This window comes from Equus asinus, chromosome 17 (genome assembly GCF_041296235.1).
Source record: "Equus asinus isolate D_3611 breed Donkey chromosome 17, EquAss-T2T_v2, whole genome shotgun sequence".
Lineage (NCBI taxonomy): Eukaryota > Metazoa > Chordata > Mammalia > Perissodactyla > Equidae > Equus > Equus asinus.
This window is the reverse complement of record NC_091806.1, coordinates 24,361,923-24,434,011: the sequence shown is the minus strand read 5'-3', so window position 1 is coordinate 24,434,011 and position 72,089 is coordinate 24,361,923. Positions and strand designations below refer to the sequence as shown.

General features: G+C 35.0%; 3 protein-coding genes and 1 pseudogene across 3 annotated transcripts; all 4 read right to left on the bottom strand.

Moving 5' to 3' along the window:
* Positions 1–11,952: 11,952 nt before the first annotated feature.
* LOC139040458 (olfactory receptor 5L1-like) lies at positions 11,953–13,613 on the bottom strand. Its single transcript, XM_070487227.1, has one exon. The coding sequence runs from the start codon at positions 13,576–13,578 to the stop codon at positions 12,628–12,630; it is 951 nt and encodes a 316-aa protein (XP_070343328.1). The 5' UTR covers positions 13,579–13,613; the 3' UTR covers positions 11,953–12,627.
* A 26,244-nt stretch (positions 13,614–39,857) lies between these two features.
* Positions 39,858–40,792, bottom strand: LOC106844119 (olfactory receptor 5L1-like; annotated as a pseudogene).
* An 8,136-nt stretch (positions 40,793–48,928) lies between these two features.
* On the bottom strand, positions 48,929–49,864 carry LOC106844120 (olfactory receptor 5D18-like). The gene has a single exon (XM_014861424.1). It carries the CDS (start codon positions 49,862–49,864, stop codon positions 48,929–48,931), a length of 936 nt encoding a protein of 311 aa, XP_014716910.1.
* Positions 49,865–57,961: 8,097 nt separating this feature from the next.
* LOC106844134 (olfactory receptor 5D14-like) lies at positions 57,962–58,831 on the bottom strand. Its single transcript, XM_014861433.1, has one exon. The coding sequence runs from the start codon at positions 58,829–58,831 to the stop codon at positions 57,962–57,964; it is 870 nt and encodes a 289-aa protein (XP_014716919.1).
* Positions 58,832–72,089: the final 13,258 nt, after the last annotated feature.

The window sequence follows — 72,089 nt, the reverse complement described above, 5'->3', positions numbered from 1 at the left end:
AGAACATTTCATTATCTCATAAAAATTTCTTTCACAATATCAATAATATATTTGTTATTCATAGAATATATCACAAATGAGGGCTATCAATCACTGTCCAAGCCTCTTTCCAACTCAACATCTTTTATTAAAACTGTATTAAATATAATCATATCTATAAAAGTTAAACCTATTATGGTTATGTTAAATTAACTTCACTGACCATGTTTCACATAAATGTGTAAGAAAACAATATTCCTTTTTTTCTTTACTTTTTCCTTTAAAGACTTTGACTTAATAGCCTTTATAAATGGTCAGGAAACAAAGATTTTTTGGGTTTGTTTTGTATTCATTTTAAGAAAATGATAAAGATGGGAGAGACTTTGAAGTAAGACTGTCCTCAGTTTAAATGCTTATAATATAATTTATTTGTTAGCTCTCAGACCTTACACAACTAACTCCCCATCAGGTACAAAACTCCTAGTGCTGAAGGAAAACATGGTATCATTCATGGCATCATGCGATGAAAGGGAGTCTCCAGGATCCATCTATGTTAACTTTAGAGCCTGCTCACCCAGTCTGTCAGATTCCATCCTAGCCTCATGTCATGTTTGGAGCTTCATGACATGAGAGTACTTCATCTTATATCATTTTGTATGTTCTTATTCCAAGGCCATGGCTGAAATGGCACAGTTAGCTGCAAATGATCCAATATCTATCTGTTGTGATAAACCCATGTACTTCAAAGTATATTTCCTGCTCAGTGTTTAGGTAGAAACACTTGGTTCTTATCCTTCTCAAGCTACCATTCCATTTTTCCTTACTGAAAGCCCATATTTTCCAGAGCCCTGCCTCACTACTGATCTGTATGGACAAAACTCTTCTTCTAAAGTTAGTTCCATCGTGGTGAATGGAACTATGGTCTAGGTTTAGAACCCAACATACATTGTTATCATCGGAAGGCTTTAATCTCTAGTTCATTCTCTCTCTCACTATTCAGCCTCATCTTTATGTTAAGACTTACTTTGGTCTTTCCATCCATACCTTTTCTATGGGTCATGCCCCAGAAGCTGACCAAGCTATCATCCCACCATTTGTTGGTTTCACTTCCAACCTCTGGCTATCAGATGATAGTCTCCCTCAGACATTTTCACAGACATTTGGCCTACCAATCAAGAGACTTCACTCTGAATATATTGTTGAGAAAATATTTTAAGGGCTAGACTTTTATTTAGTTGATAAATGCAAATAGTTTTAAAAAATCTCACTATACTTCATAATATTAGGTAATAGTCATGTGTGCATAGAATACTCCTCTGGAGGATGAACCAAAAAAACTGCAGGAGACATATATACACTAGGCCTATTCTAGGCATATAATCTAAATTATAAATAATTCAAAGTAAACTTACTCTTACTTATTTCATAAAAATTTACTCATTATCTACACTAGGGAAGATACTGTTATAAAGAGACAAAGGATCAAATAAAGGATAAAAATTAATGAATATATTTAGTAGAGGGTTAGAACAGACACAAATAACTTATGATTAGACAGAAAAAGCTGACAGTCTTAAAAGAAGCACATTTAAGATTCTAGTGAGGTTTAGAACTTGAGCTGTTATCTATAATTGAAGTGTGGTCAGAAAAATTATATAGGAGTTAGTATTTGCGGAAGGTTTTTTAGAGTGAGTACAATTTGAACAGCTAAGCTACAAGGTGCATGTATTCACATGGAATAATTAATTGAAAAAGCATCTCAGTCAACTGCATCTATTTTCTGTCACAGAAAGAAGGTTGTGATATGTCAATGGCTTATCCAGTATTGGGAGTAACTTTGTTAAAAATTTAGATTGGGAGTCTAGGCCAGTGGGGTCGTGGTTGAGTTCTCATGCTCTGCCTTGGTGCCCCGAATGTGTGTGTTCAGACTCTGGGCACAGATTTACGCAGTGCTCATCAAGCCATGCTGTGGCAGCGTGCCACATACAAAATGGAGGAAGTTTGGCACAGGTGTTAGCTCAGAACTAATCTTCCTCATCAAAAAAATAATTTAGGATGGAGAGAAAAAAGGAGTAAGAATATGAGATTTAGAACATTATGTGCAGGGTAAATCTGGCCCTGGAATAAATATTTGAAAAATTCGACTTTATTTTTTAACCTGTCCACTGTTAATAGACATTTAGTTTATTTTCAATCATTTTCTACTGCAAACTATGATGCAATGGATACTTTTGAAAGTGGTGAACTTTTATAGGTTCAATTCTTAAAAGTGGAATTACAGATTTAAATGGTGCAAGCATATTTGATTTTCCTTTGTTAGATGGATTATCCTCCGTAGAAAATGTCAAGTTATCCTCAATATACAATACTAATTACACATCCAGCAACATTGAAGAAGAGTGATAAAAATGTCAACTTTAAAACAATAAAGCATTAAACATAATACAAGTGGTGTAAGAGGACCTGGTTCTGAGGTTAGACTCTGACCCTGTTCTGTGGTTGAGGCCTCATTATGCACAGAATTAGGGAACATCCATATTAAACTGACTTTTCCATCAGTTAGAATCAAAATTCAAGAAACAGACGGGTTTAAATATTGTCAAACTCAGTTACATCTTTTCTTAAGAAAGCAATTTTTGGCTAATCACTTTCCTAAAGGAATTTTTGACATCTTTGTTCCTTAGACTGCAAATTAAAGGGTTCAACATAAGTTCTATAAATGTATAGATCACAGAGGTCTCTTTGTCCATATTCAAGGAATGATCAGTCCTGGAGCACAAATAAAGATTGAGGTTCCATGGAAAATAGTGACCACAGTCTGGTTTCCAGGAAGCACAAGTGGAGAATCCTTTTCTTCTTCCCTCAGCAGAACTTGTAACAATAGCTGCTATGATGCAGAGAAGAACTGTTAGAAGGCAGTTAGCCTCCACCAAACTAGCAAAGACCACCAGAACGATGTCATGCATGTAAGTGTCTGTGCAAGACAGAGAGAAGAGTGGGGAGACACAACAAAAGTAACAGTTAATTTCTTTGGAGCACAAAGATAGCTGTAAAGTATTAGTAGTGTTAATAATTCAGCTCATGGTGTCACCCCCCAAATATTCCAATTGTAAGCTGTCAGCAAATCCTCTTGGACGTTATAACAGTATAAAGCAGTGGATTCAATTGTTATGTACTGGTCATAAGCCATGGCAGCCAAGGGGAAAGATTCTGTGTCAACCAGAGAGCAGAAAAAATAGAAGTGTGCAACACAGACTTTGTAAGAAATGGTCTTCTTATTGGAAACCAAGACCACAAGTAATTTTGGGGCAATGACAGAAAAGTAGCATGTATCTATGAAGGACAATATGCAGAGGAAAAAGTATATATGGATGTGCAAGTGGGAACCGATCATGATTAATAAAATCATCCCAAGTTTCCCCATAAGGATAACAGAATAGATTAAAAAAAAAAAAAACACAGCTAAAAGAACACTCTGAACTTCTGGATGGTCACGAAATCTCAGGAGAAAGAACTCAGTATTCACAGTGCTATTCTTCACCTCCATTCTCTGCAGTGCTCCTGGACTTTGAAGTTGTGACAGAGTGATGGTGGCAATATTAATACTAACCTCAGCATTAACGAAAAATAAAAAAGAGAAAGATCAAAATAAATAAAACAGTACTTCTAAATCAACTTGGGCATCCTGATAGCACCTAGGCATATCTGCAGTTCATATAGCATAAGGCATAAATTTTCACTTTTTAAAATTGTATTGATAATTCACTACTTCTATTACTTAAAGCTATTGTTTTTCACTTTAAATGACACCACCATTAAACCGGTTGCTGAACTCTAATCCTGAGCTTCACTTTTACTTTCTTCAACTTTCTCATCTTCCACCAGTGTCAGATGATAGTGGTTAACCATATTTCTAGACAGCAAACACTTAGTAAATAACCTCTGTTCCCATCTGTGTTATTTTTGTTCATTTCCACAACAGATAAAAGCACTGGTATTCCAGGCAAAGACTTGTATAGATAGAAGAGCAGAAGTTCTTAATTTCTAAACCTGCGATGTGATTTTGCCTCTGAGGAACAAGGAATGCCTTAGAGTTATTTGAAATCCACTGATAAAATAGAAAGAAGAAAGCTTCTAATTTAGTTATATAAGTGACTGAATCCTAGGTATGTCACTAAGTAATTCAGAAACCTTGGGCAGGCTAACTCATCCCTGCGTTTCAGTTTCATCATCTATGATAGGAGAATGATAGTACCTTTCTCCTCATATTATGTTTTAATGCATTTCCCTCTACAAGCTCAATATCCCCACTATCTTGTTCCTTCACTCTTCTAAGTTTGGCCAAATAGCAGTTCTGAGTCAATTCAGACATCTATTTTATTTTATCTGGAATCCAAGCTATAGAGTACAACAAAAGAAATCCTCATGCTTGCAAATTTATGAAATTCAACCCAGGAAATACGATAATGATATCCAGGAAAGTTTCCATGCCCTCTGTGGTGGAAAATTGTAAAAGATGTTGAAAAAAGGCTCACAAACCTAGTTCTATGAGTTATCTCTGCCTTTTATTGTCCTTGCTCTAGTTTGGAAATCTGTACCTTCTAGATAACTGATAGCAATGTGAGGGACACTTGTCTATAGACATGCCCATTTTGTCCAGTGTGGAGACAGCTGATTTCCCTCCTCACAGTGGAAAAAGTCAGTTTTGTATCTATCTGTAAATTTACTTGTGAATTCCTGATCTATAATGCTGTGATTCTTTGAATTGTCTTTTGTACCATTTATAACAGTTAAATTAATGAATGAATTAAGTAAAACGAATGACATACTCATTTTATATTTGCATAAAAGTGAGAATTTATGTGATATATGTATACAGATATGTCATCTATCAATCTATCGATCGATCTATCCATCTCTCTATATGTAAGTGTTCTTTTAATACTTCATATCACTCATAGCTATTTCCCACATTTAATAACTATTGCAAACTTTCACTATGCTTTTAAGGTCTCCTTCTATTATCTTCTTCTCACTCCCAGAGAATAATTCCTATTTTCTATTTTGTGGAGAATCTTATATGAACATTTGGATTCACCAGTGACTCCCTCTCTTCTTCTCTTCTTTTTCTGGTGAAAACATACTCCTTCCCTCTGAGATTAATCGCTTCGATTGTGCATCCCGTTTTGACTGTCGGTGTCAATTGAGAAACACACTATCACTATTAACCTTTCTGTCATAAACTTTCAGCACATAACAAAGTTTAAGTTGATTTCATCTCTAAAAATATTACCCTGTATCCACTTCCATTTGTTTTCCTTCATTTCATTGCAATGTTTTCTTACAGGCATCTATACTGGTTTCCACTTTCTCACTTCATTCTACTGAGAAGGATTTTTGTCCCAAAAACTTAAAACCCTGTTTGTTCCACATCCCAAACTACATTCTAGCTGTCACAGCTGAAGATTTTTCAACATGTAATGAACTTTATTTCTCTATTCCATGTGATAACTTTGGCCTCTTATTTCTTCTTAAAATTCCATCCTCTCTTGACTTCTATACTCCCCTCTTGATTTCACTCCTAAGCTCAATATGCTCAATATTCAGCCTTCTTCATGGGTGGTGCCACTTGCCTAGGACTATATTCTTGACGTCCTTCTCCCCTCACCATGTATACTCTTCCTACATAATTCTATGCCTTTTTTAGAAAAAGTTTTGTGACAAAGATTGGCCTAGAGCTAACATCTATTGCCAATCCTCCTATTTTTGCTTTAGAAAGATTTTCGCTGAGCTAACATCTGTGTCATTCTTCTTCTATTTTATGTGGGATGCCGCCACACCATGGTTTGTTGTGCAATGTTAGATCTGCGCCTGGGATCCAACCCTGCAAACCCTGGGCTGCCAAAGTGGAGCAGATGAACTTAACTACTACGCCACCACCACCAAGCTGGCCGCTCTGTGCCCTTTTTAAAAATACCATCTATAAAGTGATAATTTTCATGGACCCATTCTGAGAATATCTGTGCAACTCAAAGTTGGCTATCAAAAAGGCACAGGTACATTTCAGCATGCCTAAAACAAAATTTAATTGGTATCACTTCCTATAATTTATGTCCATTCTATAACCCCTATCTTGGTATACATCCTTACCACCTACATTGCTGGTCCAAATAAGAAACCTCATCTACATAAAAACCAACCAAGAACCATTGATTCAACCTTAGACATGTGGCAGATATCCAACATTTCCTCTTTATCATAACTGACATTCCATTATTTAATTTCTTCCCTCTTATTCCTCAACTGAACCTCTTAATTGACCTCATTCCCTCCAGTCAATTCCCACTATACTTTGAAACATGCTACAAAATTTATCCGTAAAGCACTTTAAGAGCTACCTGTATAAAATAGATTTCGTATTATGTTTTCTTCTTCCTTAAACCCTTAAAGGATTCTCTGTCCCCTACAAGCTCAGAATTTAAATACTTTCTGATTTGACATATATTTCCACGTTTATTTCATATCCTCCACCTCAGAACCTGAACTGATGACATTATCAAAATCCTACCCTCTTGCTTATTCCTCAATTTATTTCAAGTTTTTAAAAGAACAAAATTTTTTTAATTAAAACTTTCCATATATTTAGAGTTAATAAGCAGAGTGTAACTATCTGGGAAGTTATTACTTGAGTACGTACAATGATAGACAGACACAATAATGATTGTGGATACTGGATTATTGCTCAAAGTTTATTTTCTACCTTTGTTCTGTTTCTAGATAAGTTAGGTGAATTCTGGGTAAATGTGCATATCTAGCATTAACTTTTTTTTATCTTGTAATTTTCAAAGTACTTTCACATTTAATTTAATTCTCACAGATTTTTAAAATATGTTAAGAATTTAAAGTCTCTCAATTATATTGAAAAGGACCTGATGATCAGGCCAATTAATCAGTCCAGTGTTGCATAGTTTTGCTATCAAAGTGCAAGGGCCACTGATTGGAAATCCTGCCTCACTGGGCTAAAGCACTCCCCAATAAACATTGCCTTCACAGAGATGAAAATATGTCTGATGTGGTGGAACTTAGGAAGAAGATTGGAGCAAATAATATCATTACTTTCCAAAAAATCAATGTGCTAAATTTGACATAGGAATATTAGTTTAAAACTAACTTAAATTTTCATTTATGGTATTTGCTAGAATTGGCAGGTTTACTTCTATTGACACAGTTACAGAGACAGTATGTTTTGGTGCTTAAAAGCCTGGACCCTGGAGTCAGATTTTCTGGTCTAAATCTGGCTCTACCACTTAATATGTGCATGACTTTTGCAAAACTTTGTAACTCTATGGTTTAATTTTCTGACATGTAAAATGCGTATTTTAGGAATATTTGTAATGATACAGTATTTTGAAGAGTGCTTTTCATATATCAACCATTCAATAAGTATTAGCTATTATCTTTCAACCACTGAGAAAAGTTTGAGCTTCACTAGATATTAATATGCATTAATTTGTTATCAACAAGATCCCTTTTTACTCTAAACAAATGGTTAATGGATAAAGAAAGCATCATTAAGCTACCAGTCAACTCTTTGGAATTCTCTTTTCCTGAAATACATGTGGCTTCCTCCTTAGAAAATATCAACCCTCATTGAGTGCCAGTCCATCTATACATGTCTACAAACGTGAAAGACAAGATTGCCAACTGACCTAGGAGTGGAGCAATGGCCACTGCTGTGAAAGCAAGGGAAAGACAAAATTACATCTAGTGGTTAGTGAGGAAAGGGTGGATGGAAATGTTTCTTTGGTGATTATAAAAAACTATCTCTCTTTTGGTAATTATGAAAAATGACTATTGTAAGGAAAGTAACAAAGAAAGAGCCTTATCTTTAGTGCAATGCTTAAAAAAGTTTGGAGTCTGAGTCACGGGGAATGATCACTTGTTTGATGAGCTTGTTTTCCTCTAAACCCTTTATTTCCAGTCACAGAATTAAAGGTAATAAAGAAATCAAATTATATAAGAATATTTACCTGTAATAATCTTTCAAGAGTGTTGCATGCTTCAAGATTGAAAGAAAGTTTCAGGATTCATAAATGAAATGTGAAAGCCAAATGGAACAATTGAAGAGGAAAAGAATACAAGAAAAAAATAAAATGAGTCCCAAGAGGAACCAAATCATCTGTTCTATGCAATTGACAAATGAGAATGGAGATGGAGATTTCTGAAAGAGTTCAGCAAACTTATATATTGCTGCAGTAAGTTCTGTATATTGAGTCTTAGTCACTACTTTTGTAAACTTTTTTTCTATTCCCTTAAAATCAACTCCCTCATCCCACCCCAGTCCTTTCAGTTGTATTGATAACTGTTGATACCAAGCATTACTATATGATAAAATAAAGAATATACAATTTAAGTCAGTTATAATTTATGTCTAAGCCTACTCAACTTTCAAAGAGAAATGATAGATCCTGAGAACTGTGTTTATATTTCCATTCCGAGTCGGAGTCCAATCATGCTGAGAATTGTCTTACAAATATCATATAAGTGTGTTTTGTTGTTGTTGTTATTTTTGTTGGAAATACCTGGAGGATTTAAAAAATGTCACTCTAGGCATGTTTATTCTCAAAACATCAGTTTCTTATGTGTCAAATAAGTGAGTATAAGAAGATGAGCATTTAAAATCCTATCCAGCTCTAATATCCTAGGATTATGTTAAGAACACTACAACATCACTATCTTTCTTTCACTCACCTTCTTACTACACTGTTGTCAGCATGAGTTTATTTTTCACTGGAATGATAAATTTTGACAGTTAAAATTTAAAAAATTTACCCATTGCGACGTTTTCTGTAATACATTTGGACAGTTCTTGATGTTGTTCCTCAGAATAATTCAAGACCTCTTATATTTTGCTTTTTTTCTTTTGAGATTAGCCTTCCAAACTCACCTCAGATGCCAAGAACACACACACTAACATTCAAATCCCAGTGAGAAATGATATGTGAGCAATTAAGCAGTTCTACTGAGGAATTGATTAAACAAAAAATGAAATGATGCAATGTATTTTTCTACATCCTGAGAATGTCTCAGAAAGTATATTTTGGCTTTAAAATAGTAGGTTATTATATGTAATGTTAGATTTTGATATTTTCTATCTAATTTGACTTAACTAGCTAAAAGCAACTTGTCAAACAACTATCAGAATTTTCTGTGTGGTAGGATGGTGGAATTAACTGGAAAGAAGAAAAAATGTATCTGTCTAGCTATTGAGAATTGGATGATCTTGAAAGTAAACATGTAAATGGATGAATGAAGTTAATGACTCTGATATGTGCTATATATGTATTTATGTTCAAAAGGAATTCGGCCATCCAAGGCCAGAATAGATCAGAGAATCTTCAGTCAATAAATATATTTGCTCTTGAATATATTTTGCCAGGAAGTGTTCTAGGTACAAAACAGAGAAAAGGTGGACAATCTGAACTCATGATAAAGAATTTTGTCAATTATAGAATAGTGAATGAGACACAGTGAAGGAAACAGTACTAGCAATTCTATGGAGATTTGAAGTCCATGGCATGATTTGAGACTTGGAAATAAGATTTATAGACAATGTGTTGCCTAACGAAAAAAGATAATACTGAAATAATATATATATATATATATGTGTATGTGTGTGTATGTGTGTGTATATATATATCTTGGCAAAAAGAACTATGAGCAGTTTTGACCTTCTATCTCTGCCCAAAGGATTAATCTCAGCAGAAAGAAACTCTTCTTTTCCAGTAATTCCAGCAAAATTGCACAGTTAAGTCACCAGCTTACTAGGTCCACCCAGAAACCAATCACCGGGTCTCTTGATTACTGGCCATGACCACTTCCCCAAATCCCATTAGGTGCAAAGACAGAGACCTACCAAGAATAAGTAAGGCTGGGTCCCCACCAGAAAATCGAGATGCTATTAGTAAGAGAATCAGAAATACATATCGACTCCGATAGTTAAAAAGTAAGGAAGTGACCAGATTAAATATGTAAAACAAAACCACTTAAAGAAATACAAAAGAAACTTTTATATGGTTTCTTTTCAGACATGTTTGAGGAGTTCTCAGTGCACCTCAATTATTCCCACACGACCAGGGGTGTTATCAATGAACTAACATTGGGAGCAAAAGAGAAATGTAACATTTCAAGTTTTTGTGAAGCTGAATGTAAAGCAGATGTCCTTTTCGCTAATAAACAGAAACAATCAGTCTTTAGATATGAAAAATATGTCCTTATCTTAGGATATGGAGACTAACAGTTATCCATGCTAAATTGAGAATAATTCTGTTCCCCTGAAGCCCTAACATTCAGGGTCTCTGAAAGAGACAATACAGATTCTGGAGAAAGATCAAATTAGTAACTAAATGTGAGCACCTGGGTAGCTGGAAAGGCTTCTTAAATACAGGAAATTTTAATATTGAAGGTTCCTCAAGAGACTAGAGCTCTATTATATTGATCCTTTCTAGTTCAATCACTCCCATTTCCAGCGATTTTGCTCTCTATGGGAGATTTGACAAGGTGTGGAGACATTTCTGATTGTCACAAATGTGGGGAGGAGTGGTCCTGACATCTAATGAGTTGAGGTCAAGGATGCTGCTAAGCATACCATAGTACACAAGACAGACAGCCACAGCAAAGAACTGTCTAGCTCAAGATGTCAACAGTGGTAATGTTGACAAATTCTGTTCTAATTGGAGGACCAAAGGTGAAAGATATTTCTCTTACCTTCATCTAAAAATGCAAAGACTCATGGGTCATATGTGAAATCTCACTCTATTTAAAAGATTTGAAAAACAGTACACAGTTGTATTTTCATCATAAACCCAATATAACTTCATTCTTTTAGTCATTACTTATTCATTTATTTAAGGAAATAATGAATAGCTGTCTTCACCAGGGATACAAGAATATTTCCAAATGATGCTTACCCTCAAAGATTTCTTTCAAAGAATCATTAATAAGAGTGAAATTTATGGGACAGATCCTTGCAGTTTTATTATTATGTTTAAGTCCCACAAAAACTCTCTGAGGCTGGCAGGTTATCTCCAGTTTATATTTGAGGGAATTTAGGTTAAGTAAGTTTAAGTGTCTTTCTCAAAATCACTCATCTGGATCTGAATCTGGACCCAGGTGTTTAATCTCAAGTCAGGTGTTCCTCCTACTTTACTGAAGCAACAAGGACCTATTTTACCTTTAGATAAGTGATTCCAGTAAAAATATAGACGATAAATACAAAAGGAGGGCTTAAGAAAGTAAGAAAACAAATTGTTAACATTGTAGGACTGTAGGAAAGGCGAATTATGAATTGGCCTTTGACTGATAGGTGTCTTGAGCTTGAAAGTGTACCCTTATATATACCAGGTTCTAATCCTTGGAACCTGTAAATGTTGTATTATTTGGAGAAAGGTTGCTTGTACATGTGATTAGGTTAAGAAACTTGAGATAAGGAGATTAACCTGGATTATCTGGTTGTGCTCTGAAGGCCACCACAAGTGACCTTATAAGAGAGAACAGAATATTATTTTCTACACACACAGACACAAGAAAACATAGGAGGGAGAAGAGAGAGATTTAAAGGCAGTAGCCATGAAGGAAAACTGAAGTAATATGACCACAAATCAAGAAGTGCCTGCAGCCCAACAGCCAGAAGAAATATGGAAAGGTTTATCCCGTAGAACCTCCTGCTAACACCTTGATTTGGGCCCAGTGATATTGATTTCAAATTTCTGACCTCCAGAACTTTAAGAGAATAAGTCTATTGTTTTAAGCCACCAAATTTGTAGTAATGTTTTTCAGAAGCCATGGGAAACTAATGCAATTGGCTTAAAATATAATAAATGTATAAAGTGTAGTAAATGCTTAAAATCATGTCAGGCAGAGCAAAATAGTTAACAAGGACATGGACACCTAAAAAAGAAATGACGTCAAACATACTTTAATCAAGACTTAAGGTGAAACAAAGAACAAAAGATAAAAGTAAAAACAATGGCAATAACAGCAGATATACCATATTTAGTGCTAAGGATTTAAGATGTATCATTTAATTTTCATGAAAGTTTTATTAGAAAAGTGGAGTATTATCATTTTAAAAGTTCTAAAATTATTACCTTTCAATCTAAAAATTAATAAAAGAGAAAATAACCAAAAACTTAGAAATAATGCCCAGAAATATAGATAAAGTCATAGGAAATTTACTACAAATTCTCATGAAAAATCAGTGAATATGAGGCAAATGTATACTCATTCTACGTTAAAAAAAAAAAGATGAAGTCAATTTAATAAGAAAGGTTTCATGCATTAAGGGCAATGCAAAAATATAAAAGCACTTTGTTAAAATTATATTTATGTTACCTCAAACAAAGAAATTGAGTCTACCAATATCACCCCAAAAACCCGTTCAAGGCAATTAGGGATGGGAGAAGTGCAGCAAGGGTAGCAGATGCACTTGAACTCTCCAATAAAAGGGTTTAATAACATAGGCAACTGGGAAGCAAAAAAGCATGCATTGTCCTCTAGCTCAAAAAATACTTTCCTATTTTACTTTTCATTCACATCCACCCAAAACAAGACCCTCAATAAAGGTATTTAATGAAACCCTGAGTCTAGCTAAGAAAATAGCTTTTCAAAAGGCAATTTGGATCCCAACACTTTCTTGACAGCTTCTTTCACATCCTTGTTCCTCAGGCTGTAGATCAGGGGATTCAGCATGGGAATCACTACAGTGTAAAATACCGTGGCTGCTTTGTCAGTATCCATACTGTTGCCAGAACTGGGCCGGCAATAAATGAAAAGGATTGTTCCATGGAAGACAACAATGGCTGCGAGGTGGGAGGCACAGGTGGAAAAGGCTTTACACCTTCCCTCTGCAGAGTGCATCTTCAGGACGGTGATGAGAATAAACAAGTAGGAGGTGAAGATGATCATAATGGTAAAGATCTCATTGAAAGTGGTCACAATAAACACCACGAGTTCATTAATAGAGATGTCATAGCAAGCAAGTGTTAAAAGAGGGGGTAAATCACAAAAGAAATGGTCAACTACATTTGACCTATAGGATGGGATTTCGAGAGCTAAACACAAATGAACCAGAGAACACACAATTCCATAGAGGTAACAGCCGGAAACTAGAAACATACAAAATTTCTGGGACGTGGTAATCGTGTACAGCAGAGGGTTACAGATGGCCAAGAAGCGGTCATAAGCCATGACAGCGAGCAGGAAGACCTCAGTGACTGCACACATACAGAAGAAGTAGAACTGCACCATGCATCCCAGGAAGGAGATTACTTTTTCCTTGTTTAAGATATTGGACAGCATCTTTGGCATGATGACTGTGGAGTAGCAAAAATCCACAAAGGACAAGTGGCTGAGGAAAAAGTACATGGGGGTGTGAAGTTGAGAGCTGACCTGAATCAGTGCAATCATGCCCACGTTGGCCAAAACTGTGACTCCATATATGAGAAGGAACAGAAGGAAGAGAAAGGCTCTCAGCTCAGGGGCATCTGATAATCCAAGAAGAACAAACTCTGTCACAGTGGTACAGTTCTCTTCACTCATTTCCACCTTATGTCAGGATTGGGAAACCAAATGACAAGTTCTTCTATCTTCTAAAAACAGAATAAGAGATATAACAGCACATTTATTTTAACTTCGGTAACATACAACATTGATATCAAACATAGTGTATTTGAAACACAAATGTCAAATAATTCAAAATGTTCACTGTCTCAGTGGACCCCATAGATAAAAATTAAGTATCAGCAGAAACCTATAAGGCTCTCAACTGTTACCTACCAGAATAAATTGAGTTTGATGGAGTTTTAAACAGATTCAATGGTATACTCTAAAGCCTCATGGAGATCAACTCCTGTTTCCTGAAAAATTTAAGTTCTGTCCAAGGAGGGTAACAGTTATTGTGATACTATATAATGTACACTATTTTTTTTACTGTTGTCTATCAGTAACATGAATTTGCAGCAGGTGAAGAGATCCTGTGCACTTCTCTTGTTGGAGAGTGGGACAAACCATTTGAGATTGGTGGCTCACAAAGAATCTTCAAATTTGGAATTCTGCAGAATGAAAAAAATAGAATTAAATATATACTAAAAACCATCATCAATTTTATTTATCAAAATCAAGTTAGTGAATTATAATGATAGTGATCAATTTCAATAATGACTCAGAAAGATGTAACCCTTGTATGTACTTTTCTGGAAAGTAGTTAGGCAATGTTTATCTAAACTCTCAACCCTGACAACAGTAAAAGCTACATGATATTTTTATGAGAGATTTTATTCTTAATAAGCTGTTCTAAGAAATATTTAATTACGTTGATAAAATTGTGAGAAACAGTGTTCAAAGCTACATTGCAGCCTTGTTTATAATATTAATAAAGGAAAAGATTAATTTTCAAAAATAGAGCGATTTTTAAAACTTTGGTGCATCATATCTAGGGTAGAAAATTTTCATGCTATTTGAAATTATGATTTGGAGATAATTAATTTTTTAAAGGATCCTGAATAGTTCACTTGGTTGGGGGAGGTCGTTACATTGTGTATTCAATATAAGTGGGATCTGTCATTCAGGCCTGTCCTTAAAAAAAAGGCAAACAGAAATTGACAAATTTTATTCACTGCTCTCCTTCCTAGACAGCAGGAGGCATATACCCATGTCTTCATATACAGACGCACAACAAAACTGGATGAAGAGATTCTGGACTGGAAACAAAACATGATATTTTCTCCATATCTTGAACTAATTTTAAAGTAGAAACCTCTGTTTCCTGAATTCATAGCTTTTTCATTATCTGACCAAAAAGAAGCAGAGTTATTTGCATACTTCAGAGTTAAAACAGCAAAAACAGGTTGGAAAAGTTTATTTCTAGTGTTCCACGCTGATAACAAGAAACTAGGTTATGGTAAACCCAGGCAAATCCAAAAGAATTCACCTCTTGTACTGAGTAGAGAGAGTTCACATGTCCTGGTTCTCCATGACCAGCTCCGAGGCATTAATTCAACTCTCAGAATTAGCATGACAATCAGGGAGCTCATCCACAGTCATAAATTCTAGATTGCATGATAGAAATTGGTATAGAGAATGGTAGAAAGAGAAGGAGAGAGACAAACACACTATCGTTTTTAACTCTATTTCATGCTCACTAACGTTTAATGTTACAGAGGAAATTGTTCTAATTTCACCATCAACTGTTTCTCAGTACTAAAAGACAAAAGCGTTTTAAAGATTTTATTTTTCCTTTTTCTCTCAAAGACCCCCGGTACATAGTTGTGTATCTTTAGTTGGGGGTCCCTCTACTTGTGGCATGTGGGACGCTGCCTCAGCATGGCCAGATGAACAGTGCCATGTCCTCGCCGAGATTTCAAACCTATGAAACCCTGGGCCGCTGCAGCACATGGCGCGAATTTTACCACTTAGCCATGGGGCTGACCCCGATAAAAGCATTTTAAATAATAAGTGCCTAGAAATATGGGTTCTGTTAAAACTTACTCTAATTAGAAGACAGATGAGGTAGACATATCTTTAAAATAAGTGTTTGCTTGGAGAATATATTCATTTTCATTTTCAAGCAACCAGGGCCTGGTTCTAGCTAACATACCTGAGAGAGGCATTTCCATCCTGCTGCTGAAGATGTTAGGATGTGTATAGTATATAGTTAGAGATTTATACTGTAATTTAAGCTCTTGGGTAATGGGTCCCTCATGTTGAAAGTTAATTATTAATCTCTATGGTATAAAAATAAATTAAAATTAATACTCCATTTGATATAAAACAGAGAGAATCTCTATGGAATATCATCAGGAAATTTTTTTAAATATCCTTTATTGTGAAATAATTTTTTTAAATGAAACATTCCTTCTCCCAGATTTCACAGCACATTGTGATATTACATCATGCTGTCATATGTGTGGGTCACATCTCATACTGCAATTCTGAAATATCACGAACATTTCTTATGAATTCTTTTTTATAATGCTACAAAATCTCCTAAATTCCTGTAGGTCACAGTAACTAAAACCACACCAAATTCTTTCAAATACTAGGAAGGAAATAAACGTACTTGTCAGAAAACAATATAATAGTTTACACTTACTGGACAGATGTTATGTGTTACAATCTTTCTAAATATTATGCAAGTATTAACTTAACTTTCATAATAACCAGCAAAGGAAAGAATTCTGTTTTCACGCCTGTCTTACAAAGGAAATTATGGAGGCACAGACGCTGAGTTCTAACTGGGACAAAGTCAAATTGCAGGAAAGGGCCCTGTGCTGCTGTGGGGTTTTTCCTACATGTATGACTGAATGGGGAAAAGAATAGACGCAGAACCACTTCTTAGCCTGCGTTTTCTCTAACGCATGTCCAATGCTGGAAGCCGTCAAACAGGATCATCTCAATTATCTCTTCCAGGTGTGTTCTTCGGACTGTATAATGTCAGTGTAGGCCACAGTGCTCTCCTTGTCTCTCTGTATCACTGGGTATACACAAAGACTTTCCAAGGAGTACTTGTTTAAAAGACTTTTTCAAGTAAATCAATGTTTATATTCTCAACTACCATATAATATCTTCCTAAAATTGATGTGCACAAGACAGAACTCAAGGCTGAAGATACTTTCTGTTTCACCATAACTACATCATCTTTCATAATTAACAAGAGAAAAGAAAACCATTCACCAACTCATATTTGATGCATTATCCCCATGAGTAGAAGCCTGTGGGTCAAAAAAAAAGGGAATAACTTGGAATGTTGTTGTTCTTCAGGCTGTCTTTGATTTTTTTTAAAGATTTTATTTTTCCTTTTTCTCCCAAAGCCCCAGGCACATAGTTGTGTACTTTTAGTTGTGAGTCCTTCTAGTTGTGGCATGTGGAATGCCACCTCAGCATGGCTTGATGAGTGGCGCAATGTCCGCGCCCAGGATTCAAACCAGCGAAACCATGGGCCACCAAAGCAGAGCACGCAAACCCAACCACTCAGCAACTGGGCCGGCCACTGATTTTTTATTCCTCACTCAGGGCACATTAAACTCATAAATTATCCTTCTACCTCTTTCTATCTCATAATATTTCTTAGATCGTATCTTCTTTGGAGAAACGTGTATTCAAATATTTTACCAATTTTAATATGTGCATTTGACTTTCTGTACTCTAGTTGCAAATGTTCTTTATATATTAATGATATAAAACTTTCCTCAGATATACAGCATCATCTTTGCTCTTAAATTTAGGTCTGCGATCCATTTTGAGTTAATGTCTGTGTATGGTGTGAAGTATTGGTTTCAGTTCATCATTTTTGCTTATGAATCGTAAATCACTCGACAATTTATTGAATATTTTATCCCTCCCCAATAAATAGCCTTGGTAGCTTTGTCAAAGATCAATCACCTGTTAATGTGTTTATTTTCAATCATCAATTCTATTACATTGGTATATATGTCTGCCTTACGCCAGTGCTAGTTACTATGTTTTGTAGTTTTCAGTATTAAGTGCTGCTCTTCTTTCATTAAATTCATTGCTAATTATATTTATCTTACTTGAAATCACATTATTCTCCTAATTTCACATTCAGATATTATTTTGCTATTATATAGAACTAAAATTGTTTTTGCATATTGATCTTGTATCATGACTATGGTGAACTCAATTATTCTAGTGTTTTTCTGGTGTGTTATGTGACATGCTTAGATTTTCTACTTGAAAGATCATGTAGTTTGTGAATAAAATTATTTTACTTCAAAATCAGGGTGACTGACTGACTGATTGATTTATTAATCTAACCATCTATGTATCTATGTATCTATCTATGTATCCATCCATCTATCTATCTATCCATCATCATCATGAGTACTGAGAGGGGACATCCTGAATTGTTTTTTACTTTAGGGGGAAATCGCTCATTACAAAACCATTAAGTGTGATGTTACAAGCAATTTTGGTAGGTCGAAGTAATTTCCTGTATTTCTACTTTGTTGGGAATTTTTATCTTAAACAGTGGTGGATTGTATTACGTACCTTTTCTGCATTTTTTGAGATGGCGATATGGTTTTCATCTTTAATTCTATATGTGATACGTTACATTAATTGCTTTTCATATGTTAAGTTCACCTTGCATTTCTGGGCTAGCTCTCACTTGGTCGTGATTTATTATCCTTCTATGTGTATTATAGGATTTATTTTGCTAATTCTTTCCTGAGAATTTTTCTATCTACAACCATGTGGGCTATCAGGTAGTGTTTTCTTCCTCATGTTTCTTTTTTGACTTTGTTATCAGGATAATACTGTCTTAACAACATGAATTGGAAAGAGAGTCTCCTCTTCTATTTTCAACATAATTACCGAACAATGAACAATTGGTAATTTAATAGAGATATTAAGTAAAATTAACCAGTCAAACCATCTATATCTACATATTGGTAATAAAGGAGAATATTTTAATTACAAATTTCATTGATTATGTTGTTATATGTCTATCCAGATTTTCTGGTTTTTCTTTTGTCAGCTTTTGTAATTTTATCTTTTTAGGAATTTGCCCATAGTGTCTAAGTTGAAAAATTTGTTAGTATAGGCTGATTATAATATTTGATATAGTCATTTTAATATCTGATTATGATCATTTGTATCTTGTCTCCTTTTTACTTAGTAATTCAAGATAAAATGTTATCAATTTTATTAACTTTTCAAAACTCAAACTCTTTGACTTTCTCTACTGTTTTTCATCTTTGTGTTGTTGGTGTATGCTCTAGACTTTATTATATCCTTCCCAATATTTTTTGTTTGTTTTCAGTTAATCATTCTTTTTTCTAGTTTCTAAATATGGAAGCTAAGGCTCTAGTCTTGACCTATTGTTTTTTTTTCTAATATAGGTATTTAAAGTCATAGATTTCCCTCTAAGCACTTTAGGAGTTTATAGATTGTGGTTTTATTTTCATTCAGTTCAAAATTTTCTATAATTTCTATTATCCTTTCTTTTTTGATCTTCGGTTTATTTAGAAGTAGGTTGTTAAAGTTTGAGGCTTTTGCTTGTATGCTGGATACAAATCCTTTGTCAGATGTGTGCTTGGAAAGAATTTCTTCCATTTTATGTTTAGTCTTTTCATTATTTCAAATGTGGCTTGTGAAGAACAAAGTATTTAATTTTGATGACACCTCACATCATTTTTCTTTTATTGACCGTGATTTGGAATTCATGTCTAAGAAATATTTTTCCAATGTGAAATAACAAAGAATTGTTTCTTCTGGAAGTTTTATAGACTTGATATTACATTTAGTTTTATGATCCTTTGAGTTAATTATTTTATATGATGTTTTTTATGGATTTATTTTCATCTTTTGCATGTGGATATTTAAAGTATCTAGCATTTTTGTTAAAAGACTATTCTTTTCCATTGTATACACTTTGTATCTTTGTGGAAAGTAATTTGACCTTTTGGGTGTGTATCTGTATTTGAATCCTCACTGTTCCATTTATTTTTACATTTATATTTTTATTAACACATTGTCTAAGTTACTTTAGCTTTATATTGAAATCAGATAGTGAGACGCTTCCAATGATTTTGTGACTTTCAACCTTGTATGCCTTTTCTAGTTCCTACTGCATACATTTTATAATCAGCTTGACAATTAATTAAAAAATCTTGTTGAGATTTTTGTTTTGTTGTTTATTGTTTTGTTTTGTTCTACTTTGCTTTATATTAACATGTCCATACATGAGATATTTTTTATTTTCTATATTAACTTCGTCAAATATTTATAATTAAGATTTCTTTAAACTTTGTCTTCTCTTTGCACATGTACCCCAGAGATGATCTTTCTCCTGATTCTTCCCCCTCCCCCAACAGTGGAATACTATTATTATTATGCTATGCTTGTATTAGTTGTTTGCCCAGTGATCCCAGCTATTGAGTGGGTTACAAAAATGTTTAAAGTTTGTGAATATCCAGCTTTTTGTGCTGTAATACTGGAAGCAAATCTCTTTATAGTTTCCTAACTCTTATCCTCAGGACAGAAAACTGATAATTTTGGTTTAAGAAAGATTCAACTAAGTGAAGACCAGTCCTGGTGGTCTGGTGGCTAAGTTTGGGGTGATCCACTTCAACAGGCCAGTTCAGTTCCCAGCACAGGACTACAATACTCATGTGTCAGTGGCCTTGCTGTGCTGGCAGCTCACATACAAAAAGAGATAAGTTGGCAGTCAATGTTAGCTCAGGGTGAAACTTCCTCAAGTAAAAAAAAAAATAAAGAAAGAAAGAGAGAAACAAGGAAAAAAAATTCAACTAAGTGAAATTGTAACATATTTTTAAAAATTGCCATTTAATAAATCATACCAAAGCCTTTTTTATAAACTTCTCAGAAACTAAGAAAGAGAATTTCTCCAATGACCGTTTTCATTTTAAAACTAGAAGATTACCAGAAGCACCTTAAACAGCAAATGAGTATAATTATACTTAGTAAATTATTAAAATAATCCTTAATGATAAGGGCTCATGAGGTTTTTGACTTAATATATATATGATGTTAAAAACTAGAGTGACCTCCCTACTGTAAAAAAATCACAATTGTGTTTCCATCCTTGTCTTTGTATTAAGATCAAATTTAAGTATGCTGAAATCTGTAATATTATAGCAATAAAAAAAAATCCATGGATAGTTTTACTAAATGAAATCAAACTATAAAAACAAAATTCATCCCAATCAATATCAATAAGAGATGCATTTCTAAAGCTGTTTTATAGTTTATCTTTGAAATTTTCATAAAATTTGTAACATGCTTAAGTTTTGAATAGAAGTAAGATAATGATTGGTATAATTATAATCCAGTGTAGGAAAAAATCACTTAGAACTTCATTAACAAAGGAAATAAACGGTCAATTTGCAAGTGTTTTTGTTGTGAAGAAATGTACTATTATGATTATTGAGGGATATAATTCTGGAGAGTAAGTGAATTTATATATGATTTCAGGGGCAAAATAAATGATATGAAATCTGATGTTTTATATATTTTGAATTAATTATTATGAACATAAGATGGTTATGGTATACATTGGATATTAGATTTTTCTTTCTCAATTAAATTTACTTCCAGTTACTTTGAAGACAATTGAAAATTCTAACAGTTATGTAGATTTTTAAAATTAATTTATTTAAGAAGCACATGAGTTAATAAATATTTAATACCACTAACAAAAATTATACTCTATAGCAGGTATAGAAGTCACCAAAGATAAATTTAAATCTAAAGTTGTAAAATGAATAAATGTGAAATTTTATGTCCATATTTAGAGAAAACTATCAAAGCCTGTAGGGTTGAAGTCTCAAATTTTCTTTTGCTTATGTCACCCTTTAATTTTAAAACAATGATCAAGGGCTGGCTCCATGGCCGAGTGCTTAAGTTCATGTGCTCCCCTTCAGAGGCCAAGGGTTCATCAGCTCGGATCCTGGGCACAGAACTACACACCACACATCAGGCCATACTGTGGCAGCATCCCACCCAGAAGAACTAGAATGACCTACAACCAAGTTATGCAACTATGTATTGGGGCTTTGGGGAGGAAAAAAAAAAAGAAGATTGGTAACAGATGTTACTCAGGGAAATCTTCCGCACCCACCACCCCCAAAAGATTACTGAGATGCAGCCATGATGGGGCCAGCCATCCAGATCTGTTAAAAAAAAAAAGTGATCAGAGCACTTAAACAATATGCATCTCCTTTTCCTCACAATAAAAGTAAGAGGATTGTGTCTCTGATTTCAGAAAAACTTAATCACCTTTGCTAAGATAGGAAAACAAATAAAGATTTACTCTCTGAAAATGGGTTATTTGTAACTGATTCAAATCAATACCAATATAACTTTTCCACTACTTATCCATGATTGTTCTAGTTCACTTAAATATCAAGGAAATGACAATGTGTAGAAGAGGACAGTTTATTTGTGAATATGTAAAACAACGTTGGTGGTTATTATATATCTAATTATTAATGAGAAAAATGGTGATATTAATTTATCATTTTAAGCTTAAAACCATATAACCATTTTAAATAGTTTCATTGAACCAATATAAAATTGTTGCCCAGTTTTCATTCTGCCTTCACAAAAGCAACTAGAATTTGTTCTCTCACTGTTTTACTGACAAAATTTGGAATTTTATTCAGACACAAAGAGTATATAAGGGAAAACATAAATAATTCAAGCAAAACTGATGATAGAAGAGATAAAAGAAAATATCAATATGATGTTATAAAATTTCCAAATCAGATACCTGTGTCTATGAGGGCATCTTATGATAAATATTGCAAAGGTTAGAGGAAAACTTAATCCTCCCACATATACACAGTAATCGAGTTTTGATTTTTCTTTGTTTAGATTATAATTAAATATTACAGTTAATTTAAAGCAACATTCAAGCCCAAGGAAAACAATTAGCTCTCAACACTTACAACAAATCCAGTCAATTATTTGATGAAGACTGCCTAGAGACCTGATAAACACAATTGACATACACCCTTGGTCAAGCTGCCATATGAATTAATAATGTATTTACACTGATTGGTCAGTGATAGAAAGGAAGCATAAAACATAGAACATGAATATATTCTCTTTTCTTGTTCTCATCACTTCAGGAAGCAAGCTACTATTCCTGAACTTCTTGTAAATCCTTCACCCTATACACTGGAACTCTTTTATGAGATAATTTATAAATAGCTACAATTTATGCAAATTTTCACTCCTTTAAGCACTTAACAAGATCCTTGTATGCATATAGCATAAAATAGTAGCTCAAAATATATGTTGGATTATTGACTTCATTAAATGTACTCACATTTTGAACATTATTTGCACTTTTTACTCCTGAATAAAACTTTCTCTTTCGTTTATCTTGAAATATTCTATCCTTCAGGGCCAAGTTAAAGAAGAAGGCACTTATGAAGCAATCCCTCTGATAGCCACAAATCATTTTGCATTATCCCTCCCCACCAACCTTACTATGATATTTACTAACAACCCTGGATTGTGAGATCCTTGAAAATGAAACTATATCATTTCATGTGATCTGTTTCACTAATTTAAAATAAAGTTTTTTTTTAATTTAGCACTTACAATCTATCAGTTATTAAGGAAGAAAGGATAACAGAACTAGCATTTATTGCACAGTATACCAGATATATTGTCTAGATTTTCTTTGTTCCACAAACCAACTTATGAACTAAATCATATTATATCATTTTCCAGTAAATTTATTGTGGTCATAATTATTTATAACATTGTGTAATTTCAGATGTAAATTATTACTTATCAGTTTCTGAATAGACTTCATCATGCTTACCTCCGATAGCCTATTTTCTGTCTGTCACCATACATATGTGCCTCTTCACACCTTTTGCCCACCCACCAATCCCCTTCCCCTCTGGTAACCCCCAATCTGTTCTCTTTATCCATATGTTTGTTATCTTCCACTTATGAGTGAAATCATGAAGTATTTGTTTTTGTCTGGCCTATTTTACTTAACATTATACCCTCAAGGCCCATCCATGTTGTTGCAGGTGGGACAATTTTGTGTTTTTTATGGCTGAACAGTATTCCATTGTATACGTAAAGCACATCTTCTAAATCTTATCTGTATCCATTCATCCATAGAAGGGCGCTTGGGTTGCTTCCATATCATGGTTATTGTGAATAATGCTGCAGTGAACATAGGGGTGCACAAATCTCTTTGCATCATTGATTTCAAAATCTTTGGGTAAATACTCAGTAGTGAGGTAGCTGGGTCATATGCTATTTCTATTTTTATTTTTTTGAGAAATCTCCATAATATTTTTCATAGTGGCTGCACCAGTTTGTATTCCCACCAGCAGTGTATGAAGGTTCCTTTTTGTCCACAGTGTCTCTGAAACTTGTTGATTTTTGTCTTGGTAATTACAGCCATTCTGACCACTGTAATGTGGTATCTCATTGTACTTTTGATTTGCATTTCCCTAATAATTAATGATGCTGTACAACTTTTCATGTGTCTATTGGCCATCTGTACATCTTCTTTGGAAATATATCTCTTCATATCCTCTGCTCATTTTTTGATTGGGCTGTTTGGAGGTTTTTGTTGATTTTCTGAGTCCTTTATGTATTTTGGGGATAAACCTATTGTCGGATAAATGAATTGAAAATTTTTTCTCCTAAATGGTGGCATGTCTTTTCATTTTGTTCATTGTTTCCTTTGCCTTGCAAAAGCTTTTTAGTCTGATGTACTCCTATTTGTTAACTTTTCTTTTGTTTCCCTTGCCCAAGTACACATGATATTTGAAAAGATGCTGCTAGGTCAAATCTGAAACAGCATACTACCTATATTTTTTTCTAAGAGTTTTATGGTTTCAGGTCTTACATTCAAGTCTTTAATCCATTTTGAATTTATGTTTGTGTATAGTGCAAGATAATGGTCAACTTTCATTCTTTTGCATATGGCTGTGCAATTTTCCCAACACCATTTATAGTCAATGCTTTCCTTTCTCCATTGTACGTTCTTGGCCCCCTTGTCAATGATTAACCGTTCATAGATGTGTGGTTTTATTTCTGGACTTTCAATTCTGTTCCATTGATCTGTGTCTGTTTGTCTGCCAGTACCATATAGCTTTGTATTATATTTTGAAGTCAGGGATTCTGATGCCTCCAGTTTTGTTCCTTTTTCCCAGGATTTCTTTGGCTATTTGAGGTCTTTTCTTGTTCCATATAAATTTTAGGATTCTTGGTTCTATTTCCATGAAGTATGCCATTGGAATTCTGATTGGGATTGCACTGAATCTTTAGATTGCTTAATGTAGTATGGATATTTTAACTATGTTTACTATTCTGACCCAGGAGCATGGAATATCTTTCCATTTCTTTATGTCTTCTTCAATTTGTTTCAGTAATGTCTTACAGTTTTCATTGTATAGGTCTTTCACTTCTTTAGTTGTTTATTCCTAGATATTTAATTCTCTTTGTTGCATTTGTAACTGGGATTCTATTCTTGATTTCTCTTTCTGCTATTTTGTTGTTAGTGTATAGAAATGCACGTGATTTTTTTTAACTGATTTTGTACCCTTCAACACTGCTGTAGTTTGTTAATTCTAATAGTTTTCTGATGGATTTTTAGGGTTTTCTGTGTAAAGAATCATGTCATCTGCAAACAGTGAGAGTTTCACTTCTTCCTTTCCCATTTGGATGTCTTTTTTTTTTTCTTGCCTAAATGCTCTGGTAAGAACCTCTAGTACTATGTTGAATAGTAGTGGCAAGACTGGGCACCCTGTCCTTCTTCCCGTTCTTGGAGGGATGGCCTTCAGTTTTTCACCATTAAGTATGATACTGGCAGTGATTTTGTTGTATATGGCCTTTATTATGTTGAGGTACTTTCCTTCTATACCCTTTATATTAAGAATTTTTATCATAAATTGATGTTGGATCTTGTCAAATGCTTTCTCTGCATCTATTAAGATGACCATGCGATTGTTATTCTTCATTTTGTTAATGTGGTATACCACATTGATTGGTTGATTTGCAGGTGTTGAAACATCCCTGCAACCCTGGAATAAATCGAACATGATTATGATGTATGATCCTTTTAATGTATTGCTGCAATTGATTTGCCAATATTTTCTTGAGGATTTTAACATCTAAGTTCATCAGCAAAATTGGCCTGTAGCTTTCCTTCTTTGTGTTGTCCTTGTCTGGTTTTGGTATTAGGGTAATGTTCGCCTCGTAGAATGTGTTAGGAAGTGTTCCATCCTCTTCAAATTTTTGGAATAGTTTTAGAAGGATAGGTATTACATCTTTTTTGAATGTTTGGTAGAATTCTCCAGAGAAACTATCTGGTCCTGGAATTTTGGGTTTTGGGAGGTTCTTGATTACTGTCTCAATTTCTGTACTTGTGATTGGTCTATTCAGATTCTCTATTTCTTCTTAATTCACTTTTGGGAGTTTGGATGAGTCCAAGAATTTATCCATTTTTCTAGGTTATCCAATTTGTTGGCACATAGTTTTTCACAGCGTTCTCTTATAATCCTTTGTATTTTTGCTCTGTTATAATTTCTCCTCTTTCATTTCTAATTTTATTTGAGCTTTCTCTCTTTTTTCTTGGTGCATCTGGATAAGGCTTTATCAATTTTGTTTATCTTCTCAAAGAGCCAGCACTTAGTTTCATTAATCCTTTCTATTTTTTTGGTGGCAATTTCATGTATTTCTGCTTTTATTTTTATTATTTCCCTTCTTCTGCTGACCTTTGGCATTGTTTGTTTTTCCTTTTCTAGTTCTGTTAGTTGCCTTTTAAGATTACTTATTTGACATTTTTTTTTCTTTGTTGAGCTGGGTGTGTATTGCTTGGAATTTCCCTCTTATGACCACTTTTGTTATATCCCATATGAGTTGGAATGTGGTATTTTCATTTTTGTTTGCCTCCAGGTATATTTTATTTGCACCTTTGATTTCTTCCTAGAACCATTGGTTTTAGCAGCATGTTCTTTTGTCTCCACATATTTCTGACTTACCCAGTTTTATTCATGTGATTGATACATAGTTTCATAGCATTGTGATCAGTTAAGATGGTTGAGATGATTTCAATCTTCTTAACTTTATTGAGGCTTGCTTTGTTTCCAAACATATGGCCTATTTTTGAGAATGATCTCTGTGCACTTCAGAAAAATGTGCAGTTCTCTGTTTTTGGATGGAATGCTCTCTATATATCTATTAAGTCCATCTGATCAAATGTTTCATTTAAATCTACTATTTCCTTGTTGACTTTTTGTTTAGATGATCTCTTCATTGATGTAAGTGCAGTGTTGACATGCTCTTTTATTATTGTGCTACTCTTAATTTCTCCCTTTAGGTCTGTTAATAATTGCCCCTCTGTTAGGTGCATATATATATTAAGTGTTATGTCTTCTTGGTGGACTGTCCCTTTTATCATTATGTACTGACCATCTTTGTCTCTCGTTGCCTTTTTTAACTTGAAATCTGCTTTGTCTGATATAAATATATCAACACCTGCTTTATTTTGTTTGCCATTAGTTTGGAGTATTCTTTTCCATCCCCTTCTTCTGAGCCCATGTGTTTCTTTAGAGGTGAGATGTGTGTCTTCTGCAGGAAGCATGTTGTTGGTTCTTATTTGTTAATCCATCCAGCTACTTTGTGTCTTTTGATTGAATAATTCAATCCATTTACACTTAGAGTGATTATTGGTATATCAGGGCTTAATACTGCCACTTTAACTCTTGTTTTCTGGTTGTTCTATGTTTTCATTATTTCTATTCCTTTGTAATTCTGACAGCCATGTCATTTGGTGGTTTACTGAGGAGGTTTTCACTCTTTTTGTGAATTGTGGCTTTGCTCTGATGTTTTTTGTTTACTAGTTACTGTGGCATTTGTATAAGAGATCTCATAGATGAAATAGTCCATTTTCTCATAACCTCTCATGTCCATTAACCTTAGCAGGTTCCATCCCTTTCCTCTCCCCCTTCTTTTGCTGTTAAAAATTATTCTGTTTTTAACATTGTGAGTTTGAGACTAAGTTGATGTGTTTATAGTTACTTTTGATACTTTCTTTCCCTTTAGAGTCTAAGTTATGATTGACTATTTGCCTCCCTGTTTTGATAGAGAGCTGCAGTTTTCTGATTGTGTCTGTCTGTTTATCTCCTTGCTCAAATCTTTTTAGATGTTTGTCTTTTTTCTTCTGGTGTGAGGGCATCTTTAATTATTTTTTGCAGGGGAGGTCTTGTGGTAATGAACTCCCTCAGCTTTTGTGTATCTGGCAAAGCATTTATTTCTCCATTGTATCTAAAGTAAAGTTTCACTGGATAGAGTATTCTTGGCTGACAGCTTTTGTCTTTCATTATTTTGAACATATCATTCCATTTTCTCCTAGCCTGTAGGTTTTCTGCTGGGAAATCTTCTGAAAGTCTGGTAGGGTTTCCCTTGTAGGTTATTTTCTTCTCCTTTGCTGCTGTGAATAATTTTTGTGTGTGTGTGATTTCATTTTGCCAGTTTTACTGTTATATGCCTTGGAGAAGGTCTTTTAGCATTGATGTAATTAGGCGTTCTATTAGCTTCGCATATTTGTCAGTCTGGTTCTTTCCCCAGGTTTGAGAAGGCCTCAGCTATTATTTCTTTGGACAAGCTCTCTGCTCCTTTCCCCCGCCCCTTTTCCCTCTGGAATACCTATAGTCCTTATATTGCTTTTCTTAATTGAGTCAGGATATTACTCAAAGAATTCCTTCATTTTTAAACAATCTTAGTTCTGTCTCCTCCTCCATCTGTAGAATTTCTATATTGTTACGCTCTAATTTACTAATTCTGTCCTCTATAGCATTAGTTCAATTTCTCTAGGATTCTGAATTATTTTTTATTTTATTAATTGTATTTTTCATATCTAAAATTTCTGCTTCTTTTTTTTAATAGTTTCAATCTCTTTGGCAAAGAGATACATTTCATTTCTGAGCTCTTTGTACTGTCTTTCTGTATTCTCTTGTAAAAGATTTGAGTTTCTTTATGGCAGCTATTTTCATTTCTCTGTCATTTAGGTTGTAACTGTCTATGCCCTTAGGGTCGGTTCCTGGACATTTGTTACTTTCCTCTGGTCTGAGTTTTGCTGCAGTTTCTCATCATGTTTGATGAACTAATATTTTGCCAGGACATTTGTGGTAGTGTTAGCTTGCAGACTACACTTGCTATCACTAGGGGAAAGCAGGAGGAGATTTTGTGTTCCTATCTCATCTACTGGAAGCTGTAGGGGTAGGATGGACACTTGTGTTGGCCTGGGGAGCATTTGGGTGCTTGTGTGGACTGTTCTTGGTGGGCAGGGCTTCCTCACTGAGGCCGAACTAGGGCCACTCCTCAAGGCCACAGGGGCATGGTTGGCTCCCCCCAATGAATAAGTCATGATGAGCAGGCTAAGGTTGGCCACTGCTTCTTCCTACAGTTGCCCCAGGGCACATTCCCTCTTTTAGGGCTTAACAGTACTATGGGTGCTTGTGCGGGACTGGAACACACTTGCCCTGGCCTGTAGATCTGCTGCCACCTCTGCTTGCATTTCTGTCACCCACTGTGGTTGGTGGGCAGGGCTTTCTGCCCAGGACTGAACTAGGGCCAGTCCTTGGGGCTGCAGGGGTATAATGGGTTTCCCCCTGCAAGGAATGTGATCACAAGTGGGATAAGTCCTGCCACTGCCTCTTCCTACTGTTTCCCTGTGATTGTTTACACTTTCAGGGTGATCACATCAACCTGGAAGGAATTGGTGAGCATGCACAGTGCCACTGGGGGAGGGAAGGCTGTGCTCACCTTTCTTCACCATTTCCCAGAGTGCCAGTCAATCCACCCTCTGAAATATAGATGCATGTGTCTCTTAGGTATCCAATCATGCTGTGTGGGCTTCCTCTTTCAGTCAATGAATGTCCATTTAGTTGTAGTTCAAAATGGGGAGGTTCAAAGGGAACAGCTCACTCCACCATGTTGCTGGCATCCTATTAAATGATTTTTGCAAATAAAGACAAATTCAGGATAACTGGTCTTCTCTGGTTTATACAACCAGAGCCAGATATAGTCTCTCTAACCTAAATCTCATGTTCTTTCTTTTTGAAAATCTAAAGTAATTATTGAAAGTGAACTCTTCATGCACAGTTTATTCAAAAATAAGAAAGGTGTTCTGAAAAATCTGAAGTAAATATTTACTAACACCTGCATTCAATATGAAAAAAACCCTTGTTTTTATAATTTTACCGACTGTATCCTTGTCATCTTTATTTCTCAAACTGTAGATCAGAGAATTCAACATGGGGATCACCACTGTGTAAAACACAGAGGACACTTTGACTGTGTGCCTGGAGTTTTTGCAGTTAGGCGCTCAGTAGAGGAAAATAATAGTGCCATGAAAGATGGTGATTGAGGTCAGGTGTGAGTCAGAGGTGGCGAAGACTTTGTGGTGCCCACCAGCTGAATGTATCTTTAAAGTGATGACAACAATGAACACATAACACGAGAGGATGCTGAGCAATGTGCTCACCTCATTAAAAGTGGCAACAATGAAAAGAAATAACTGTCTGAGATAAAAATCATAGATAGGAAAATAAGGGAGGACAGCTCACAGAAGTGATTGATTACACTGAAACCCTGAAAATATAATTTTCATAGCAGAACATGTGCATAGCAAAGAACATGCTACTCCCCATGCATATGATACAACTACAAGCATGGCACAGAGTTTCTGACACATGGCAACTGTGTTGAGCAGAGGGTTGCAAATGGCCACAAGTGGTCATTGGCCATCATAGCAAATACAGTTAATTCAGGGATGACAATGGTGCAAAAGAAAAGGAATTTCACCACACATTCTGAAAATGAAATGGTTCTGTGATCTGCAAGTAGTTTCACAGTGTCTTGGGAGCAATGACGGAAGGATAGCAGAAATCCATATATGAGAGTTGGATGAGAAAAATGTGCGTGAGGGTGTGTAGCTTTGGGTTAATTTTTATGATAACAACTATTCCAAGATGCCCTACCACACTGAATCTGTCAATGACCAGAAATACCAAGAAGAGTTTTACAGTTCTGGGGAATCTGAGAAATCTGAGTGTGAATGTAGCCCCAGCCATTATATTTCTTTCTGCCAGAAATATGTTTCCTGATGATAGGATCTGAAGATCATTCTTGGAAATAATATATTATGGAGAGGGATTGGCACATGAATAATGCTTAACTATCCCCTGTGTAGAGTTTTAAAGTGAGACAAAATAGATCTGTGTTATAAACGTGATAGTTGTTGGGATCCAACACAGGAATATCTAACGTTTTAGAAAAGAGTTACAAGTTAATTTTACTTTCTCAAAAATTATAATACTTAATTCTGTTCATGTTCATAAATATAACTCAAAAGACTACAAGTGTAATAACTATGAACTCAAGAAACTTAGGTGATAACCTGTACTCTAATCCTCATGTGAGACGATCTAATCTCACTGAATTCATGAATTCTGCAAAGAAATGTCTAGAAAAATGAAAAAGCAATTTTTCCATTCCTACAATTACTAATGAAAAGTGGAGCATCTGAAATAACTTCTATAATTAGAATTAATTTCTATTAAAATATCTACATGTATTTTGATGTAAAGAAAGAAGAGCCTATAGGCTTAATTATTTCCACATTTAAAATTTCAATTTAACACTTTAATGATCATTCTTATTTTCAACTATATAGGTAAAATATCAACGTGAATAGTGATTTATGTTTTGTAATATAGAATATCTATTAAACTCCCTTTTTCTATAGGTAAGCACAGGGAAACCTAAAGAACACATGACTTGTACAATGACATATAGATATTGGATGATCAACATACGACTAGAACCCAGATTCTTAAATTCCCAGTCATGTACCCATCCCTCTAAGCTAGGCTCAGATCTACATTGCAAATTGAGATATTCACATTTTTATTATGTAAAGATCACATTTTTACATTTTTTTGCTAATTCTTTTGTCATTTTAAAGACAGTCTTCATACTGTAAAACTATGGAAACTAGTCCAATGCATGTGTTGAGGGCCACAGTGCTGTTCTGAAGATCTGAGTCAGGATGAAATATAGAGAATGAAAGATAGAGAAACATCCCTGTTCAGGAATAAGTATGATAATTACACTTAAACATTGAGAAGGACTCTTCCCTTTTCCAGACCCTTCTCTCTTCTTTCCGTATGGTTCCTGGGAAATTCATTCTGTCCTCCATTACACGTCAAGAATTTAGGTGAGAATTAAGATCTCTCCACAATTTGAAGACATTTATCATAAAAAAGTTCTTAGTACAGAGAGAAGGGTGGAATTTACCAAATTGGTTCTGAGGAAAATACCCCCAGTTAAATTTAAATCTCAGCTAGATAATGAATATTTGCTATAAGTATGTCTGAAATATCACATGGCAATGTCCACGCTAAACAGTTATTCATTGTTTATCTGAAGTTCAAATTAAATTTAGCCTTCTGTATTTTTGTTTGCCAAATTTGGCAACCCTATATCCAGAACAACTCAGAATGTTACTGTGAGGAAGACATCCCGGTTCTCCTGGAACTTTCCTCTTTTTAATACTGTAAATCAAGCATGTCAGGAATTCCCTCAATTATAATTCTTTATAATGAATATTTTTTCTTAGACTAACATTTCTGGTAAGGATGTCTCTTTTTCTGTAACCCTTGAACGTTATGGTTCAAGATGTTCCAGGATTAAAGTTTGGAGCTCCCATATAGCACTGAGAATTCTCGATGGCCCTGTATGTTCAGACATCCAAGGATTTAAAGTTCAATCAGAAGGCGATGTTTTCCAGTCAATTGTCACTATTATAAAGTTATTTCTTAATTCCCTTTATCAAAGTTTCTTATTCTTGGCACTATTGACATTGTGTGATGAATTATTTTTTTTTGTTATGGGGAGCTGCCCTCGGTATTGTACCACATATAGCAGCATCTCGGCCTCTATCCACTAGATGACAGTATTGTACTCATCAATAGTCCCTCCATTGTGACAACCAAAATGTCTCCAGACATTGTTATGTGTCCCCTTAGCGGGAGAGGGCAGTACATATTCACCTGTAGTTGAGAACTATTGACTTATTTCCTTGATTCTGGTAAATTTTCATATTTAGTCTATTTGAATTCAATTTAAAACTAATGTGAAAATTAAGTATCATAGTTCCTTATCTCCCAAATGATATTATTATACAGATTAGGCAATTTGTAGTATCTTTAAATCTGGGAAGTATGGTATTTTAAAACTTCTTCCTTATTATTTCTTCACTTTTCTTTCTTTTTCCCCTTGTGAGCCAATATACTTTTTCCATGCTCTAAAATCTTATTTAGAGTAGGACCTGTTTATTGTATTTCTCCTGAAGTTTCATTTTTTTCCTTTCAATTCAATTTTATTTAAATATCGCCATATTCACCCTTGCGCAACTCTTCCAAAAAGATCACAGACACTCACAGACATACACCCGAAAGCTCTCAGGGCCCTTCTATTTTCCTACTCCCAGGAAACAGGTGTTCCAGACACTGCTGTGGAGGAGCTCAGCTAAGCCAGGCCCTCTATACAAAGGTCTGTATAAAGAGACTGCTTCCTCTTCCAGATACTTAATGTTTTCACTGGCTCAAAAGTTTCTCTGGTTTCTGTAAGGCATAACTGCCCCCTGGTTACACTAACCACACTGAGCGAGAGGGAAGATCCTGCTCAGGGGCCTCAGCAACTTTATTATGATGCTATTAATTATATCAGGAGCTGAGCAAATCTCCTCATATATGTTGATGGTAGGACTTCAAATGGGAATTTGGTTTCTCACTGTCCCCACAAGAAGCTACATCTGGCTAGAACCAGTATATTAGGGTTTCTAAAGTTATTGCAAACAACTTGAATACCTGATAAACAAATATATTGTGTACCATTCACAGTATGATATTATATTTACTTCTAATTTATCATAAAGCTTTCATCCCAAGACTCTGTAGTCCCTTAAAACACCACATTACCACAAAATTCTTGATTCTGTCTTGTCTATTACCATTGGCATTTCTTTAAATCATAATTTTTATTACGTTACACTTGTATGGTTCAATAGCCTCCAAATTGGTTTTTAAGCCTATATATTCACTCTCCTATATCCGTATGCCACGCTGCCACTAAAATAACTCTTTTCAAAGGAAGTCAATTTATATTTAGGTGTTTGTTTGAATATGCATAAAGTCTCTGTGGAAGTATATATTAGGCATTTTTCACGTTAGAGAAAAGAAGTGGACCATAGAAATATATCACTTATTCCAAAAATAAATAAACTAAATAAGTGTAAACTAAATTTTTTTAAAAAAAATTAACAGCTATATTAAGCAAATAATTCCCTAGATTGCAAATCTGAGTGACTCATAGTCACTTACTGGTGCTTTTTTTTTTTTTTTTTGAGGAAGATTAGCCCTGAGCTAACTGCTGCCAATCTCCCTCTTTTTGCTGAGGGAGACTGGCCCTGAGCTAACATCCGTGCCCACCTTCTTCTACTTTGTATGTGGGATGCCTGCCATAGCATGGCATGCCAAGCGGTGCCATGTCTGCACCGAGGATCCAAACTGGCGAACCCAGGGCCACTGAAGCAGAGCATGTGAACTTAACCACTGTGCCACGGGGTTGGCCCCACTGGTGCATTTTTAAATTCCTAAAATTTTCTCCCAGTTTTTCTCTACTAGACTTAACCTGGTCGACTTTCTGTACAAATTTTTGTCTCCATATCTATCTATGTATATATCTGTGTATCTATCTCTATCCATCTATCATCTATCTATCTACGGTTTTACACATCTGCACATTTATCCAATTTCTCATCAATCTGGGTACCCTTAACTCACTACTTATCCCATCCATCTAGAAGATACTGCTGAGTCATCAATCTCTGTAAGAAACCTTCTTTAGCTTCTTCAGACAAAAGTCATTATTCTTTGAAAGTCATAATTTCTGTGATACATCCTTTAGTTATCACTTGGGCCGCAGTGTGATGTAGTTATCAGTCTATATATTTACACTGCTTTCTCTTCAGCCTGACTGTGTGTTTCTGGATGTCATGGACAATCTCTCTTTCTCTTGTATTTCTACATCTACCCAGGAAGAAATGCACCCATACATAAGTATTATTGAAGCAGGACCCTTAGCTTTATTTTTTTCATCTGAAATATTTGAGATGTCTCTGATACTCTTCACATCAGGAGTAAGAATGTTCTCACTGTTCAAGTCCATGTATTAGTTGCTGGAGCCAAACCTGTAACTCAATTTCATCTTCTAGTCTTCTGATGCTTCTTCTATACTATACTGACCTTTGGCCTGTGCTGTAAGGATCAAGTAGTCATGGATTGGAAAGCCTTGATTTAGCTCTGAAAATTGAATTTAAAATGTAGGATGCAATATGGACTCAATTCTTTCATTTCATTTTGCTTTCCTGACAGAATTTTAGAGAAAATCGTTGGCATTTGAATCCATAGTATGTTTCAGCTATTTTTAAGATGTATTTTCACCTGTTATAATATCTCAGGTTTGATGTATCTTATAATTAATGACAAATCAATAATTGTCTCATAGTTGAATGAGTAAAGATTTTTTTCTTGGGCATACAGTTAAAGATGGTGAATCTTATAATACTTGGACTAAGAAATAGTAATGGACATAGAGAAGAGGAGCACATGGAGGGAAGCATTCCAGAGTTAGCATTCCTGAGAAACTTGGAAACATTGTCCTCATCTATCAGATTTAGATAATCATGGATATGTTACATCTAAATTGAAATAAAATGAGACTTATTCCTGTCCAAGTCCTATCTTTCAAAAATAAATGCTATGATGAGATTGAGGCCAGAGTCTAGTGGATGTGTCTAAAATCACAGATAGTGACATAAGCAAAACATGCAGTAAAATAACTTGTGTTTTGTTTTTATTTGTTTCCTTGTTTGTTTATCATATACCTCAGCTAAGTATCATTCCTTGGTGAATTAAAAAATGAAAATAAACAAAGAAAAGAATGCTGATATTAATGTTATTAGCTTTAAAAGTGTAAAGAAGTTTCTGTTATTGTTCAACAGTATCCTGAACAAGCTCTAATTACTATATTTTCAAAAATGATTCTGCTTAAAATGCATTTACAATCAATGTGATTCTAAAAGAATTAAACTAGTTGGTAGATCAGAACAAAACTTCAGAATATCGCTCATTTTAACCTTTAAAATTGTTTCCCCAGTTCCTAAATGGGTTCTTTGTTGAAATGTTTAATTTAGTTTTTAAAAATTTCTGAACATGACTCTATGCTGGCTATTGGTTATTCTTTCTAAAAGACTATTTTTAGCTTGCTTTTTTTTCAAGTAATATTATTGAGATCATGATGATTTATAACATTGTGCAATTTTGGGTGTAAATTATTGTTTATCAGTTTGTGAATACACTTCCTCCTGCTCACCACCAATGGTCTAATCTTTATCCATAACCATACATATGTGCCCCTTTATCCCTTTCACCTACCCCCAATCCCCTTCTCCTCTGGTAACCACCAGTTTGTTCTCTTTATCCCTGTGTTTGTTATCTGTCACATATGAGTGAAATCATGCAGTATTTATCTTTGTCTGGTTTATTTCACTTACTATAATACCCTCAAGTTCCATCCATGTTGCTGCAAATGGGACAATATTGTGTTTTCTTAGGGCTGAGTAGTGTTCTGCTGTACATATATACATCTTGTTTATCCATTCATCTTTAAAGGGCACTTGGGTTGCTTCCACTTCTTGGCTATTGCGAATTATGCTGCAATGAACATAGGGGTACATATATCTCTTGGGATCATTGATTTCAAGTTCTTTGGATAAATACCCAGTTGTGGGATAGCAGGGTCATATGGTATTTCTATTTTTAAATTTTTGAGAAATCTCTACACTGCTTTCCATAGTGGCTGTGCCTGTTTGCATTCTCACTAGCAGTGTATGAGGGTTCACTTTTCTCCACGTCCTCGCCAACATTTGTTGTTTTTTTGTCTTGGTAATTATAGCCATGCTGACTTGTGTAAGATGATATCTCATTATAGTTTTGATTTGCATGTCCCTAATAATTAGCTATTTTGAACATCATTTCATGCATCTATTGGCAATGTGTATATCTTCTTTGCAAAAATGTCTGTTCATCTCCTCTGCCTATTTTTTGATCAAGTTGTTTTTTTGTGTTGTTGAGTTATATGAGTTCCTTATGTATTTTGGAGATCAACTCCTTGTCTGATAAATCATTTGAAAATATTTTCCTCCAATTGGTGGGCTGTCTTTTCATTTCTTCCTTTCTCATTTGGATTCCTTTCATTTATTTTTCTTGCCTTATTGCTCTGGCAAGAACCTCCAGAATGATGTTAAATAGGAATGGCAAGAGTGGGCTCCCTTGCTTATTCCTGTTCTCAGAGGGATGTCTTTCAGTTTTTCACCATTAATTATGATATTGGCAGTGGTTTTGTTGTATATGGCCACTATGCTAAGCTATTTTCCTTCTATAAACATTTTTTTGAGAGTTTTTATCATAAGTGGATGTTGGATCTTGTCAAATGCTCTCACTGCATCTATTGAGAGGATCATGTGATTGTTATTTCTCATTTTGTTAATGTGGTGTATCACATTGATTTGCGGATGTTGTGCCATTCCTGCATCCCTGGAATAAATCTCTTTTGATTATGGTGTACAATCCTTTTAATGTATTGCTGTATTTGGTTTGGCAATATTCTTTTGAGGATTTTTGCCTCTAAATTTAACAGCAATATTGGCCTGTAGGTTTCCATCTTTTTGTTGTCCTTGTCCGGTTTTGATATCAGGATAATGTTGGCCTCATAGAATGTGTTAGGGAGCATTCCATCTTCTTCAATTTTTTGGAATAGTTTGAGTAGGATAGGTATTAAATCTTCTTTGAATGTTGGGTAGAATTCTCCAGAGAAGCTATCTGGTACTGGGCTTTTGTTTTTTGGGAGGTTCTCAATTACTGTCATTTTCCTTTTGTTTGAATTGTTGCTGTTGTTTCTCATGGTGTTTGATGAACTAATCTTTTGTCAGGGCATTTGTGTTATTATTAGGTGGCAGATTCTACCTGTTTCCACTAGGGGGATGCAGGAGCAGAGTTTCTGGCCCCACCCCATCTGTTGGAAGCTGTGGGGGTATTATGGGTGCTTGTCTCAGCCTGAGGTGCATTCAGGTGCTTTTGTGGACTGTGATTAGTGTGTAGGGCTTCACTGCTGGACCAAGGTAGGCTCACTCCTTGGCGGTACAAGGGTGCTATGGGCATCCCCTCCCCACCAGGAAAGTGATCACCAGTGGGCTAATGCTGCTTCCTTTTTCTATAGCACCCTGGGATACATTCCCTCTTTCAGATTTCGGCAGTACTATGAGCGCTCATGCAGGACTTGGGTGTGTTTGCCCCAGTGTGTAGATCTACTGCAATTTCTGCTTGAGGCCCATGGGGCTTCTAAGCTTGGCAGGCAGGGCTTCCTTTCTGGAACTGAGCTAGGGCCACTCCTTGGTACTGAAGGGGCACTGTAGACTCTACCTCCACACCAGAAAAATTATCCCAGTGGTCTAAAAGCTGCCACTGCCTCTTCCCACAGCCACCCAGGACATGTTCCCTCTTGTGGGTCTCAGCAGCATTATGTGTTCTCACATGGGCCTGGGGTCTGTTTGCCCCAACATGTAGATCTGCTGTGGTCTCTGCTTGAGGTCCTCTGGACCAACCACTGTGCTTGGCAAGTGGGGCTTCCTCACTGGGACTGAGCTATCGCTACTCCTTGGTGGCACAGGGGCATGAAGGGCTGCCCCTCATTGCTAGAAAAGTGATCATGAGCATGAGTTAAGGGCTACCACCACCTCCTGGGGCTACAGTTTCCCCAGTGCATGTTCCAACTTTCAGGGAACTTGTGCTAGGCTGGAAAGTGTTTGTGTGCATGCACAAGGCTACTAGAAGAGAACAGGACATGCTCATCTCTTTCTACTCCTTCCTGGGAGGCCAGTGCATCCACCTTTAGATGTGTAGCTGTGTGTGTCTCTCCCACATCCTGTTCTGCTGTGTGGGCTGCCTTTATTGATCAGTGAATGTTCATTTAGTTCTATTTCAAAAGGGTGAGAGACAAACAGAACAGTTCACTCCACCATGTTGTTGATGTCAATTCCACTCTTGTTTCTTCCCAAAAGACACTTTTAATCTGGTATGAATAAATACTCATATGAGTGAGTTACTTCTTGAAGTGTGACTATTAATTCAACTGTTATATTAAAACATTTGCGAGGAACTCTGCAACTTGCACCCCTTCCCAAGTACTGAAGGGTGAATGAGGATTGAATGATGTGGTTTAGACACATAGGGGAAGGGTGAAAAAAGGTCATTAAATCAAGAGCAATGACATGGCAAAGAACATAAACAGAATTTAGACGTCAACTTATCAGTCACGGTAAGCATTTGATCCAAAATATTGTAAAATAAGCATGAAGATAACAAGTGAAAAATAAAATGAAACAAAAGGCCTAAGTCAGAAATGTTGCCACTTATAACAATGGTTATTAAATTATTAGAAATATATATAAATATATAACATATGATAAAATATATTATATGAGTGACAGAAAGACATACTAATGCAGAGAAACTGACACAGACAGAGAGACAGAGAACTAATTAGATGCTGGGAATTATTCGAAGTTCTTAGCACATGATAGGTAATTTAATTTTTCTAAGATTACTCTGAAAAAATTATTCCTAATGTCTCCACTTTTCAGATATGATAGTATCTGAACTTCCAACAAAACTGGACATTGCAATCACAACAACAAAGAATAATGAAGGAGGCAGGAAATAAACAACAAAGAGGATATATACACATATGGTAATCTCATTCTGTGCATAAACTGACAAACGTTATGTTCATTGTAAAATAACAGGAATTCAATTTTGAATTGTATCATATTTACAAATAAATATGTGAAATAAAATGTGACTATACTGAGTTCTTCACTAAGCTTATGAGGTGTTACATAAAACTGAATGTGTAGGTCTTAACACTCCATTAAAGGTACTCTTTTAAATCATTTTAGATTAAATAAAAGTAAAGAACTAGGCTGCAAACTTTGAAATATGCTCAATTCTACTCTTGTAAATGGAAGAGGCAAAAAGATACGTGAATAAAAAAGGCTCTGTCACAACTACCTACCTCTTGACTGTTGTCCCCACTTCAACACTGAAGCCCAATGATTTACCCCTCTACCAGCCTCCACTTTGGAACACTGAGTTCTGCTAAGAAAATATTCTCTAGGAAAATAATTTGGAGCCCTCCTCTTTTCTGAGAGCTTCTTTCATGTCCTTATTTCTCAAGCTATGGATAGGAGGATTCAGCATGAGAATCACTACAGTGTAGAACACCATGGCCACATTGTCAGTATCCACACTGTTGCCAGAACTGAGCCAGCAATACATTAAAAGGATTGTTCGTGGAAGACAATGATGGCTGTGAGGTGGGAGGCATAGATAGAAAAGGCTTTGCATCTTTCCTCTACAGAGTGCATCCTCCGGACAGTGATGAGAATAAAAAGTGGGAAATGAAGCTGATTATGATGGTGATGATTTCGTTAGAACTAGCCACCATGTATAGCAACACTTCATTCATAGTAACATCAAAACAAGCAAGACATAAGAGGGGGTAAATCACAAAAGAACTGGTTAATCACATTTGACCTATAGGACAGGATGTCAAGAGCTAAACACAAGTGAATCAGAGAACACACAGTCCCACAGAGGTAGCAGCAGGAAGACACCAGCTCCACACAGAGATTCCCTGACATGGTGACCATGTACAGCAGTGGGTTACAGATGGTCTCAAAACAGTCATAGGCCATCACAGCTAGTGGGATGACCTCAGTTACCAGACATGGGCAAAACAAGTAGAATTGCACAGCACATCCCAGAAAAGAAATGGTTTTGTCTTCATTTAACATATTAGCTAAGATCTTAGGCATGATGATTGTGGAGTAACAGAGATCCACAAGGGATAAGTGGTTGAGGAAAGAGTAAACGGGAATGTCAAGTTGATAGTTGACCTGAAACAGTGCAATCACGCCCAGTTTGCCCAAAACTGTCACTCCAAAGATGAGAAGAAACACCAGAAAGAGGAAGACCTTTAATTCAGGGAGATTTGCTAAGCCAAGGAGAATGAACTCTGCCACAGCTGTGCAGTTCTCCTTGCCCATGTTCCCACTTCACTTGGATTTGAGAAAAATGTTAATATTCATTCTCTACTATAAGAACCCAATTTCATTTTTGACTGTCTCCTAAGAAAAAAACATGAAAATAAATGAGATAGTAAATATTTTTCAGCAAAGAAATAAGACTTTGCTTTGTGAAGTTTATGAAAAGTTCAGACATTGTAGCTTACAAAATGTCTGGAGCTCATAGTTTAATTCACAGATCACACAAAAGCATTCACATCCATAAGAGCCTATATGATTCCTTAAACTAGCCCTAGATAGTTTATAGCTTGAAACTGAGTCATTAGAAATACAGGGCACATTATTTAATTACCATATCATCTTGTGAAATTCAAGTCTCTTTTTCACTTTTATCAGTACTAGAAACATTAGGATCCTGGGAAACAATATTTTATAGTACATAGTACTCTTCTCTGTTTTCCACTGAAATGATGATAAATATGCCCATTTAAGATTGTTAACCCACAAGTGCTAATATTAGTCAACATCTTTTAAATGGAGAAAGTAGCTTTTATACTCTATGCTAGCATTTTTTCCTATGAAATTAGCATAGTGATCTTCTTAATAATGCAATTCAATGTCGTGCGTTGTTCACGGAATTGTTACTTGGAGTCAGACCTTCTGTAACTATGACTTTGAAGCCTTATAAAGAGCTATTTGAGAAATGAATTCACTACTTTAAATCTATTTGTAGAACTAATTGAAGATGTGAATATGAAACTATTAACACAAATTCTTGCTGCTGCATTGCAGCATTATTTACGATAATAAAACTTAGAAATAAAGTGTCAAACAAGAAGAAAATGGCTAAAGTTATAGCATATATATATTACAGAAAACTATGCAGCTGTTAAAATGAATGCTTTTGAAGAACTTTTAATGACCTGCAAAAAGAATATGATAAAATAGCAAGTTAAAAAATAGTAAGCCAGATTTCACGGATAGGATATTATATACATTTACGTAAGTTGAAATGCATATTTAATTATCAAAACTTCCATGACACATAAATATTTCATTCCAATCACTTTCTTCAAAAAACAATGTAGAAACTTGCCTGAATTCTTACAAAACATAAGGTTTATGGAGTAGACTGGAGAAAGAGAGTGTGATGTTTTTAACAAGGGATGGACAGATTCCAGACTTTGACATACAGAAAATGCCCACAGAGGGTGAGAACACTCTTATTAATCCTCTCTCTCCTGACTCTTTGTTGATATATACATGACTGAAGATGTACTGGTTAGTTATTCTTGGAGGAAAAAGAATCTGGACTAAAACTCAACATATCCAGTTATGTTTGTCATTCTTCAAATGACTTCAAAGAGGTGAAGGATACATGTATTAAGAAATCCAGGTTTGCAAACAAATAATCATTCTGATGATAAATGTTATCTCTTCAACAGCCAGTAAAATTGACTTATTTGTCTTTTTCTGAGTTCACTGTAGTACATAATTTTAAAAACCTTTTTTCTGTTTTCTAGCCTAAAGATGAAAAATCAGGCTGCTGATTACTTATAAATCAGTGGTTCTTAACCAGGAGTTATTTTGATCTCCATGGGACATTTGGCAATATCTGGAGACATTTTTTGTTGTCACCATACGGAGGAATGCTACTGACATCTAGTGCATAGATGAGATGGTGCTAAACACTCTATGATGCACATGACAGTCTCGCCCCCACACACAGATAACAACAGCACATGCAAACACCGAAATATTATCTGGGCCCAAAGGTCAATATTACCAAGGTTGAGAAATCTGCTAAGGAGAGACATTTCAAAGTGTTTTGCACAGTGCATAATAATTCCTCTCCATTTTGCTTTTACACTAATAGCTGTTACAAGACACTTGGTTCTGTGGATTAAAGTCCTCCCGTTTTCAATTAAGCTTGTTTTCCAATATGGAAAGGGAAAATATTTTCATAAAGAGAGTGTTCAAAATATGTCACTTCTTAAAACACTCTAAGAGAAGGCTAAATACAGATTTCTTAAAATATGTCTAATACCACTGCCTTCATTTACAATTCCGCCTTCTCTCACACATAGCCATAGTAAATTAGTCCCATGAGAAAAAAATATAACAAATTCCAAGGCTCAGAATATATCACTCATGTGTATTCCAAAAACCAGTGTATAGTCCAACCAACCAACCTGTGGGATGGTCATTATTTCCCCTGTTTCTCAAGATGTTATGATGGAAAGTGTTTTAGGCTTTATGTCTTTGTGTCTGTACCTCTGGGGCCTATGTTCCTTCTGCTTCCCAAAATAATCGTTGATCTTTGTGGGACATCAACAAGATATCAAGAAAACAACACCATCTTGGGACTCAAACAATTATGATTTCTATGAGATATAAACAGGGGGAAATACTATCTCAAGTTGGTACATATTATTATAATTCAAAATGATTCCTTACAGCATTTATAATGAATTACAGAGCACTGTATCTTGCATCCAAGCATTGCTCTGTGAGCCAGGAATCACATCGCCATTGTGAAATATGTGAATAGGTCTTACAAATTTTGCCTGTCTTATACACATAAGCTCCTTCCTGGAGGGCATAAGGGCCGAAGCCACACTAGAGTTCTGCCAAATACCAGAAAGAGGTAGCGATAATGCACCTGTTTTACTGAGAATAATAAGAATTGATCACATTTATTGACTACTCCCTGTATACTAGGTACTGTTCTTAATACAACTAATAACATATTTCATCTTTATAATAATATATAAGATTGGTACAGTTATGTAACTTTATAAATGAGGTGACTGAGGCATAGTCAGGTCCAACTTGCCCAAAGGCTAACACAGAATAACTGATAGAATGAAATCATATGCTGCTTTTGGGGTTGTGCCACACATATGATCCTGTGAGGAAGATCAGACCTACTGAATGATGCTGGGATGGCATAGTCTTTACTCAGTGCTGGAGAACACTAAACAGGATCTCCTCAAGGATCTCTCCCACGTCTGCTCCTTTTCTGACCATATGATATCTTCCTAAACCAACAGTGTTCAAACCACTATCTGTGATTTGTGTCTTTGGATATATTAAACATTCCAAGAATTCCATGGATGTAATTAGCTACAGGTAACCAGTTTCCAAATTCTCAACAACCTATGTATGTTTTCCTAAAATTAATCCCTCTGATAATTTTCTGAGTTTGAGGGATGTTTCTGCGTCTCCTTTCCACCTAGCACTCACAATTCCATTTTTCTTATTTTTCAAAAGTAAAGATTCCTCTTATCCCTTCACATATTAGTACGTTAATTATCCCAATTAGAAGAATAAAAGCAAACTTCCAAAATCTAAAACATAAGAAAATTTGAAATGTTGTTTCTTATGAAGAATGAAGTTTTCCTTTTCAAGACACTTCAAACCGATGGTATAGCTTCTTGTCATGACTCTGGCATATAGTACATATTTCTTTTCATGGAAAATGTTAGCATTAGACAAGTATTTTAGCCAATACAGTGGTTTTGAATTCAGATATATACTAGACTGATGACCATATTTTTTTTTAACATATATTTGTTTTGTTGTTAGCGCACCCTGAAACTACAGTCACAAAATGTATCCTAAAGAAGGAGAGAGTCTCATGACAGAAAAACTAAAAGACTATCTATAATGAGTATCATTGGCAGTGATATTTTAGATCATCTGGGCCACTCACTCACAGGATAGTTACTTTGCTTACCTATTTGTCTTAGATTTAAAGACATGGCAGGTGTTTGTAAAAATTAATTTAAAGGGGCTGGCATGGTGGTGCAGTGGTTGAGTTTGTGTGCTCGCCTTCGGTAGCCTAGTGTGGGCAGGTTTGGATCCTGGGCGTGGACCAAGTATTGGTGGTCAAGCCACTCTGTGAAGGTATTCGACATAAAAAAGAGGAGGATTGAAACAAATGTTAGCTCAGGGCCAATCTTCCTCACATGCATACAAAGTAATTTAAATAAAAGTTTTATTGAAATGGATTTCATGGTCATTTTCCATAATTTGAATAATATCAATTGAATGTCTAAGCTTTTGAGTAAATGTAATTAAAACACATACAATAGTACCATGTTAGTAAAATATTGTACTGGCAAGGTTCAATGACATCAACGATATGTTAAATTTTCTAAACTTTTTAATTCCATTGTTTTGGTCAAGGTGCCTAGTCTAATTGGAAGGATAATAACATGCTTAATTGTTATTTGATAAGACTTGGAAGTTCTTTGAGGTAACCTTTTCAGAAATTGATAAAGTGAGTGGTTCTAATGATTGTATAACAAACCGCTTCAAAACATATTAGTTAAAAACAAAAACGACTTATTGTATTGGTCACTATTGCATGAGTCAGTAAGTTAGTACTGTTAGTCTAATCCTGACATGGTTGATCTTGGCTTGGTTTGCTGTGCCTATGATATCCACTTCACAGGTTAGATGATCTAAGAGGCTTCACACCCAAGTCTGGTGGTTTGGCTAAATGACAGCACATGTGATGGGGGTTTGTGTTCTGTTTCTTATTATCCACTATGATAGTCTGTGATGGTTCATGTAACAGCTTTTCTAAGAGACCGTGAAAATTCCAAAAGGTTGTGAGAAAGTCACAAGGGTTCTCTGACACAATGTCACTTCAGCTGTATTCTGCTGGCCAAAGCTAGTCACAAAAGAAACCTACATTCCAAGAGTGGAAAAACTGATTCCACCATTTGATCAGAAGAGTTGCAAAGGGGCATGGATGTGAGGAGGACTGGAGAATCCGAACATTGTTTGCAATCTGCCGCACTGGGTAACGAATTCTTTTGAAAGAAATAATTTCCTGGGGCCGGCCTGGTGTTGCAGTGGTTAAGTTTGCACGTTCTGCGTCTCAGCGGCCCCGGGTTCACTGGTTTGGATCCTGGGTGCGGACACGGCAGTGCTTGGAAAAACCATGCTGTGGTTTGCGTCCCACATATAAAGTAGAGGAAGATGGGCATGGATGTTAGCTCAGGGCCAGTCTTCCTCAGCAAAAAGAAGAGGATTGGCAGTAGTTAGCTCAGGGCTAATCTTCCTAAAAAAAAAAAAAAAAGAAAGAAAGAAAGAAAGAATTTCCAAAATTTTGGCCTTCAACAAAATTGGAAGGCAATCTAATTTTGTTTAATGCAGTATTTTTTAAAAAAAATTTTGATGAAAGATCATTGTGAGAAATTGACATATAACCTTGTTAGAGGTGAAAGAGTTGATTGACATTACTATTTTAGCACAATTTCTGACAAAGTTTCTATTCACATTTACCTTTAATATCACCAAATAGTCTCAGTATTTTCATCAATTAAAAAGAAGAAATAGGGGCCAGCCTGGTGGTGCAGTGGTTAAGTTTGCACGTTCCACTTCTTGGCGGCCTGGGGTTCACCGGTTAGGATCCCTGGTGTGGACATGGCACCGCTTGGCAAAAGCCATGCTGTGGTTTGCATCCCACATATAAAGTAGAGGAAGATGGGCATGGATGTTAGCTCAGGGCCTGTCTTCCTCAGCAAAAAGAAGAGGATTGGCTGTAGTTAGCTCAGGGCTAATCTTCCTCAAAATAAAAAAAAGAAGAAATAGAAATGAAAGTGAAACCTCTTTCTTTCTAACATTAAGCGGTATCTTTAGATGGATACATTAATTGATTGAAATAGAAAACCCAAACACATATTCATAATATTTCTCATAAAAAGAAATATTTCTGAAAACAATTTAAATTTTGATTATGTTTTATCCAAATTTACAATGCAATTACATTTTTAATTATTGATGTAATTATTATTGTATCATTACAAGGTTAACTTGATCCAGAAAGTAGAATTTTTTATTTTACCGAAAGATTATGATAATAAGAAATAAAAAGTATGACCATGAATAATAAAATTATAATGTTTATAAAGCGAGTAGAATTGAATATAAATTAAGGAGAAGGAAAGACACAAATATGACGATTTCAGATGTTATTATTTATGCTTTATAGATGAATTATGCTAAGCAAAGGAAATCACACTTTTTGCTGCTATTTAAATCTATGATGAAATGTTTTATAGCTAAAATTAAATTCTTGAGATATACACCTTTTAAAAACTAGTTCAAAAACACATGATCAGTAAATGTGAATACTACTAATATGAGTCATGTTCTATATAGAATCAACCATAAAGAATCTGAAATGTCACAACTTGAAAATGAAAAATATCTGATTGTATGTCAGCGTTTGGTGGAAAATGCAGGTTTTTGATTGTCTGCAGCCTTGAATGATTGCTTTAATTGTGTGACCACCAGTTTTACATCATTGGCTAAGTCATTTAAATGTTATGAACCTTGGTTTCCTCAAAGTAAAAGCTCAATGAGTTGTGTTAGTTGTACCACAAAGTGTGATTATCCTTGGTCCAAGCATGACATAAGTAAAATAAAATCTCTATAAATAGGCATTACCCATAACTGTTTCAATTTAAGATTAATATAAATAATTTCCTAATTTCAAAGAAAATTAAAAATTGTGTAATTGCCAGTTGTGTAGTGAAAGATAAATTTGTGAATACCCAGAGAAACATAGTTAATAGAAGAAAAATCATTCCATCACCAGACATCCAGTCTCTAAGACACTGTTTCTCACATATTTTATCCTTATGTATACAATCACTGTTTAATTGATTCCTTATCAAATAATATACATAAATGAAACATTTTAATTATTGACCATAAATTCAAAATAATATGAACATTCCAGATAACTTTATGAGCCCAAATAAAATTTTTCCCCAGGTTGCTTGTCTCTTCCTTACTAAAACACTTGGAAATTTACATCCTCAATTACACTAATGATTTCTTTGGAATGTTATCCAGATATGCAGAGTAAAACGAAGGAGAAGGGTGTACAAGTTATTGAAGCAAAAGTGAGTTATTAATGTTGCATAGATCTATTATTTTTACTTTGCCAGATTAAATAGGTCTTGATGCTAATAACTATCTGGTTTCCATTTTATTTTGATTCAGGTTATATAGGCAGTTAGTTTTCAACACTTAAGGCAACTTCAAAAAGTTTTTTCTTTTAAGGAGTTCAGTTACAAAGGATTCAGAAATTACACTTATGTTCAGAAAAATAAAACATAAAGTATAGTTCATGTTTTGTTGTCTTTATAGGCATAATTATAGCATAAAATACGGGTTGGGTAGACACTTGCTTACGTTTTGCATATAAGATGTTCTCAGATCAGATCTAGCATTTCTAAGCCTTTGGTGGAGGCTCTCATAGTTTATACTGCCACACTGGAGTTCCTTTCAAAATACATTCAGGATGTAGACCTTGTCTTGCCAACTTTCCATGTATGTTACATAAACTGTATACACAAAAAAATCACACTCACCCACACACATACACAAAGATACACACATATATGTTATTTAGTATTTGCACAAGAAAAAGTTTGTTGGATCATTGACTCAATATTGCATTCGGATCTCCTTGATTTTGGCATGCTTTTGTCTCTGGAATGAAACTCCTTGGTGAAATGTACCTCCTAAAATTTTGTACATTTTTGTATCCAAGGAAAAGTTCAAACAATACTTACATTATGAAGGCATCACCCTAAAGTCCCTAGATGGATTTGAACTTTTCTTTCTCTCATATCCTCTGTGATACTTATTATATTCTACCTTATACAATGGCCACTTTTATACTGCCCTGCTGTCAACAGTGAACATTTCATTTCTTAAAGGATGAAGAATCATTTATTTAACTGCTATATCTGCTTTTATAAGAGAAATTCATGTGTTTATTGAAAGTCTAGTCTACTCCAGGTATGTTATAAGAAAGGAAATGAAATTATTTATTAAGCTTACAGAAGGTTTTACACATGATATCTATTTTGTCTTTTAATGTTCACAATCAGATTAGTAGCTATTTTATGTTATCTCAATTTTGTAGATGAAAAATTAAAGATGAGAGAGATGGCTGTTTTATTTTCCAGTAAGAGACCGAGCCAAGTTTAGTCTCTTTGAACCAAAATCCATGACCTTTCCATTGTACAACATTAAATCTTCAGAACTTTAAAGATATCTTTAAAATCAACATTTATAGACATAATTTATTTATGTGTCAGGGAAAAATTACACCAAAATAATTGCTCAATAAGAAAAAACTTTAGTGTGCATTATTTTGCTGACTGTATCTTTGACATCCTTATTTCTCAGACTGTATATCAGAGGATTCAACATGGGGATCACCACAGTGTAAAACACAGAGGCCACTTTGACTGTGTGCCTGGAGTTTTTGGAGTTGGGCACACAGTAGAGGAAGAGGATGGTGCCATGGAAGATGGAGATGGCAGTCATGTGGGAAGCACAGGTGGAGAAGGCTTTGCGGCGCTCACTGGCTGAATGCATCTTGAGAATGGTTACAACAATAAATACATAAGATGTGAGAATGACGAGTAATGTGCTGACCCCATTAAAGGTGGAAAAAATGAAAAGCAGCAACTGGGTGACATAAATATCAGAGAAAGAGAGGGACAGCAATGAGGAGAATTCACAGAAGAAATGATTAATTGTGTTGGGACCCTGAAATGATAATTTGATGGCAGAAGATGTGAGTATCAAGGAACAAGCTACTCCCCATACATATGATCCAGCAACTAGCATGGTACAGAGCTTCTGTGACATAGCGACTGTGTAGAGCAGAGGGTTACAAATGGCCACAAAGCGGTCATAGGCCATCACAGCTAATAAAAAGGATTCAGTTACTGCAAAGGTACCAAAGAAAAAGAATTGTACTACACATCCTATAAATGAAATGCTTCTGTCTTCCACAACTAAGTTCACCAGGGTCTTGGAAACAATGATGGAGGAATAGCAGAAATCCACAAATGAGAGGTGACTGAGGAAAAAGTACATAGGGGTGTGCAGTTTGGGGTTAATTTTGATTATTACAATCATCCCAATATTCCCTAAAACAGTGACGCTGTAGATGGCCAGAAAAATCAAGAAGAGGGGGATTTGCAGTTCTGGCAAATCTGAGAAGCCCAAAAGAGTGAATGTGGTCCCACTTTTGTTTCTCTCTGGCATGGTTTCTGTTTGCCAGAATCTGACTCAGTCCTGAAAACAAATATTAAGGGGAATGAGAATATAAAGAAGCTTGGTTAACTACCCTTACCAAGACTGGATGGTGAAGCAAAATATGTCTGAGAATTTCTCTATTTTTTATGCAAGATATGCTAAATGTCTAAAACGTTAAAACATAGTGACTATTCAAAAATTTTCTCTAAGTAAAACCAATACAACCAAATTATTTTTTTAGTTCTCAATTATACTTTTTAATATTTGTAAATAAGAATATGAAATCAAGAGACTTATGGTTATTTCAGCTCTCCTTGAACATTGTAAGTTCAAAAAAGATAAGCTTAGCATAATACAATTACTAATTATATCAACCCTATAATCAGTAATAAAAATCAGAAATTTCTAAACAAATTGATTTTTGCATTATATATCCACACTGTGACATTAAGAATGAACATCCTTAACACTTTAAATTTGTGCCTTTATTGGTAATTCCATACAGCACTTTAATCTTTGTTTTTCACTCTGACTCAGTAAATGCATTTTCAAAATTAATCTTAATTAATTTTTTTCGGAGAGCATGCTCCTCAGCTCAGGGAGTCCTAGATGTCAATCCTTCCTCATTGCTTGAGGAAAAATAAAATTTGAACAGACGATAAAGATAATTTAATCTATTTCTTTATTCTAGAGGGGACAAAAGAGAAGCTAGAACTTTAGTTTTCCCAATGACATGCAAAATAAGAACCAATCTACACATCTGTGACTAGATCCTAGATCCCCAGACTCCTAGCCCTGGATCTATTATATAACATCAGACTCTGATCCATGTTCTGATCTGGATACTAACGCATTTCCTTTATTAAATATTCATACTTTTAATTGACAAACGAGAGACTCTAAAACTGTGGGAAAGAGTCCAATGACAGTGTATGTGCCACAGAGTCATACTAAAAATCAGCATCAAGATGAAATTAGAATGGGATTTAGGGACACTTTCTCTGCCAAGAATAACTAACTATAGTAAAGACTCTCACTTAAAAACTCCCCTTTTCTAGGTCTCTCTCCCTCTTTCTTTTCCTACTCTCCCTTCAAGACATGTAAGGCAAGTATTAATTCTGTCTTTTATTATTTGTGAGGGAAAGGGATTGTAAATTGGATATAGTACTGCACCGTAAAGACATTTCATGAGAATAGTAATACAAAAGAACTATATTTCTCTAAATGGTTGTCAACACTTCTAACATCCTACCATTCCATAAAACTCTTTCTCTATCAGTTCTGGTAAGATTATCTCTGGTCCCACAGAAATGGATTTTAGATGGCTCATCAATAAAAACGTCAGATCCTAGGCAAAACTGAGATACTCAAGGACCCTATCTGTTTCTATATTCATAAGTTTGAGTATTAAAGACAACCTCAGTAGACAATCCATTGCAAAGCGAGACATCCTAATAATCAAAGTTTTTTCTTAATATGACATTTAGTTTAGCTAAGGCATTTAAGAATTCATCTTAAACTAATGTTATATTTAGTATACTGGCTCTTATGTCCCAAAAGCTATATAGAAAGTATGACAGTTGAAATCTTCTTTCTTATAATTCTTTACCCCATTTTGCTGTAATTTTTGCTCTCAGAGCACACACGTGTTTCCTGCTTTATAATCTTAATTAAAGCTGGTCTTCTTTAATTTTTTTCACTAGGATCTATCCAATTTCTGATTGTTTCATTTTATTTAAATATTCGTGTATTCCACCTTGACTCCCCTTCCAAAAATTTATAGAATCAAGACTGGGGGCTGGCCCCGTGGCCGAGTGGTTAAGTTTGCATGCTCAACTTCAGTGGTCCGGGGTTTGCTGTTTCCGATTCTGGGTGTGGGCCTATACACTGCTCATCAAGCCATGCTGTTGTGGTATCCCACCTAGAAGAACCAGAGTGACTTACAACTCAGATATTCAACTATGTACTGTGACTTTGGGGAGAAAAAATAAAGAGAGGAAGATTGGCAACAGATGTTAGCTCAGGGTCAATCTTAAAAATAAAAAAAATAAAAAAACCCAATGCACATTGTCTAGAATTCTCAGAGCTCCTCTCTCTCACCCACCCTAGCACCTGTTGTTCATGGGCTGTTAGTGAGGAGCTCAGCTGAGCCAGGCTCTCTACTAGAACGCTCTGTAGAATAAGTGCTCATCCTTTTCCTTTCATGTTCAGATATGTAACTTTTGCAGTGGCTAAATATTTCTCGAGAACTATCTAGATCCAAAGGGTGAATTCCTCTCCTCACATTGTTGTCTACACACCCCTCATTGAGATTAATATCAATCTGTTTTTAGAATCTTAAAACAAACCTGCTGGTGGCAAAGGGAAGTCCTTTGCAGGTTGAGAGTGATGCATGTGTTCTTATAGCTATAGCCACTACCTTTGAGACATGAACCCTAGAGAATCCTATTGCTCTATTCTCTTAGGGTCATTAAATAATCAATTAAAATCAATCACTCTTCTCTGGTGTAATTCTTGTGTATTAGAAAACCTGGAGCAGCATGAGGACCATTTCATAAGAAAATTGTAAAGTCACTTCCCCCAGCCATCTGATCACTCCAATAACTTCCTACAATTATCAAAATTATGTAATTATAACAGTCATCATTATCAAGTATTAATTGAATGACTACTATAAGCTGGGCATAACCCTCTTCCTCTGTACCATCCACTCTCACCATATTGGAGAAGTGTGAGGATCCATCTTTTAGGTCATCATGATCCATTGACAGCTAAAGCAGAAATATTTACAAAGTTAAATATTAAAATAGGAAAATTATCTAGTCTCTTTGAAATCTCTGTTCTATTCTATTACTCTTTCTCCAGCTCATCTTTGTTTTTGTTTCTTGCTTTTTGTTTCTCAAAAAATATTACTCATTCTTTCCTTAAGGTCTTTTCTACCACTTTTTTCTCTACCCTTGTGTGCTTTCCGTTAAGTTTTTTCTCAAATATACTTTTTCAGTGAAAACTTCCATGAGCATACTATTATACTGCAAGGGCTACTCCACTACACAACTTAGTGTTTAAAGTACTTAACATGGTTCAAAGACATTTTTAATCATTATTTATTTCATTCTTTCATATTGTTTGTTTCCCCCTGCTAAAATAAACATTTCAGGAAAGCAGAGAATATTTTCACTGATCTATTCTAAATCACCAGAGCAGTAATGAGCATAAAGCAAGTGTACCATGAACCTTTACTGAATGATCCATGTGACCTTCCAAGGAACTGGGACAGGAGCCAAACCTGCCAGAACTATGAGGAATTTAGGTTCAGAGAAGAGATAGTTCACAAAGAACGATAAGGTTATTTTTAGAAGTGATCATTGAAACTGGGCAGTCAAAATGAAAGACAAGGAAAACAAACTAAAACAAAGGTTCACTCTGCTGGATTTTCTATCTCTAGTCAGGAACTAGGGAAAGAAGGTTGAGTACATAATGAAGCTACATAATCATTCATTTTTTCCTTCTTTCATTCATTCAATAAATATTTATTACAGGTTTACCCTGAGCTAAGTGCTATCTTAGGTATTGGAGAAAAAGAAAAACAATGTCCTTTTGTCAACAAATTTATTTGTAATGGGGGATACAAAAATGTAATAGTTTTACAGTAATTATAAATGCAAAAACAGAAAATTGAAGGTGTCATTTTAAATAGGGAGGTCAGAAAAGACCATAGTGAGGTGTTATTTGAGCATAGGCCATTATGAAGTGAGAAAGCAAATTATTCAAATAACTTGGGAAAGAGTGCTGTTTGAGGCAAAGTTAACAGCTAATACAATTGACTTTCAAATAAACAGTCAGCATTTTTTTATGCTTCTCAATAATTGTGCAGTTTGTGGTGATATTTCATGCTTTCTAATCTCCTTCACAAAAATATAACTTGAATATTTCAGGATGACATTATTTATGGCAGAAAGAAAAAGATGATAGCCAATCTGGGTATATTGGTAGGTGTCTTTAAGCTGTGTTTATGCCACTGTGTTAATATTTCTTTGAACAATAACAAAATATGTGATGCCATTAGCTGAGCACTTTTGCAGTACATTTTCATTAATAAATTACCCTTAAATAATTTCATGTCTGAAAAATAATCTGGGATGATATAACTAAAATAGATTTATCAATGTAATTTTTAAACCAAGTCTTTTGAAGATGCTGAGGAAAATAAAAAGTACTTCAGCCAAGGCTACAAGCCTCCAAACAAGGAACTACAATAACTGCTTGCTATACTGAATTTTTTCCGTCCCAAATGTATTTCTGGCCAAAAGTGCTGTGTGCAGCCTGAAAAACAAGACTGTATGGTGTTCTTTGTCCCAAAGGATCAAGACATTGCAGGGACAATGAGTCCCTGGCTTCCAATCTCATAAAATTGAGCTATTTGAAATATAATTATATTTGTAGGACATTTTATTTCCCTATCAATCTACTTGCTAAGTCATTAATAGGAGTTTATGAAAAATGTAACCATCAGTAAAGTGAACATTGATTAAATACTCATGCCTAAATTGCACTTAACAAAAATAATAACATATCCTTATATAATTTAATATCAAGCCCAAGTTTAAATTTCCACAATTGTCTCGAAGACATATTTTTACACTTATTTTGAGTCAAGAATCAAACAAATTTGGTTGGTATAACTAAGTCTTCTTTAAAAGGTAATCGTTCCAGGAATTATGTAACATTATGTTCTGCTTATTGTGTAACAGTTCCTTGTGTGTTTGTGTGTGTGTACCCATGTGTATATTCAGATAATTGTTTCAAAAAGTTGGACCATTTGTAAACTGTTGCATGCTCTGTATTTGGCTTATTGCTTTATTTGTTATCATTTGTCTTGTTCCTGCAACAATTCTTTTAAACTGAAGCTCACAGCAAGAAGCTTTATTAGTTCAAATTCACTCTTTTAGTTTCTTTTAGGCAAGAATACATCATAGGTGTTTCTCACTACTGCCTGTCACATCAAAGTGTGAGGTACGTGTTAACTAGTTGTCTGACTTTGAATGCTGCTTAGTCTGATCTTTGGATTCAGGTAGTGTCATCTTGATGACATACTTTTAACATTCCCCACCAACTTTTCACTTAATTAATAGTTATTGAAATCATCACCTTGATCAGTTTTTTTATTAGGTGTTCTAAAATTGTGATATTCTAATTTCATTATTTTTTTCTGTTCTTATTTCCCATCATAAAATGTTAGGTAATCTTGATATGCAATTCAAAAGGAAACACAGAATAAATATTTATCTCCATTATTTACCAATTTTCACAGTCATGACTTGATACCTCCAGTTACTTTAATAGTAACCAGTGACTTATTACTTTTATTATCTATACTTAAATTTTTACATTTAAATATATTTGATACCTTTAAATTAATTTCAATCAATATTCATTATTATGTTAATGTTAAGCCAGTGGGAGCCATGTCTAATTGCCTCCTATGTCTCTTTGAAATGATACAGCTAGCTACTGATAGCATTCTAACTTTCTGGAAATTACGCTGCTCAAGGCTCATTACATTTTCCACCTCAGACTTCAAAATAGCTATTTCTCCAAAAAGCTCCAGCTCTGTTTAGAGAGTAAATATTTCCTTTCAGAGAAAATTTTGAGAATACGAAAGCTCATTGCTACTGGGCCATCATTTTGAGTCGTACTATTTTTAGATAAAAATATTGTTTCAAATTAAAGTACTATTTCAAACTAAGATGAAAAGATTTTTGCTTACCTTATTTTACTTTAGAGCTGAAATTCTTCTTTTATGCTTGCAACTTACTTTCAATATTTCCATAATTACTTATTAACTTTATACTAAAACAAGCATTGCATAATGAGGAAGTACACTCAAAAGCTGTGTTTAAAGTCCTTTATAAAAAATATTTTATAGTGTGTGATCATGTGTAAACATTGTAAATAGATTCATTTGCTTTTATTTGTTTTCGAATGTTGGAGATTTCTGTTTACTTTTTGACATAAATAAATCTCTTTTGTTTAAGATTTTTAAATTTTTTTTTCCTTTTTCTCCCTAAAGCCCCCCGGTACACAGCTGTATATTCTTCGTTGTGGATCCTTGTAGTTGTGGCATGTGGGACGCCGCCTCAGCATGGCTTGATGAGCAGTGCCACGTCTGCACCCAGGATTCGAACCAAGGAAACACTGGGCCGCCTGCAGTGGAGCACACGAACTTAACCACTCGGCCACGGGGCCAGCCCCTAAATAAATCTTTTAAACTGCATAAAATATTACATTTCCCCCAAATCAGAGCTATATTACAAGGTAATATACATATATTACAAGGTAATTCCCCAAAATTTTCTTTCATCTCTTCCTAGCTATATTAGTTTTTGTTTTACCTTTTGCTCTTCTCTCACAGAATTTATCATACTATAAAATCTTTCCTGTGTCTGTTTTTATTCACTTAAGAAAATTTTCCAGAGGATACACCATAGCAATATCTAGAAAACTTCCTCTTTCCATTTTCACTATTGTGTACTTCTTTACCGTGACCCATAGTTTAATCAACCAACATCGAATTTGATTTTATCTAGTCTGTTGTTATTATAAATAATCCTTGTGAATATGTTATTTATATACTTTTTACTACCCTTTCTTTGGGATAGCTTACTAGAACTGTGAATGCTTTCAAAAAGGATAAGTGCGTATGTAATTTTGCTGGAACTTCAAATCACATGTAAATGTTACCTTCCTGCCCCCAACATATAAAAATGCCTGTTTCCCTGCAGATTCACTTACAGGACATGTCATTAAATTTTTGGATTTCTCCCTCTCTGAAAGGGAGAAACCATAGCTCAGGTCAGTTTTCATTTGTATTTCTATTATTATGAGTCAGGTTGAACAATTCTTCATATTTATAAAGGGCTATTTGTATCCCTTTATACAGACTATTGTATTATATCTTATGCCTTTTTTCTGTAATATTTTCATTTTCTTCTATAATATATGTGACATAAGTGGTTATATTTTCTCAGCTTTTCATTTGTCTTTTCATTTATTTTCTGTTGTTTTCGGCAATGTTTTATATATTCATATAATCTAAATTTTAAATTTGCTTTTAGAACTCTTTTATGGTGTGTGAAATAGAAATAGACCTAATTTTATCTTTTTCTCATTTGGCCATTTTTCCCAATATGATGCTGTTTTAATAATAAGAAATTTATAATTTATTTTAAATTCTATAGGGTTAAACTTCCTACTGTAATTTGCTTTAATTTGTAGGATGTTTGTTACTAGAAACTTGTGCTTTTTTTGTCATTCACATAAACATTAGAACAGAAATTTTAAAATACGATTCCTCATTATTCCCAGATAAAATGTATATTACATTCATCTTGATCCTAATACATATGAACTAGACTTGATAACACTTGTACGAATTTCCAGACCTGACAGTACTGGGGACGCAGCCTTTTGAGTAATAATATCCAAAAATAATCTAGGAATGTTGAAACGGCTCCAGAGATTATCCTTTCCAAAGGACAAAGCTAACTCCAGTGACCTCTCAGACTAATAGCCTCAAAGGTACTAGAGTGAAAGGGCACTAGATTTAGAGTTAAGAGAGTTGAGTTCCTGTATTAAATTAATCGTCTGAGTCATATCTAGGCTAGTTTCTTGAACCTCTGTGTCATCATCTACACAATAGATGTAACTGTCCCAGCCCAATGGACTGCTCAGCTTAAGCTGACCATTGGAAAGCACAAAACTGTGCTTTCGTAGAATTCACAGAACTCAAGGAATGAAGATGTCAGAAAAGTATCATCCCCCCCTTTGCTCATACGACATATTCATATGTATGTCCCAACAAAGACACAATGCTTCAGTGACAAACAACACAAATAACCTCAAAGAATTTCAGTTTACCTGTTCACCATATATTAACATTAATAGTTACAGATAAAAACCTCATGCAAATATATGCTATAGGTTTTAGAAAGCTCTGTTCCCATTGTTCTTTGACTAAAAACACCTTTTGAGATTGGTTCAGTGAAATGGAACTTTTGTGTCTACTAATTGCTGGAAGGCATCCTTCACATCTTTATTCATCAAGCTTTAAGTTAGCGGGTTCAACATGGGGTTGACCACCGTGTAAAATACAGAGACCCCTTTGAAAGTTTGCTGACAGTTTCTGGAGTTGGGCACACAGTAGAGGGAAAGGATGGTCCCACAGAAGATGATCATGGTGGTCAGGTGGGAGGCACAGGTGGAGAAGGCTTTGCAACACCTGCTAGAAGAACTTATGTTTAGTACAGTCACAAAAATAAATATGTATGAAGCAAGGACAATGAGTAGTGTACTCACCTCATTGAAGGTAGCAAAACCAAAGAGCAGTAGGTGGGGAATGTGTATATCAGAGCTCAAGACAGCAATGAGAACAGTATAGTCACAGAAACAGTGGTTGATTATGTTATGTCTACAAAAGTTTAGCTGGAGAGTATAGCATAGGAGTACTAAGGGGCTAAACATACCCCATAGATATGACCCAGCCACCAGCAGGGGACAGAGACTTTGTGACATGGCTACTGTATAAAGCAGAGGACTACAGATGGCCGCAAAGCGGTCATAGGTCATCAGTGTCAGTGAGAAGGACTCAGTCACCACAGCAGTGCAGGACATGAAGTACAGCAACATGCAGCTAGAGTAGAAGATACTTGTATCAGCCATGACCAGGTTCTCAAGCAGCTTTGGAGTAACAGTGGAAGAGTAACAAAAATAAAGAAAAGAAATGTGGCTAAGGAAAAAGTACATGGGAGTGTGAAATTTTGGGTTAATCTTGATGATTATTATCATCCCAAGATTTCCTACTACAGTCATAACATACATGATCAGAAACACAAGGAAGAGAGAAATTTGAACCTCTGGGAAACCTGTGAGACCCAAGAGGGCAAAGCTTGTCTCCACACTCATATTTCTTGCAACCATCACCAAAATGCCTTTGAAGGGAGGGGATGGGGGAAGAGAGCTGTTCCTGCCAAAGGGGAGATTTATGGAGGTGAGCAATAAACATATCATGACCTTCTATGATAGACAAAAAAAGAGAAGAAAGAGTTATTGGTCCCAGTTTCTTCAATATAGAACATGTCTCATGCAGATAACTGCTATGGATATACTAAACCAAAATGAGTCTCTGAAATGTCTTTACATATCTGTTGCAATTTGTGTTTCTGTAAGAAATACCACATTGTGATGTGTATATCCACACATTAGTTAGTAGCATAACATGCACATAACTGATGGGAAATGTTTGTATAAATGCTTAAACTAGTGAAGCATTCTGTGAAAAAATATGAAGCATTTGCCTCAAAGAACAACATATATTTTATATTTCTAATATATATTTTGACCATGTACACAAACCAATTAAAATCTTCAAGAAAATAAGTTTCTATTTTAAGGATAAAGGAAAATATTAGAACAATCTAGGTAAAGAATACATGAATTCCATTATAGCACCTTTTGTTCAGTAAAAGTTACTTCTCTCATGGAATAGATTAGCTGCTGAGGTGCTGAGGGAGACCTCTGAGTATAGTGCACATTTTGTTAGTGTTTATAGTCTAAGGGTTAACTTCTATTACAGCCTGGGCACTGTATAGATATCTCTTAAGGGTCTCAACATTTATCAGGTAAGAATTCTCTCAGAACTAACTCATTCTTATTCTTGTGAAAGGTTGTATACCAATCTAACATGCATGTAAAGAGCATATGGATAAATATCCATCTCCAGGTGCAAAGTTGGGTCTATTATTTGTGAAATGGCTGTCAATGGACTTGAAGCCAAATATTTGCTTGAGTGTTAATATCTTTCTTTAATATTATTGGAGTCAGAATCGAGTAGCATTTACAGTGACTTAACATAACAAGAAAAATAAAAGACCCCAGTTACCGTATCAGCAAAACAATATTTTACCTGTTTCAGAGACAATCTGAGTAAACTTACCTGTTAAGAAAAACAGGCCACCATCCAACTTTTTGTCTGTAAGCTGAGTATTACTGGGTCTCCAAGGCTCTTACATCTAACTCTGTAGCCCTGGGGACTCAAACTCTGGAGAATCCCTAGCAGCTTATTCCTCACAACCATCAAAACAAGGAATTAAGGCAAGTGCCAGATCCTTTGCACTATTTTTAATGTCTGGAATTTCCTTGAAATTACACAGAAAAAATGCATCTTGAAATTGACTACCAGGCCTTGTTTGCACTTAATTAAAATGCCCTCTGGGAATTAAAACGCTACAGTAAGGAAGTATTTCTCAAATCCTGCCTCATCTACAACAAAATTCAATTGGCCCCTTTCAATTTTGTGAGCAGTATACACCAATTTCAGGCAAGTTACTCCAATCTATTTATGAAGTTACCCCAAAAATTGTCCATTTTGAGTATATGCCAAAACAAGGGAAAACTTTAACAAGTCCTGTCTTCCATGCCAGCTGCTGTGCTATTTGGACCATATGACCCAACGTATATGATTTTCCTTAAAGTGTGTTTGCAGGTGAGGATTGCACAGAACTTTGGATAAGCCCGTATAGTGAATAACGGATCAGACTTTTAGGATTTTTCAAGCAAAGCCATAACTTCCTCTGCATATAATTATCCATCTTTTGAGAAACAGCTTTTGATTTTTTAATAGACCTTAGTACAGAGAATGATGATAGGTTACTAAGTTACTATGCGACCTACACTTCCCATCATAAACTGGCTATTGTCTATCTCACTAATTGATAATGGTAGGCATGCACACCAGTCAATAGCCTTCCTGTTCTTGAAGATGGAAGTAAATTGCATGAACAAGTGGTCCAGATGCCCGTAGTCCACACTCCTGTTGTACTGCTTCCTCCTCAAAAGTCTGAACATTTTGTGAGGTATTACCTAGAAAAACTTGATTCTTCAAAGCCTGGACTTGTCATGAGGTGTTCCTTATGAACACCTGAATATGGAAGGAAGTATTTGGGATTTATTTTCAGATAATTCTGCATGATATTCTTGCACCACACAAAAGTGGACATTTGCAGCACTATAATATTTCATTGGGATGTTCTTGAAAGACATTGTCAAAGGAAAATTCATCTAGTAATCAGAAATTCAAAAAGTGTGCCTGGAACATTGGAATGACCTTTTTAAAACTAAATTATGTGAAAGGCTCTGTTGACAATACTTTAGAGGGATGGAATAACCACCTCCAGAATGTGCTATATGCTGTAAATCTGAAACCAGTATATATTGCTCTTTCTCCCATAATTTATGGGGCCCAGAATTTGTGGGTGCAAATAGAAGTGGATCTTCCACATATTATCCTAAATGATTCAGCAGGTAAATCTCTTCTTCCCATAAGTGAAGCTATGAGCTCTAGTGGTTTAGAAGAGTGATGCTTCCACTAGGAAATTCAATGATGGATCCAGCAAGCTGGAAATGTGACTTGTTTGACCAAAATATGTGGTGTGGGTGATGTTAAATAGATTAAGGAATAGAGGCACCAAGATGCCTTACAGCTTATACTTCCAGTCTCTTCCAACACTGTTCTGAGATCACCACATAAGGAAGCCATTGTAATCTACCACAGATGAGAGACTGCGTGGGACAATACTGAGTCACTTAGCCTATAGTCAGCATGAAATCACCTAATAAAATGGTAAAATAATATTGGCATCATTTTAGTCCCAGCAGAGCTCCCAAATGATTGCAGCCACATGATGAACCCAACTGCGACTGGCAGAAGAATCATGCAGTCAGCCCACAGAATGGTGAAAAATAACAAATTGTTTTTAGCCCCAAAGTTTTGGGTTGTTTTGTCCTCAGCAAAAGGCAAATGAAATATGATCCAAGCTACGCTTTCAACTTTAAACCACTGAGAGACTGAACTGAAAAAAAAAAAATGAACATTTGCCTATTTTTTAAAAAATATTACAGTACAGATTGGATTAAAGACATTTTCATAACCTTCAGCCATCTCATTCTCTTCTCCCTCCTCAGTGATAACCTTCATGTTTAATTTGGTCGTCTTCATTCCCATGATGTTATTTATTATATGTGAATACCCATAACTAATATATATTATTCATTGCACTCTTGAACTATATAAATAATATTGAACAATATTTCTGAGATTTATAACTTACTGGTATATTTTTATATACAATCATTTTAACTTGTCCAGTTGTGTGAGCACAACCATTATTTTTATGTGTATTTAGACTATTTCCATTTTTGTCATTATAAGCAATATGCAACTTAACATTTCTATATATCCCTTTTTGTGCATATGTACTTGAGTTTCTCCAGAGTAGTGATTTGCCACAATTTTTCATGTCATGGTATACACAGAAAGTAATATTTGGAGGATTCATAGGATAAATTGAAGATGATTTGTTTTATATATTTTCCAGTTTATCACTATTCTATTGACTGTCTTTTCCTAATTAATTTGTCATAGATATTTCTGTATTGTGAATATTGATCTTTAGTCAGTTAAGTATGTTGCAAAATTTTTCTTTCGTTCTGAGGCTTCTCTTTTCAATATTTCCATATGTTTCAGTAAAATATGCTTTACTTTTAATATAGTAACATCTACTTTGCTTTCTGAATGTTTGCCTACATAAGAAGTCATAAAGAACTTCTCCTTTATTGTCCTGAGAGTTCAATTTTTACAAGAATTATGAACTGAAACATTAGTATAATATGCATTGTTTACAGAGAGATTTCCACAGATATTTTGAAGTGTATTTATATATTTCAAATACTTTTTCTTGGGAATTGTGCATAATGATTCCTGAAACCTAAGCATTTTAGAGGTACTATACTTCAAGAGTAATGATAGTGATATGCTCTTTCAACCTTTCCAATAAGCTAAAATTATCACTTTGCCAGTGCCCAAAAGAAATTTAGCCAGAAATACGTGGAATGATCTAGAAGTATTTTGACACTTAATTCAAGCTATAAAAAAGTTCTCCCATCACGGTGAACCGGGATCATTCCAATCAGGAGTCATTATTTGTCAATTATATCCAGAACCCTACAGGTGAGTTTCTGAGTCTATGCAATCTGAATGAACCAAAATTGCCTTCAATATTAACTATAATACTGAATAAATTCTTTAATTTTTCTGAAAACTGAATTTAGCTCTGAAAGAAGAAGACTAAGTTGAATATGACTGATTTTCAAAAATTAATTTCATGCCTAATTGTAAGAGATATTGTTGATGATGGAAGCACCATTTTTGTGGTTCTGACAACTGTAAGATAGGCAAGTAGTTATAGAATATCTAGCTAAAACCAAATACTTAAAATAAGACATGAAAAAATTTCCACAGTACAATAATCAGCAATAGAAGCATTCATATAAACAAGCAAGGTCATCTTTGAGTATATCATTCCTGTTTGTTTTGGCTTTTTGAATCTTAAGTGCAAGCTATATTCATTGAGGATTTATCACGCCAGTCTTACCTAGTTAAACAAAACATAATACTAAATTTTATCAATTTAGTCTGAACGTTTTCTTTCTTTCTTTCTTTTATTCATCCAGTAAGTATTCTAATGTGTTTCTAGGCACTTTTTTAGGCATTAGAGATACAAGATACAAAAATAATGCAGAAACTTTTGCCTTCTTGGAATTTATATTCTACTGAGAGAAACAAACAACATAAAAATAAATGACTGCCTACATTTAAAACATCATCTATTGCTATGAAAAGTTGTAATTCAGGTTAAGGGAATAAGGAGTGACTGTCTCATTTTATTAGATTTTCAGGAAAAGACTCTCTGGGAAGGTGATATTTGAATAGTTACATAAATAATTCATAAGAATATATTTATTAAAATTGAATGCAAAAATACTTTGAAGTCTAATAGCTTGTTCACAGACTCTTTCACACTTTTATATCTCAAGCTATAAGTCAGTGAGCTCAGCATGGAGATTAGCATGGTATAAAACACAGACCCTACTTGAACAGCTACCCATGAGCTTTTGTAGTTGGGCACGCTTTAGAGAGAAAAGATGATGCTGAGGTAGAAAGGACAGATAGAGAGGACTCTGGGATGCCCAAAGGTAAAAAGTATCTTTAGGACAGTGATGAAAATGAAAGCCAGGAAGTGATGACTATGAGCTTTCTTAATTCATCAAAATTGGCTAAAGTAAAAAACACTATCTAGATGAAGTGAAGAGGATTCTAAAGGGAAACAAATATTCATGCAAAATGTATTAACTGTTGAACTCACCATAGGCAATACAATGAGAGAATGAGTATCAGGTTACAGACTATGTCCAGGTGTAGCATCTAGTCAAAAGGATGGAGCACAGCTTCTACACAAACATCTAGGAAGTGGTTATAGACTAGCGCTGCTAAGAATGAGGTCTTTTTTTTTTTTTTTAATAATTACATGTGGTTTAAGAGGAAAGAGAGAGCTGTAGAATTCATCATCTTTTATAAACTATATGGGCCCCTAAACAGCTTTCCAATTTCCAGCCTTCTCTCAAGGTTTGTTCTCAACATCAGCCAGAGTTATTCTTCTAAAATTTAAATTAGATCATATCACTCTTCTAAAACCCTGCAGTGTTTCCCCATTACACTTGAAGTAACAGCCAAAATTATTAAAATATACTAAAAGCTCTGACTGATCATGTTTCCTGCCTTTCTGCCTTCTTGTCCTACCACTCTCCACCTGGCTCACTCTCGCAGAAACTTTGTCTGCAAAAGTTTATATAATTCAGAGAAATGGGAACTATACTGCCACCACACGGATTATGAAAGCTTTGTTTCTCTAATTTAAATGGTTCATATAAACTACATGGATGGACCTTGAGGGTATTATGTTAAGTGAAATAAGACAGACAGAGAAAGACGAACACTGTATGACTCCACTGGTAGGTGGAAGTTAACATATAGACAAAGAGAATTGATTGGTGGTTACCAGGGGAAAGGGGGGGTGGGGGGAGGGCACAAAGGGTGAAGTGGGGTACCTACAACATGACTAACAATAATGTACAACTGAAATTTCACAAGGTTGTAAACTATCATAACCTTAATAAAAAAACTGTTTGTTATAAAGTTTGTGAAATTATTAAAATTTCATAATTACAATTATTTTTATTTTAATTATAATTATTTTCATTATTATTTGAATTGTTGCTGATGGAAGAAAGGAGAAATAAGGAATTCACTTTACATTCTCTAGTGAGTCCATGTACGACTAAACATGAGTTTACACCAGCTGAATTTAATCCAAAATTAAAATATGTTTGTTTAGATTCCTGCTACTCAGAGTGTGTCCAATGGTCAGTAACACCGGCATCACTTGGAAGTCTGTTACAATGCAGAATCATGGCTGGCACTGCACTCAAATCTGCATTTTATAGCACCCCCCAGGTGATTCACCTGAATAATAAGGTTTGAAAATCTCTGGATTTGATTACCTTTGGTTTGCTGGAAATTCTTGTGATTTGGCTAGATATTCTGCTAAATTAAGAATAAATAAATGAAGATGCTAATTTTTTTTCTTTTTCTGTGTTGCCATTTATCATCGTTCTTCCTTTTTTATTCAAAAACCCAAGTCCAAAGAGAATTTAACTTTTCTCCATATTCAAGCCAGTGTACTACAAAGTATGAAATAAAGGCAATTCACTCTGAAGGGTAATAATTGATAATGCTGACTTTATTATAAGTCTGTTGGAAGAAGGAACATATATATTTTGCATCCTTTAATAACACCACACCACACACACACACAGAAAGAGAGAGGAAGATACAAGCCTCTCTGGTGGAATTAAACTGGAAAGTTTTTATTTCACTTCCCAGAGTGAACAAACCTTGAGTAGTATTATCTGGAAAATGTGCCATACAGTATGTTAGTAATTAGTCAGAATATTATGGTAAAGTTATGTGGAATCTCTGTTTTGGAACTAAGGAAAATTAAAAGTAAAATATCTGCTTATGTTTTATAATTGCCTACTTACACATATAAGAAAATGTTGTGTGGTATATCTTTATAGTGTAAGGTGAAGTCAAAATGTTTTATTTTAGATCAATACACTTGCTCTGAAGATGAAATTATTATTTAATCACTAAAGTGATGTGGAACCACAGCATTGGGTATCTGCATAGTGCATATTCTGGGGAGCTTTGTGTCACACAAATCATGATTAGAAAGAGATTAACAGAGATAACACTTTGATTTATTTTCTAATTCAGTGGCTGGGTTAATATTAACAAACGAATAATCAGTATAGAGGACATTTCAATCAAAACAGTTCCAATCATGCCATATTTGTCTGGCAGATGAAGCTACGTCATGTAGATGAAATGTGTAATTGAATACAGATTAAACTTTAAAAGCAAAACAAAGATTATACAAACTGTTTTTGAAATGTATTATGATATCCACTGTGTTAGTAAATAGAATTTACAAAATCAAGTTTGACACATTATATTGTGAGATATGTGAGATCAATAAGCATGAATTTTTCATTTTCGGTCCCCTTGGTTATCCTTCCAGAAGTTCACATAAAGATATTTTTACTTGATATTCAGAGTCATCGTGTTTAACTTCCTATACCATAACACAACTACAAGAAACCCTTGTGAAAAAAGGAGCAAGTAATTTGGCCAGATCTTAGAGATTGTGCCTCCAGGCTCTCACTGCTAACTCTTCCATATTCACACTCCTAGTCAGCTACAGCTTTTCAGAATTCCTCTACAAGCCTGACATTCTCATTGCTTAAGTGAAATTGAAAAATGCTATAAAAATGATTTATCGCACCAATATATACGTCAACAAATTTGGATTGTATGATCTGATATTTACTGTTAAGTAATCTTCCTAGAGTTGCTGCAGTAAATTACCACAAACTTGGTGGCTTAAAACAATGGAAATTTATTCTCTTACAGTTCTCAAGACCAGAGGCCTGAAATCAATGTTTTGGCAGGACCATGTTCCCTCTGAAGATGCTAGAGAAGAATCTTTTCTTTCATCCTCCAGATTCTGGTGCCTCCTGGAACCACACTGTTGGTAGTAGCAAATGCCAATCCCTTCCTCTACCTTCACAAAGCCTTTTCCTCTGTGTGTCTCCATGTGTCCTTTTCCATCTTCCAAGGACACACTCACTGGATTTAGCACCGACCCTAGTCCAGTATGATCCCGTATTGATCCTTACCTTTATTACATCTGCAAAGACCCTACTTCCAAATAACATCACATTCTGAGCTTCTTGGCAGACATGGATATTTTGGGGACACTTCAACCCATAACACTTATGTTACTTGATGTATGGTTCACAGCTATTTTACTAAACATTGGTGTGAATAGAAATCAAGTGATAAAATAACTAGTTTATTATAGTAGATTTAAAAATTTGATAAATTGACTAGATAATTTGAATCATCATCTCTGTTAGAAGCATTGAACAATCCTCCATATAATAAATCAAATTCCTTCTGGAAGTATAAATCTTCAACAAAATTATATTGAGTGATTCATTAATTTCCTGACACTCTCCTTCACATCTTTCTTCCTGAGTCTATAGGCCAGAGGTGTCAGCATGGGAATCACAACTGTATGAGATACAGAATGTACTTTGACTAAGGAACCATGAGTGTTTGGAGTTGGGTACACAATAAAGGAACAGGATAGTCCAATGGAAGGTGGTGATGGTGGTCAGATGGGAGGCACAAGTGGAGAAGGCTTTTTGGGGTCTACCAGCAGAAGGTATTTTCATGACAGTGACAAAAATGAAAATATAAGTAGTGAGGATGATTACCACCTGCTCACTTCACTGAATATGGCAATAACAAAACAAAGCACTTTGCTGATGTAAGGTTCAGAGCAGGAGACAGAGATGATGACTCAGCGCTCACAGACAAAATTATTTATGATGTTAGACCCATGGAAGGATAATGCCAGGAGAAAATATGTGAGTGTCAGGAAAGAGACTATACCCAAGATATAGGGCCCAGCCACTAATGAGGCACAGCACTTTGGGGACATGATTCCTGTGTAGAACAAAAGGTTACAAATTGCCACAAATCAGTCATAGGCCACCACTGCCAACATATTTTCTGCCACTGCAAATATACAAGCCAAGAAGAATTGCATGATGCATCCTATGAAAGAGATGATTCTGTCTTCCACAACCAGGTTTTCCAACAGTTTGGATGCAACTGTAGTAGAATAACAGAAATCACTACAGGAGAAGTGGCTAAGAAAAAAATACATGGGAGTGTGGAGTTTACGACTGACCCTGATGATCATGATCATGCCCAGGTTCCTCTCACTGCAGTGACTTTGTAGGTGGTCAAGAATACCAGCAACAGGGGCACCCGAAGTTCTGGACATTCTGAGAAGCCCAAGAGGGTGAATGTGGTTCCAACACTGATTTCCTTAAACCAACAATGTGATTATTGTTGGATAAAATATGAAATAATGATGATAAAAATAATAGCAATGATATTGATGGTAGTCCATTTATATAACATGTACCATGTGGCAAGCATTGTGCTAAAACGTTAAAATATATTAATTTAGATCCTCAAATACCACTATGAATTGCAAAACAAGAAGCCCTATATTTTACATAAGGAAACTGAGGCATATGTAATTTTAAAAACTTGTTAGAGGTTGCACAGCTTGTTAGTGATGAGTGGGGTTTTGAAGTTGATCCTGAGTGCCAGGATTTGAATTAAGTTCAGGGTAACAAAGAAAATTATTCTACATTGTTGTAGAAAATATGTTCCTTTCCCAATTTCATCATTCTGAAGATCTGTGCTTTCTAATAGTACTAATATAACAATGAATATAAAGTTAGCACTGAGATTTATAAAGGAAGGATAAGGATAAATAAAGTGTCGGAGGTGATAATGTTTCTAAAGTCATGATTTTCAAATTGAGGATCATAGGAAAAGCAGCATTTGTGAGTCTCCACAAGAATTTTTCAGTTTTGAAAAAATGTATGGACATTGAAGGGATTATAGCCCCATATATCTTCAGGCTTTACATTGATTTTATCTTTATGCTACAATAATCGCCTTAGTGTTCTACAAACAATATAGCAACCTGACAAAATGAAGAAGTTGCGTTTGTGACATATTATTCCCACACTCCTGTATCTTCTTTCCTACTAATGTGTTTTCTCACTTAGTGTCACTGATGTTGTCAACATACTCATCTAGATTCCTTGATCATTATCTTTTAACTTTCCATGATTAGTTTAATTGTGTGTGTGTGTGTGTGTGTGTGTGTGTGTCTGAAGAAGATAGTCCCTGAACTATCATCTGTTGCCAATCTTCCTCTTTTTGCTTGAGGAAGATTGTCACTAAGCTAACCTCTGTGCCAATCTTCCCCTATTTTTTCATGTGGGATGCCGCCAGAGTGAGGCTTGAGGAGTGGTTCTACATCCATGCCCAAGATCCAGATCTGCAAACCACCTTAGCAGAGTGCACACTTAACTACTATGCCACTGGGCTGGCTCTTTTATTATTATTTTTTAATCTGATAACTTTACTAGGCATATTATAATATTAAATACTCATAAACTATCTGAGTTGAAGAGTAACTTATAATGTGTTTTACTCGAACCTTCTATATTCTCTAGAGCTTTCTATATTCTTTAATATATTTTTTCTATATTCTTACTGGATATTATGGTAATAAACACCAATGGTTACATAATCACACTCAAAATGTCTGATAATGGAAACATTGATTTTGATTAAAGGTACATATGTGATAATCTTGTTTTGAGTCATACAATCTTTTTTATATTTGTATATGTTATTTTTAGAAAGCAAAGCATCTGTATTCTCAAGTGGTTCATAAGCACAGAAGTATCTTTAATAATTTGACAATGTCTTTAAAAATAAGTTTAGAATAATAACATGTGCCAATAACAAACATATATCTGAAATGTTCAGGTTAATAAAAGATTATTAGTATGATTCTCGTAGAGAAAGTCATCATTTTAGTTTTGTCTGACCAGGTCAAGGCAGAAATAAACTCTTATCTCTTTCCTAGCTAAATGCTATTTTTTACACTCTAAGGAATGTATTTACTATACATAGAAAAGAGAATAGGTTGGAAAATGACAAATAGCTAATATTGATTGACCAGCATAATGAAAGAAGGATGGGCTAAGAAACATATATTTAAATTCTATTCGGGCTTTGCCACTTACTGTGTTATCTTTGGTGAATTACACAAATTTTCTGAGCCTCAATCTCTTAAGTAATAATGACGTGATAACACATATTTCACAAGCGTGTAAGGATTAAGTTAGGAAATGATGTTAACATATTAGCACAGAATCTGACTAAGGTGGAGTCCAGGAGATGTAGGTTTCTCTACCTTCACGTCTTTTAATTCTTAATGCTATGTTATTATTTTTAGAGCCTTACATTATTTAAAAACAACAACTAAGAAATAGATCATAAGCCAAACTGGGCATTCGCAGACATGTGGGTACAATTTGGGATGTCAAAGGATAACTCAGCTCTCTTTCTTGGATCTCCTCTTGGCCCTGTTCAGCTTAATTAACCAATTACTGTCCTTCAATAAATTGTCTGTTTTCCCCTTTGTTTTTTCGTTACTATCTGACTCTCTTGTCCTCCCTTTCCAATCTTGGCTGGTGCCTGTGGGAGACTTAGCAAGCTGCAGTCATGACTCAGGTATTATGGCAGCTGAGGCACAGCCAGTGTCCCTGTAGTGCTGCCGGCTTACACTGTGAGAACATCAGTTTCTTCTTTTCTTGATTACTGTTATTATGACAATCCTCAGCTCTGAAAACTTGTATTTCTCCCTATTCGCTTATTTACAAAATCTAAATGTCTCTGCTCAGTTTTACCTAAAGCCTTAGCTAATTATTACCTAGTGTTCAATCTTCTTCAATCATGCCAATATCCTCAGCTTCTAATGAACAACACTTGCTCGTTTATTCCTTGGCTTATTTGATTTTATTCTTTTACCGGGAGCATCCTCTTTTTCTAGTGTACCAATGCAGCACTTGTAATATATAAAGCTTTAAATGAAAATCTCAATCACAAATAAATTTTATCTTTTCACTCCAGCAATGTTTCCCACATTCTTGGTGGACTCACAGACATTACCATCAAGAAATCAAATTCCATGACATATTGTGTTCATTATTACTTTACACATATTATTCTTATCTGCTTTATACAAGATTGTGAGGAAATTCTCAGATTTCATAATATTCTTTTAAAACTTTTCTGTGTGACTGCATTCTGCTAGACACATGGTAAATGTCCTTAAAGCAAAAATCAGGATGATACCACAGGGAAGGAGGAAGAAATCAAAACGCAGCAATGTGAGGTTTTGGGAAGATGAACTCAGGAGATACTATGTCATTTAGACTAATAAAGAGTGTACACTGCCTCAAAGGTTGCAGGACTTCAATGTCACCATATACATGAAAGATAACACCAGATAGATCACCCAACCTGAAACCAACACACCTGAAGATCTTGCTCCTAGTAATAATAGTCTCCAAGGAAGTATACACTCAGAATCCAAACACTACTGAAAATATTAAGGAGTTGGTAAATACAGCAGGGGTCCACAAAATATTTTCATTACTGTGGTGGAAATATATTTCTTTCTTAATATCCAGAAAAAAACAGAGAAAAAGAGAGAGAGGGAGAAAGAGAGAGAGAGAGGAAGAGAGAGAGAATGAAAGAGATTTGCAAGCTGAATCTAACTCCTAGGAACAAACTGTAGGGCTTATGTGTGCCTCCAGAAACTCAGGGATTTAGACTCTAGCAAATCTTTAGTGAGCTATTTCTTTTTATATAGTAAACTCAAAAATTAGATTGAATGCTCTCCTATGTGGCATTTTACATGAATGCAATTTCTTCTGAACCACTGGAGACAATGCTTCACCAAGCCTACCTCATGAATTTCTTTTCACAGTTTAATTATAGAAAATACACAAATTGACTTTAGATATCATGGTGACTACAGTATACAGCAAAGGAAAAGAAAAATCAGCTAAAATGAAAGTTCAGAGATAACTGCTGTTAACATTTGCTGTATGATATTTTTGTATTTTTGTATGCATAATGTGTGTGTCTTGAGATCTATAAACCGTGTAACTTGGATTCTGGCTTTTTCATTTAACGTAAAATCAACATTAAGACTCTTGGAATTGTTGATTCACTTCATCAAGGCTAATTTGCATTCTCTTCTGTATA

Excerpts from the sequence above, each read along its gene's own strand:
- LOC139040458 (XM_070487227.1), bottom strand. The coding sequence starts at position 13,578 with ATGAGTGAAGAGAACTGTACCACTGTGACAGAGTTTGTTCTTCTTGGA.
- LOC106844134 (XM_014861433.1), bottom strand. The coding sequence starts at position 58,831 with ATGGTTGCAAGAAATATGAGTGTGGAGACAAGCTTTGCCCTCTTGGGT.
- LOC106844120 (XM_014861424.1), bottom strand. The coding sequence starts at position 49,864 with ATGCCAGAGAGAAACAAAAGTGGGACCACATTCACTCTTTTGGGCTTC.